General features: G+C 45.3%; 1 protein-coding gene across 1 annotated transcript; it reads right to left on the bottom strand.

Moving 5' to 3' along the window:
- Window positions 1-22,683: 22,683 nt before the first annotated feature.
- Iyd (iodotyrosine deiodinase) lies at window positions 22,684-36,964 on the bottom strand. Its single transcript, XM_006978098.4, has 5 exons — window positions 36,758-36,964; window positions 32,746-32,937; window positions 31,288-31,447; window positions 26,515-26,671; window positions 22,684-24,383 (listed from the first exon to the last, which is right to left on the bottom strand). Exons 1-5 carry the CDS (start codon window positions 36,921-36,923, stop codon window positions 24,201-24,203), a joined length of 858 nt encoding a protein of 285 aa, XP_006978160.1. The 5' UTR covers window positions 36,924-36,964; the 3' UTR covers window positions 22,684-24,200.
- Window positions 36,965-72,089: the final 35,125 nt, after the last annotated feature.

Below are 72,089 nucleotides of genomic sequence, written 5' to 3'. Positions count from 1 at the left end.
CTGCTCTGGTTTTGAATACTGATTGTAACTTAGAACATGTCATTTAAACACTCCAAGACTTCATCTGTGGGTGACAGTAACCTCCCAAATGGGTCCTTGTAAAAATTTAAATGAATAGCACTCTACTTAAGGGATCACGTCTCAAAGAGCAAATCAGTCTTGAGCTTTGGGTACCGACAGACTTGGGCTGCCTCTCAACATCGGTTGGTGAAGCTTCATTTTGCAGTGGACAGCAATCAATAGAGAAATGTGTCACAGGTCAAAGTTCTGAGAATATGAGACTGCGCTGAGCCTCAAATAGGACATCTATATTAACCTCACCATCAATAAGGCTCAGGGATCATGGTGGAAGGAGAGGCAGAGGATGGGGAGGATGCTTTGAAATGCTGTCCTCAGGACTGAGCACAGCTGTGACATCACGATCTCACAGCAGCTGTGGTTAGCTACATCAGATCTACACAAGATCAAGCTAGACAACATCCTGGCACAGATGGGGTAGATGATCATCAAGCCCCATCCCCATACTGAGGACCTACTGGCAGTAGAGAGTTTCTGAGGGCGGGGGGGGGGGGGGGGGAAGAATCCTTATTGAGAATATGGCCAGTGGTAGGTTTCCCATGCTCCCGTGGATGGCCCACATCCATGCTCATCTGAGCAGTACTAACTGGACTTGAGTTATCCAAAATCCATAAAAACAAATTAAAAGACATGAAATTGGTGGATGTACATTAGGACGAGTGTCAGGGAAGTAGGAATAGGAAGTTGGGGAGCAGATAAGATCATATTCTGTTGTGTACATGGATGGAAATTTCAAAAATAATGACAAAGTTTTAAGTAAAACAACCTTTCTATGAATCTTGGCTGTCAACAGGAAGAGATTTAAACTCACTGAGGAGACATGCCCAGATGTCTGTGAGGATGTTTCCAGAGCAGATTAACTGAGGAGGGGAGACTCACCCTCAGGATTGGTGACAGCTTGCGATGGGTAGCCCGGCTATGAAGCAGTGTGCCTGTTGCCGACTCCATTCTCATCAGACAACTCCGCTTTGGCTTTGTAACCTGAGCAGAGCACCAGGCTCTCAGCTTTCACCACTTCTGCCTCCACCGAACTGGGACTCTGAGGCATCTCACTTCATTGAATGAGTAGCTACTGGGTTCTTTGTCTTCCACTGTGCAAACAGAAAGTCCTGGATTACCCAGCCCCTAATACATAAGCCAATCTCATAAATCCCTTTTGTATATACATTCTATTGCTTCTCCTCTTCCAGAGAACCCTACCTAATACACTGACTAAGGTAAACTTCGTATTAACAAACTTGATCTAGATGAAGGGGCAACACTTTTATGAACATTAAAAACAAAATCAGTAAAGCCACTTAAGTCAGCGTTTCTTAACCTATGGATCGTGACCCCCAAAGACCACCAGAAAACACAGATGTTTACATTATGAAACATAACAGTAGCAAAATTACAGTTATGAAGTAGCAATGAAAATAATTTTATGGTTGTGGGTTACCACAACATGAGGAACTGTTGGGAACAAGAAGGTAGATACATGTAGTTAGCGTAACAAAAGTTATATTTTATTATGCTAAGGGTCATCACACATTACACTCTAAATTCTTAACTATGGTACTAAGCCTATCTCCTCAAGGCTACTCAACTGTGTGATACATCTTAGCTGAAGGTCAGGTCCGGTCTCTAACAGAAGTCTCTGATTAGAGGGTCAAAATCCTGCGGGAGACTCTTCAGTAAGGTGGCATCTCTTCAGACGTGGAGAGCGGATTACTGTTCTTGGTCTCTCTCTGATTATATCCGATCCAGTGGGAGCCATGGTATTCTAGGACTCTGTCTGGTTTTCTTGAGTGAGTGATGTCACTGAGTTCTGGTTATCAGATGCAGCCTTGGGTGTAGCGGGGATCCTGACTGAGCTATTTTTACATGTCTAAAAGGCATTTTTTACTATGCTCATTATAGGAAATGTATTAAAGGGTCTCAGCATAGGGAAGTTGAGAACCTCTGACTTAAGTCAAAGAAGTTTCTAACCAAAGGTACAGCATCAAGGAGTCCATTCTCCTGTATTTGTTGACCTTGTGACCCAGGACAGAATAACAGAAAGTACAGACAGACAGTGCTAGCAGTCCCCATAGGATATATTGCTCCTGAACTTAGTGGCTTGAACAATGACCTTTTCTTATCTCTTACTATATTTTTGCAGATCAGGAACTTGGGAGGTCTTGACTGAGCAGTTTTGCCATGAGGTCTCCTGGGACTTTGTATACTGATGACCACAGAGGGCGGAGGCCACCTGCAGCTCTCACTGGCATGGGGGATTTGATGCCAAGATGGCACACTCACATGGCTGGTGTGTTGGCATTGGCTGTTGGAAAGATATTTCATTCCCTGACATGTGGGCCTCTTTCTTTGTAGGGATCCTTGAGTATTTTCACAGTATGGCAGCTGGCTTTCCTCACAAGCAAGTCAGCTTAGAAAGAGCGATGAAGCCACCAAGATGTCTTTGACCTCTTCTAAGAGACCACACTCCATCAGTTTCAAAACATCTTACTGGTTACACGGTGATCCGTCTTCACCCCCAAGGACACAGCACAGGGTGAACGTAGGGAGGCAGGAATCATGGGGCGTCCACATTAGCAAAGACGTAAGCAGGTGGATGTTTAAGGAGGCTGCCACGGAAACTAGAGCAGTGTGGTTCTCAACCTTCCCTACACTGTGACCCTTTAATACAGTTCCTCATGCTGTGGTGACCCCCAACCATAAAATTATTTTCGTTGCTATTTCATAACTAATGTTGCTACTGTTGTGAATCATAATATAAATATCTGTGTTTTTTGATGGTCTTAGGCCAACCCCTGTGAAAGGGTCATTTGACCCCAAAGGGATCACGACTCATGGGTTGAGAACCATTGACCTAGAGCTATTTTCATCAGGAGGAATTTGAATCAACTTGAAAAATATCTGCTTTTCTGAAAAAAATATCCTTGGTCAGAACCTCATGTAGCTTCCTTAGACTAGACACAGAATGGACAGAGAAAGCCATCTTCTAGGGCTACTGTGTTCTTAGTCCTGTCTGGGTATGGTGTGAGCAGACTGGTTTTGTTGAACAAATGCATTCAAGAGCAGAGCAGGGCATTTCTTACCCTTAAGCTATAATGTTTTGAGCTTCATATTTCCTTGTTGTGTAGTGGAGACCAGAATAGTTTACCCTGATGCCCAGGCTCTCTTCTCCCTGAGCTCGCTCTTGGGGGAGTTCCCACCAATGGAATCTAAGCAGGAATGATATGTCACCTGTAGCCCGAGGCAGCAGAGTGAACTGTGAACCCTCCATTCTCTTCCCACCCCCACCCCCACATTTTTAATCTGTTGATAGGAAGCAAAGCAAACCTGACGGAGGAAGCCAAAGGAATAGAAGACTGTAGAATCACCAGATGGAAAGCACCTGGATCCCTGAGTGAGTACTCGGAGCACGGCTGTCTCTGTCTCCTAAGAGACACCTATCATCCACGCTGCACTGTGATGAATGTGGTAAGTATTCCCCTACTATGCCTGTCTCTTGTATCTGTATCCATCATTACTTTCTACAGCCAACATCAAGAACAAATCATATGTCTTCAACCCCTTGAGATTAAATTTAGTTGTTATAAGACTGAATCCATGTCTACTTTCTTTAATATTTGTGTTTTCTTATAGGATGTGCAATTTAAAAATTTTAAAAGTAAAGGTGGTGGCACACACCTTTAATCCCAGCACTTGGGAAGGCAGAGGCAGGTGGATCTCTGTGAGTTTGCGGGTAGCCTATCCTATGGAGTGAGTTTCAGGACAGCCGGGACTGTTTCACGGAGAAATCCTGTCTGGAAAAACCAAAAGGAAAAAAAGAAAAGTAAGAATATCAATTTGTAAGGTGTCAATGTATTATGCCAGAGCTTATTTAACAGTACATGGGTCAAAAGGATAGATAGGAGAAAGGTAGGGCTTAGAAAAGTGAATAAAGGTTATAAAAATAATGTAATAGCATGTAAAAATTGATCTCACATATTCAAGAATTAAAGCCATCCCACTGCCTAACAATTATCAAAGCACCACAAGGTTCTTTTTATGTCCCAGAGAATGGGCCAGTTAAAAATAAAATCTTTAACCATATAGTTCTAGAATTAAAGGTCATCTCCAGGGACGGCATGCAGGAACACACCCATAAATAGCTCCTACAGTCCCGTTGACACAATCAAAGGCTGTTTCTCGAACCCCATAAAAAAATAAAAAAATAAACTAGATTACATCCTTGCTTTGTAATTCAAACTCTATTCTTTTTGACCTTTCACTGAGGAAACCAAGTACCACAAAGACATTGGGGAGAACTGAGTAATGGGTCTACTCACTCCATTCACGTTCCACCTCGGATGTGTGGCCGTCTTTACTACTGTCCACTCTGGGGCTACTACTGGGTTGATGAGACTTGAGGGGGGGTGATTGTGTGGGTGGGTGGGTGGGGGGCATGCACATCTGTCAAGATCTGAGGTCAACCTCAGATGTGCATTTGCCATCTACCTTGTTTTTTGAAACAATCTCTCCTGGGGACCTGGGACTGCTGAACGGGCTAAGCTGGCTGGCCAGTGAGCCTCAGAGATCTATTCATATCCTTGGGTTTATACAGCAAGCACTTTACCCACTGAGACGTCTCCCCAACCCTCACTGGGACCTCTTCATGTTTCGTTACATCTCAAATGCCAACATTTAGGGGGCAACAGCAGGGACCCAGTGCCCCAAATTCCTGACTTCCGCTAGACCAGAATCTCCAAGCAGTTTCTCAGGTCACAATTCCGCAGGACAGGCCCCCTGCTGGCCATATCATGTAAGCTCAGGCCATTCGTAAATCTCCATTCCTTTCCTTGGTTGTATCTGAACTTGTCCCTCATGAAGCCCTAGCAAACTTCTTCCCTGGGGTCTGCATGAGTGGGGTGCTGGTGGAGACCACAGATGGGCTGGGAGGTATCCTATGTTAAATGACCATGAACATGATCTCCTGGAGACACAGTCTCCCTAAGTGCCTGGCCTTTGGCTGGTACAGGCCCTGACCGTGAACAAAACTTCTTTACATTATTGGGGCAGACAGCTCACAAAGATGGGGAAGTAAAGTAATCATGGGCTTTGGGGATCTCTCAGTGGCCTGCTCCCCATCCTGACAACCAGAATTCAATCTCTGGGACCTCACAGAGTGGAAGAGAGAGAACTGGCTCCTGAAAATTGTCCTCTGACCTCACACCTGTTTCTTCACAAATAAAGTTCAAGCTTTTTTTTTTTTTTTCTTTTTTTTAAGAGAAAGTAGTCATTTCCTTTATGCCATGGGACATTTCCTTTCCCTGGCATATTCACTAAAGCTGGAGTTTCAAAGGAAAACGAATGACATCTTTAAGAGAGATGGGACATTTATTTGCCGCACGAGAATTTCCTGTATATTAAAGATGAGTAATTTTTCCTAGGTCTCTCTATGTGTACAGAAGAAAAGAGGCCCTAGGCGCTGATGTAACTGTATGAAAGACTAAGAATGTGTGACAGGGGAATCATCGAAATATCTGAACAGGAAACAAAGAGAAGTAGCCCTTTCCAGCCCGGCTCTAGTTACCGAACAGTTGACTTAGATGACTAACTCTAACACATCTGTATTTACACGATCTGGAAGGGAGAAACTGCCAACACATAGGAAAACCTCGGCGGGGGGTGGGGGGTGGAGGGGTGGGGTGGGGCGGGGAATAACAAACAGTCAACTAAGCTCCTTGAAGTATTTGATGACATTATCCAGCAAGACTCATTGTCCCTGTTGTCGCTAGTCTGGCTCACATCTGGCGAGACTGTGCCACCTGGTGGTTGGACAAGGACTACCTCAGAAGGGACTCAGAATGAGTTCAGAAAAATTCCCACCTGCCACAAGGAAAGGAGAAAGTAGTAGTTAGCATAGCCCCAGCACCCTCATGTGGCTACTTTCAAGTTTCTTGACCCACGCATGGAGAGGGAGCTCGCGAGCATCACACAGATGCCAGATTTCAAACTGCTGATGTCATCATCATGCCAACATGTCCCATGGCTGTGCACCAAACACCCAGCTCTGTAGACTCAGCTGCTGCCCTGTACAAGTTTGTTTGCTGAAAATCGTTGCCCAATTTTGCTCCCCCTTAGTGTAGGTGCCAGGGCATGGTGAGTGCTGGTTTTAACACGGGGGAATGCAGGAGAATTCCCAGTCTCACTGGCCAGCCTTCAGGAAGGCAGAGACCAATGCTCTGCCACTACCTTGATACTGGACTTCCCACCAGAATGCCGGGTGATACTTCTGCCTGTCCCTTGCGCGGCTTGGAGCCATCTCACATTCTGGCCTTTGCTCAGGTCAGTGAATGTCCATGTTCAGTCATCTACATTCTCATTTAGGAGAAGGGAGCTCAATGCCAACCATGATAGAATCAAAAAGAAGCTAACAGAAGGAAAACTAGAAAACAGTTCCCATGGAAGGAAGAGTTATAACATATCTGCTCCTTCCAAGAAGACCCATAGAAACATCCGTGCAAAGAATGGTCTAGTGACTAAATATATAATAACTATAAATGATAGTGAAATGACTGAGCTGGGAAGAAAGCATGACTTCGCCAAAACTCTTAAGGAAAAATCAGAGACCACTGAATAGAGTGTATCATGGTGAACAACATGATGTGGGATACTTTTTACGAACACATACATCACAGACTAAAACCACTGTGTTAAAGCTTACAGCTGTATGATTTTCAGTATAGTTTCAAATTCACGCAATTATATCAGCTCAGATTGATTCTAGAACATGGCTACTGCCTCAAAAGTAGTTCTGTGTCCACAGTGGTTGCTCCCTATTAACCTCCCCACCCCCAGCCCGCTGCAGACCTTGGCCACCACAAATCTACTTTCTGTCTCTGTGGACTTGCTCATTCTGGACATTTTCTACAAATGGAATCAAACAGCAGTGACTTCTAATGCCTGTCTTCCCTCATTGGCACAGTTGTAAAATCACCTGTTGGTAGCATTAGAATTCTTCATTTCTCCAGCGATTCAATGGTTGCTCCTAGTAAGGCTGTACCACACATCAGCCATATGTCCCTTGGTAGATGGACCCTGGGAGTTGTTCCCACTTCTTGAATAGTTTGAATAATCCCTCCATGAATATTGATCTGCAGGTTTTATATAAATATGGTTTCAACAATTTCAGGTATATAGCTGGGAGAAGGATTATGGGATCACTTGGTAATCCCACATTTAAGTGTGTTATTTTCCAGAGCTGTAGCACTTTATGTTCCCAGAGTTGGGAAAAGGGTGCTCGGTGGTAGAATACTTGACAATGTGTAGGTCTGGGGTTTGATCTTCAGCAACGCACGCACGCACGCACGCACGCACGCACGCACGCACACCCCACTCATTATTCAGCTAATTTATTCCACCCATTTTACATTCTTATCAGGAATGTACAATGGGCCTGCCTTCACTTCTTTTCTGTTGAGGTGATGAAACATCAAAGTAACTTAGAAAAGACAGTGTTTAATTGGGCTTATGGCTTCAGAGGGTGAGAGTCCATATGGTGGAGCAGAGATATGGCAACAAGAACAGCTGAGACTCACATCTCAAGCCACAAGTAGATGGCAGAGAGAGCTTGCTGGGAATAGTGAGAGTCTTTTGAAACCTCAAAGCCTGACCCCAGTGATTCATCTATTTATGTTTGAGAAAGGGTCTCTCTGTGTTGCTCTAGCTAGTATGGAACTTATTATATAGACCAGGCTTGCCTCAAATTCACAGAGGTCTACCTCCCTCTGTCTCCTGGATTCTGGGATTAAAAGTGTGGACCACTGTATCTGGATATTTTTGTTTAAGAACTATTTTGTTCTTCTTTATGTGTCACATCCAATTACTAAGTAGGGTGGACCCTACTTTGCTTCCAAGATCAGAGAGTATTTGTGTATTGTGTGCTTATACACTATTTTAATTTGCATACATGCATGTGTGTGTGAGAGAGAGAATATCTGTGTGTGTGTGTATGAGAGAGAGAATCTTTGTGTGTGTGTGTGTGTGTGTGTATGCTGGTGCCCACAGCATCCAGAAGCAGCATTAGATTCCCTGGAGCTGGAGCTGCAGAGTGCTTGGAAACCAACTCTGTTCCTCTGCAAGAGCAGCAAGTGCTCTTAGCTGCTGAGATATCTCTCCAGACTCTGCTTTGGTTTTGTTTTCAAGGACAGCATTCAGGGATAATAAAATAGGTGAACTCTGGGAAAGTTCTCCTTTCCCAGAAAGCATGTCTCCACATTAAAGCTAAGCACAGTTTCACCTTATCCAGGTAAGTGAACAGGAGAGTGATCACAGCTGTGTGCCTTTCCTGTCCCTCTGCCCAGGTGCTTAGAGAACCACAGTCTGGGACTGTCTTAGACGTTCCTCCCACTGACGTAAGCGTGCATCTGATAATTATTGCATTCCATTCATCCTTCTCTAGGCAACTATCCTTTACAAGACTTAACCATTTTCTTCATAATTTCTAGGAAGCCCTTCTTTATCTCTAAAGTCGAGACCACGTGACATGATGAACCTTAAAATAATGCCAAGTTACCTACCCTGACCGGGTCCTCGTTCCTTCTCTCTTTTTAAGTGAACATCTTCAGAACTGTGCCATTCCTATAAAATCACAGCTTCTGTCCCTTTGTCAGTCTTGACACCTTCTCCTGGGTGTGAAAACGTGTCGGCATCCCTCTTAGTCAGGGTTTCTGTTGCTGCAAGGAAACACTGTGACCAAAAGCAAGCCGGGGAGGAAACGGTTTACTCGGCTTACACTTCCACATCACTGTTTATCACTGAAGGAAGTCAGGACTTGAACTCAAGCAGGGCAGGAACCTGGAGGCAGGATCTGATGCAGAGCCCGTGGAGAAGTGCAGCTTCCTGGCTTGCTCCTCGTGGTTTGCTCAGTCTGCTTTCTTATAGAACCCAGGGATGGCACCACCCACCATGGGCTGGGCTCTCGCCTGTCGACCATCAATTAAGAAAATGCTCTACAGGCTTGCCTACAGCTGGATCTTATAGAGGCCTCTTCTCAGTTGAGGCTCCCTCCTCTCTAGTGACTCACATCAACATAAAACTAGCCAGCAGAGCACCCTTCTAAAGAGGTCTTAAATAAGAGCAAGTGTGCACACAGTGAGAGCTCTGGTGGGCTGACCTACCTTGTTTCCTCTAATAATTCACTTTAAGAATTTGAAGCTTCTGTGACAGTTGCTCAGATTGGGTTTGCAGGCAGATGGCTAATTTTTCAACTGTTGCAAATGCTCTTCTGTCACTCCTCAGTTCTTGGGCAGTTGGCCTGGTTTGTGAAGCCTATGGAATATGTCTTTTTTGTAATCCCTGTTAACTGTTGTTTTCTTAGGCTGCAATTCTATCATCTTAGAATTCTTTGGATTCACCCAACCATATCTTAGTTTTGTTGTCAATCAATCACAGATTAGCATGGCATATCTAGTTTCTCTCCCTCCCACCCTCCCTTCCTCACCCTTCCTTCCTTCCTTCCTTCCTTCCTTCCTTCCTTCCTTCCTTCCTTCCTTCCTTCCTTCCTTCCTCTCCTCCTTCCCTCTCCTCCCTTCCTCTTCCCCCCCTCTCTCCCTTCTGCCTTCCTTCCTTCCTTCCTCCCTCCCTCCCTCCCTCCCTCCCTCCCTCCCTCCATCCTTCCCTTCCTTCCTACTGCTAAGCATTGAGTCCAGTTCCTCACACATAATAGGCAAGTGCTACACCTCTGAGCTACATTCTGGGCCCTTTTACATTGTAGTTGGAGATGGAGATCCCCTCTGGTGCTCAGGCTAGACTCGAACTTGTTGTCCTCCTTTCTCAGCCTCCCAAGTAGCTGGGGTTACAGGTATGAGTTACTGCAGGTGCCTAAAATTCTCACAACAAATTTAACACAGGTCAGAAAAGATGCAGTTTGAAAGAAGAAATCACCTCAGAGTGTTTATAGCATCCTTTATACAGTATTCTAGAAGGGTATTCACTGACAGTGTGGGGAAAACCAGAACTCAGTTTGGTCTGCAGATTCTCCCCAAGTAGCTCCCATAATTAGCTTCTATTTAAGGAGCCAGGCCTGTAGGAAGTGAATTATAATCTCATCTTATGCAAATTGACCGTGCTCGGTAGCAACTGGGGGAAATACAGCACAGCTCTGCCATAGATTATTTCTATGTTACCAGACGGGGGAAGGACTTTCCCTCCATGCTTTTCACGCATGCTCCAGATTTTCTGAAAATAAGATAAAATAAATAAATAAGACCTGACTACACCTTCTCTTGTCTTGTTACATTTTATTGCTCACTTAGAACTGTCAAAATGACTAAACTTGCAAGTTCCTCGGCGAATTAAATCTCTCTCAGACACGAAGATGCATTTCTGCATCTGTCTCTTACTGGTGACCAGCTGGTGAACTGTAGCAGTCGTGTCTTTCGTTTATAAATGTTATTTGTAAGGATGTGTGTGGGCAGTGCGGGCTGTGCATGTGAGTGCAGTACCCACAGAGGCCACAAGAGGGCTTTGTATCCTTTGGAGCTGAAGCACCAGGCAGTTGTGAGCTGCCCTGTTTGGGTGCTATGGGTGCTGGGAACCAACAACCCTGGTCCTCTGGAAGAGCAGCAAGCAAGCACTCTTAACCTCAGCCATCCTCCCAACCCCAAGTCACGTCTTTCTTTAAGATGTTCCTTTGTGCACCCTCATGCCTTCTCTTTCCTTCTAAATTCCTGTTTCAATTCACTACATCATGAGAAATTAGACAGCTGTGCCATTTACAACTGTTTGTAAAGTAGACACTCAACGTGTCTGAAGACCTTGACTGTGGAGGACTGATCTTGACCTCTAGAATGGGTTTGGTGTGAGCTAATTAATGACCTGAGTTAAGAAAAAAAACCAATAAAACAAAACTCACTCACAGGTTGGGGCTCATGATTTGCACAAATCCGGACATCCATCAGTGAGTCGTGCTTGCACTTGCCGGGAGCTTTATACAAATCTCGTTGTCTCCTTCACAGAACTTGTGGACAGACTGCTGCAGCTTTGCAAGTCAAACCAGGACATGTAAACCACTGTGAGGACATTACAATGCTTTTGGTTTTCCTATTTCCAACCTTCAATAGACAGCAAAGCTCAGGGTTTTTTGTTTGTTTGTTGTTTTGTTTTGTTTTGTTTTTGACACGGGATCTTACTATGTAGCCCTAGCAGACCTGGAACTCACTATGTAAACCAGGTTGGCCTCTAACATGTTTGCTTCTGCCTCCGAGATTAAACAGCACACCTGGCCTCTTCTGATTTTTTACATATAGAAAATGTGTGTGTGTGTGTGTGTGTGTGTGTGTGTGTGTGTGTGTGCTGTATATGAAGGCCAGAGGGTGACCTCTGGAGCCTTTCAGTATCACCTGTTCACCTTATCTTTAAGACAGGTTCTCAACTGAATCAAGAGCTCATCAGTTGGCTATACTGGCTGGCTAGAGAAAGGCAGGCATCCACCTGCCTTCACCCCCTTGCTCTAGTGTTTGCACCACGCCCAGCTTTTATGTGATTGCTGGAGATCCAATCTCAGGTTGTCCTGTTTGTGCAGACACATCACTGCCTGAGCTCTATCTCTGGACCCCTAATCTAGGAGGCTTTACTTGAAGCAAATTCACTTAATCTGTATCCTCATGGTTACGTGAGTGGGACTAAGCTTTAGCTGGCTGATAGACTGGGCTTCAGAGTGTGACCAGCATATTATGATTGGAGCTGTCACATCTTTAAGATACCTTTCACACAACAGGATATTCACCCAAGAAGTTACTGATCTGTGCTCTGTGGCTAGAGCTCATTAGAAGTTGTGTCTCAAAAGCCCCAACGATTACTGGATTATTTTGACTTCATCTTGGAATAGCCCATTTATTTCCTTGTCTTCTACAATTAAGGGTGATTACACCAAATCTGTTTCACAGGAACAGACCTGGGATCATTGTATGGAGTAAGAATTGTTTGCAGTAGCTCCAGAAGTTCTGTGCCCACTATGGTGGTCACATCTAAACAGAAACAGAGCTGCAGAGTGTTGCATCACTGATGCTCAGATTTGAGTCTCTCTCTCTGTCTCTTGCGCTCTCTCTCTGTCTCTCTCTGTGTATTATATATGTGTGTGCATGTGTATATACTTATGTGCGCATGTGTATATACTTGTGTGTGCATGTGTATGTACTTGTGTGTGCTTGTAGAAGTCAGAGATCAGTATCAAGTGTCTTCCTCAGTTGCTTTCCTGGTGATGGTTTTGTGACAGACTCTCACAATGAATGTGGAGCTACTTAACTAGGCTAGCCAATGAGGTCCACCTGTCCATCCATCTATCACCCAACATCCCAGTATTAGTGTCACAGACATGTACCACTGTGCCTGGCTTTTATGTGTTTGCTGTGAATCTGAATGGAGGGCACTGTGCACAGTCATCTTCCTGGGACTTTCTTAAATGAATAGCAAGGGCAGGCAAGCTGATGGTGCCCAAACCAAGACAGTCTTTGGACTTCTGAGACCGGAAATGACTGGAAGCGACTGGAGGCTTTGTAAAATATCAACATCAGAGTAGCTGCGAGCATCCACTCATGAGACAACCTGGTTTTCTGTAATCAATAGGGTTCTGGACCATGTTGACCTAAGAGTTTTCAACCTGTATTTGCTTTCTAATTTTCAAATATAATAGTCTTCACTTCAAGTCCTCATCTGATAAACTGTTTGAAATGATAAACCATTGATAACACACTAGAGAATAGAGCCAGTGAGCACCAGAATCATTTCTTACCTTCCTGTGGGTGAAGATGGATCTGGTGGTTGTCTGGCACGCATCCCAGTTTACTTTTTTATGATGAATCAGAGAACTATGGCTTAGAAGGGCAAATGGAATTTTAAATTCTATCTGTTTGCATGAAAGGCTCGGAGTTATTTTAGCACCATGATACAATTTATCATTTTGAAGGGAGCCATTTATCTCAATGGCTGTGATCTACAGCCTGTGCTGGGACACAGATGCCATGTGTCATGTGAAAATTGGCTGTGGCTTCAGGTTTACATGATGAAGAGTAAACACTGCATTGCTCTTGAGAAAGGCTCTCTCTCCACACTCAGGACTGCTTTCAAGAGACCTTCTGTTTGGCTAGCTCAGTGCAGTGTGACCATTTGGATTTAAGTCCTATGAATTTGCACTCAAGTGCTAAAGGTATGTAGTCCAGTACAGGCAGTCTGCCTTATTTTATGGTCTTTTCTGGGGTCTTTTTTTTTTAAAAAAGTAAGTTTCAATAGTGTCAACTGCTTTAAACCTTTTCAAAAGTGGATATTAAAAAATTAAAGGGAACTGAAGATACAGCTCAATGGTGAAGACCTTATCTACCATACATGAATGAAGCTGTGTATTTACTCTTGCACACACACACACACACACACACACACACACACACACACACACACGCACACTGGGATGACCCATAACCCTAGCACTTGGGAAGCCGAAGCAGGAGAATTGTCATAAATTTGATGCTACATAGTAAAATTCCAGACCAGTTTGGGTTGCAGAGTAAAAAGAAATCTCTCAGCAAATACAAAAATAAAATTAAAAAAAAAAGAATGAAGAAAAGGAAGGAGATAGAGAGGGAGGAAGAAAGGCGAGGAGAGATTTCATGTGTCTAACAAACACCGGATTACACCCACTGTGGGCTTGCGGGACGGAAGCTATTGTCCATCCATTTTGATTTTTGTGCCAAAGATTAGTTGTAATTAGTGGACATCCTGCCTCTTTTAAGCTGGATTTTTGCCCCAGCTTTTTTTTTTCTCCCTTACAATTTTCCCTCATAGGTCACTGCCAGGGTTCACGCTGGCTCTGGTTTAGTTTCTGCCTCTAAGCTAGGAAACTCTGAGAACTGCTTTCAACGTGGAAAAAAAAAGTCAGCCCCAGACGAGGATTTGGCAGAAGTCAAATCACTTATTCCCTTGGCCCTTAATTAAGGGAATTGCAGAAGTGTTAATTTAATTACACTTAAACACGTCGTTGAAAATCGGCAGTCCATTAGCTTCAGGCACACAACACCTCTGTGATATGAGTCCAAAGAGCGTGTTTCAATTTTATGAAACAAATGCTGGATCTGTGAGGAGTCTTATATTTTAATATAGTCCTAGTTTATTTCACTGGGTTCACTACATAGTATCTAATACCGTAAATCCTTATGAATCATGGCCCTTGTTTTTACTCTTTAACAAATTAGAACTATACTTATTAAAATACATTATTATATTCAGTTCCTAGCCACAGACATGAGCTACTTACATGATGCACATACATACATTCAAAACATCAGTCAGTATATACAAAATAAACAGTTCTTTTTTTTTTTTTTTAGTTGTTTGAGACAGGGTTTCTCTGTGTAGTTTTGGTGCCTGTCCTGGATCTTGCTCTGTAGACCAGGCTGGCCTCGAACTCACAGAGATCCGCCTGGCTCTGTCTCGCAAGTGCTGGATTAAAGTCATGCACCACCGTGGCCCGACACAAAATAAACCATTCTTTAAAGAAAGTGAACAAGAAAAAAAAAAAAAAAGACTATTTGGTAGTGGGTTGGAGTGATGGCTCACAAAAGCATGAGGAACTGAGTTCAAATCCTCAGCACCCATGTAAAAAGCTGGCTGTTGCAGTATGCCTTTGTGTCCCCTAGCCTGGGGAGAGGCAGAGATAGGTTGATCCCTAGAGGTCACTGGCCGGCCTAGCTGAATCAATGTGCTCCAGGTTCAGCGAGGGACCCTGTCTCAAAATAATAAGGTGTGCGTGGGGTGATGGAAGAAGCATCTGCTATTGACTTCTAGCTTTCATGTGCATGTGCACACTTGTGTAGATGCACCCTTTTGTACATACACACACACCCACACATGTAACTGTGCCTATAATACACACACACACACACACACACACACACACACACACACGAAAGAAAGAAGAGAAAGGACGGAATGAAGGAGGTGAGGAAGGATGGACTATTTGGGAATTAGTGAAGGGTTCACTAATACACCCATTTTCAGGAGAACAGGTTTTGAATACACTGGCCCCCCTGCCAAGCAGTGGTGAGGCCCAGGCATCCATCCCCCACAGATGCTCTGGACTCATCTGGCACTCTGGCACAGCTTCAGATGGCTGCTTCACCAGCTGACTGTCGGGCCCTCACTCCACAGATGGCAGCAGGTAAACCTGTTTGGAGTTGGGGCAGCCACTGAGCTTAGCAGTCACTGAGATATCATCTGGGGACGAAAGAGCCTTACTTATGTTTCTGTCTTTCTGCTTCTAGTCTGACTGCATTTGACCAAATGCTGGTGACATTTGGCAGGAGGTCAAGGCCAAACTCGATTTCCAATCATGGAAAGAGGTATGTTTGATTAAAGGCTAAACATGTATGGTATTTGATCCCATCCAAATAGCCTCACAAGAGAAGGGGTTTCCAATAGGGAGGGCTTTGTCTGAGGACAGAAGAATCCTCTCAGGACTGAGCTCACATTAGATTATTGTCCAGATGTTCAGACCCTCATCTTCACAACCCTATCACAACCCTAGGAGGCAGGGACCATGTTAGCCATCACCTCCACCACTTTCCATAAAGGAAATACCCAATGGAGTGGTTAAAATACTCACCCATGATCACTGTTAGGACCAGGGCCAAGTCCTGTGGCTCCAGGGCCATGCTCCTGCCACCAGTAACTCTAGGAAATAGGTAAGATTGGGACCGTGCTTTGCACTTCACATGGATGCTTTGGGGTTAGGTTGAAAAAGGGTCGGTTCTCCACAGTTCTCACGGGGTCTGAAAGCTTTATGCTTTTTACTTTTTCATGTGCTATTTTCTGCTTTCGTATTACTAGTAAGCTATCAGATTTCCTTTTCTCCTATTTTTTTTTTTTTGTCTTAAAAAACAGATGAAGAAGCTGGGCAGTGGTGGCGCACACCTTTAATCCTAGCACACTGGAGGCAGAGCCAAGCAGATCTCTGTGAGTTCGAGGCCAGCCTGGTCTACAGAGCGAGATCCAGGACAGTCACCAAAACTACACAGAGAAACCCTGTCTTGAAAACAAGCAAGCAAGCAAGCAAACAAAAAACAGATGAAGAAGGAAAAAGAAAGGAGTAAAAGGAAGAATGGAGCTTAGTTCAGTCAACCAATGGTTGACAAAGAGAACAAGTCCATTCCCTCCCCCTCTCTGCTTCAAGACAGTTCCTTCCCTAGCTGTGGCTACATTTCCTTGGCGTCAAACTCCTTCCTGGCAGGCCGTCTGTGCTTCTGGTCACTTTCAGGAAGTCCCGAAGGCTGATTGAGCCACTCCTGACTGTTCCGTTTCTTTCCCAGAATCCCCTACACTTCCACAAGCATCTCTTGTTTTAAATCCCCTTCTGGAAGATAGCATTGCATCTGTCTACCTGGCTAGTTCCTAGCTGAAATCCCTTTGTCAAAGTCCTGTGCTAGAGAATACATAGCCGGTAGACTTAGCTCTTATCTACCAACATCTGAAAGTGGAGAGGAAGGTTGGGAATAAACAGAAGAGCCACACCTTGGTCCTCCTCTTTCTCTTGGTCACTCCAGTGTGGTTGGAGTGTCTTGGGATAGTTTTTCATAAACATGATATAAAGTTGGACTGTAAAGGATGGGACCATACAACGACATAGACATCTGAGCAGGGAGGCAAATAAGTCATCAAAGGTACAGCCAGCTGATGATCTCATTTGACTAACCAATGCTCCAGAGAAGGAGACCATCAGGATAATGGCTGCACTCCCCAAAGCTGGATACTTGGTCTTTTTCTCTTTTACATTTTTTTGTACATGGGCCCAGCCTCCTCTCTATCTTGTCTTTCTCTATCTGAAAATAGGGAAAGAAGGAAAAAGAGGGAAAGAAAGAAAAGAATGGGTGTTAGTTCAGCCATCCAATGGGCGGGATTAAGATCGGCTTTTGCAGGGTGAGGTAGTCCTATCACAGTCCCTGGGAGAGCACATCTCAGCTTCTTTCTGCACATCCCCACCCTCTCTGCTCTCTCCAATTTATCTTCTCTGACCCCTCTTTGGGGGTTTTTATTATTTTTTATCTCTTTGGTGGTCCTGCTGTTTGCTTGCTCATTAAGTGATTTATACATCCCAGGCTGCCTCCAAGACAAAGTGGGATGAAAATCAAATGCAAATGACTAGAAAGAGAAGCCAGGATAAACATAAACCAACAGTCTCTAAGCCTGTGCATACATCTGAGCTGTCCAGGGTGCCCCACTTTGGCTCAAAGCAGGGTTCAGGCAACTCTCACAAGGATGTGTGGGGAGCTGGGGGCAAACCTCTTCATATTTCCTTCTTTGCCTTTTAAAAAGATCAACAAGACCTTGGGGATTAGAAAAGGGTCTCTGTTAATATTTGGAGTGGTCCACATCCTCTCACTATCCTAACTAGGCTCCTACTCCAACTGCAGATCCATGGTCTAACAGGTCTGCTCTGGTACATGAAGGTTAAGGTCATTTGCTCAAGCAACTTCTGGAACTGTTGTTCTGATCTGCACTGGGAGGGCTTTTACCATGTATGTGTATCACTGTGAGTTCATGCTCAGCTTTCTTCCCTGGGATGGAGCATACGGAAGTACAACTCAGAAGACTCTTTTGACAATAGCTGCTTCCTCTTAGGTTTGACGCAGTCAGTAGTGGGGTATCAAATTCTGGTGGGTGGGTGACCTTAGACCAGTGGCTGTTAACCTTCCTAATGCTGCAACCCTTTAGTACAGTTCCTCATGTTGGGTGACCCTCCCCCAACCATAAAATTATTTTTGTCGTTACTTCATAACTGTGATTTTGCTACTGTTGTGAATTGTAATGTAAATATCTGATTTGCAGGATATCTGATATGCAACTCCTATGAAACGGTCATTTGATGCCTCAAAGGGGTCACAACCCACAGGTTGAGAACTCTTGCTTTAGCCATCTCACAAAACTCTTCAGCTTCTATTTGTTCAAGCATTCAACACACAGACATGTAGCAATCCTTTGGCTTAAACGTTAGAGGTATAGAGATGAACGTATTGAAGGTTCATATTTTAAAGTCTTCATCCTTACAGATGAGCTATGGAATGGCAGTGGAACCTTTAGTTAATGACAGGGATGGTCATTGAGGATGTCTCCTTGAAGGGAATAGTGGAACCCCTTTTCTTTTTCTATTTTTATTTTATTGTATTTTTACTTTCTGGCCACGAGGAAAGTACTTCGATATGATGTACTTCTTCCTCCAGAGTACTAGTGAAGGCCTGTAAAGAATGGCTGGACACTGGGAGTCCAGGGCCCCAAATAAGTCTTTCAGGAAGTCAGTTGCCACAGGTATTTGTTTGAGTGACAGAAAACTGACTTACTACAGAAAAACTGAGGTAGTTAAAAGCTTCTCAAGAGGTCACATTTGAGCTAAAAACAGCCAGCTACAACAATGTCTAGAACAGGGGCCTTTGAGGTAGAGAGAGTACCTAGTGCAGAGTTTTGTCAATGGGGCTGAGTGTTTAATACACACACACACACACACACACACACACACACACACACACACACCACACACAGAGAGTTCACAAGGGAGCCTACATGGATACTGGATACTGAGCATACTATAAGCAGACACAAGACTCCTGGACCAGAGCAAAGATTTTATTTTTCATAGCAGCATTTGACATTGCTTCTTCACACTTCTTTGCTGTAAACAATATTTGGAGGTAGAATCAGTAAGGATAATTAATGGGTTTGGATGTTGGGGGTGAGAGAATAAGTGGAATTCAAGATGCTTTCCAAACTGGAACCCTAAGAAAAGGAGTATGAATCAATAGTTCAGATAAGGCCTGGTGACTTAATAGTACTATTTTGAACAGGGAAAGTTGGAGACTGAAAGATGTCTTTGCAAGGGGTATGGAAAGCAATCCAGTATGAGAATCTGGAGCTTAGGAGCAAGATCCAAGTCTGGAGGTACACTCGTTAAACACTCCCTTGGCAGATGTAAGTTCTTGACCATCATAAGACTGATGTGTCTGCTAGAGATTGCTGTCCATGTTTCCCTCCTCACCTGGACATCAGACTCCCTTGCAGCTATGGTTAAATACAGATCCCTGTTCCTAGATCCCTCTTGTCTCTTTCATTTGAAATTTTTTGTGATCCAATAGATAGGTAGATGGATAAGAAGGTAGATGGATAATAGATTGATATTTCTGTATACATTCAATGTACACACAGTATTTTTGAAAACTTATCATGCTTCCAGAATTGAGCTTGGTTGTGATGGTTGAGGCCATGGCAGCCTCTGTGGTTATGAGACAAGGGCAAGAGAAGCATGAGGCTGGTTCTGATTTCTCTGATCTGATAATTTGGTTCTGAATGTCTTCCTCTAAGTATGATGAGGGGAAAATAATCCATTTTGTGTAAACCACCACAGCTGGGTTTTTTTGTTACTTTTTGGCCATGTTGTAGCTTCAAACAACCCCCTAAAAGCATACTCAACTGCCAAGGCAAGCATGCTTGGAGGCAAGGCCTGATGGGAAGTATATAGAGGCAAGGCTGTATGTACCTCTGTGAAGTGAATTATGCTAACTATGAAAAAGGATTTGAGCCTCCAAGTTTGATCTCTCACTCTCTCACTCGTGATGTCTTCAGGCATGTTATACTACCCAAAACAACTCCTAGGAAGCATGCCCTTGGCCTGCAGAACTTTGAGTCAAAGAAACTTTTCCTGTTTATAAATGGCCCCATCTGATACTTTGTTATAGCAGCACAATATAAATGAAAACTGATTGGACACACATCTTATTAACATATAAATTTTAAATAAAATAAAATTAATCTCCTGGAGGAAGAGCAAATTAGATACACACTTCATTAACTCAGGCTGAACAAGTCAAATTCCATTAAAGTTTGAGTCTCTTAAAAATGTCCAACTCCTGAGGGCTAGAGACACAATTCAGCAGTTAAATGTGCTTGTTGAGTTCCCAGAGAACCCAAGGTCCCAGCACCCATGTCAGGTGGCTTACAACTACCTGTAACTCCAGCTCCTGGGGTCCAACACCCTCCACTGGACTCTGAAGCCATTTGCACTTACACATGCACAGACCTACACACACACACACACACACACACACACACACACACACACACACACACACTATACAAAATAAATTAAAAAGTTTTTAAAATTTCCAACTGTTTGTATACATTCATTATATTTAAATTTTTAGTATTTCCAATAATTAGCATGATGGTTTACATCCAATTATGCCATTCTCATGTACTTTTTAATTTATTTTTGAGAGTGTATCACTCTTGCCTAGATTGGCCTCAAACCAAAGGATTCTCCTGCATTGGTCTCTGGAGTAGCTGGGATTACAGGTGTGTACCAGAATGCCTTGGAATTCTCATCTACCTAAACATCTCTACTAACTCTGATAAAGTTATAATGAGTCTGTTCTAATATTGCTAATGAGCTATGTCAGGTTTTCATCTACCTCTATGTCAAAATCACAACCCAAACACCAATTTTGCATTTTAGCTTCAGATCATGCATGAACTCTTCAAACACTTAATTCACTTAAACAAGCAAGGCAGAACACGGTGAGATTCCTCCTACAGTTAGCCTGAAAGTATCAATAAATATGGATGTGGCGCTTTTCAACATCTCTGTGTTTAGTTCTACATGTCCCAGGACTTGGTGAGTCACTCACTCAACAAGGGAACAGACTTTGTACCCCAGGGGACTCAGGGGTACTACGTTGCTGTTCATGAGCGTGAGCACAGCATGGCTGGTACCTCAGGTCAGCTGAGAAGGGTGCACAGGAATGAGATTAGTTCCCCAGAGCTGAGGAATGAGGATCCTAAGCCTTGTTTGGGGTTATTATGGCACAGACAAGGGGTTTCCAGTCTATACACTGCAGGAGGATGCCACTTTAGAGCCCGTGTTCCAAACTGGAAGTTCTACCTGGCTTATGTCACTTCCTGCATGCCCTCATGGGCTCCAGCTCTCTGCAGACACTGCACCAATGTTTTCCATGTTGCTTTAAAGCCACTCCAATGCTGTTGCATTTGATGCTGACCCACAGTTCTCAACTCACAACACATGCCAGCCCCCTGCATGTGCCTTTTTAGGAACGCTCCAGAATGGGATTAGAGCATTTCACATTCCATCAGCACCACTCTGTTTGACTTGGCCGCCCAGCTGCTTGGACACTGTTCCCTCCCGAGTCCCCTCCTGAGTCTCCCCAGCACGTTCTCCACACCAGCTGAGACCACCCAGAAGGGTGTTGGCTGCTCTCTTCACTCTGCTTTGTTTTAGTGGGGGAGGTGGGGACACCATGGAGGCAGAGCTGGTGCCACTTTGGTTCTAATATCTCACTGTTTGTACTTCTGTGCAGATTGGCAATATTATATTTCATAATTCTATTTCACCCAAATAATAAGTGAATACTCTGTAGGTAGCTGGAAAATTGCCACTATATTTCTTGTCCCTCTCAGGCAAAATATCCACAGATAACCCTATTTCTTCCAGTTAGAAGTACTCCTTAAAAAACTTAAAATACTTTAAAAACAGTTTATTTGAATGCTCTTCAAGAACTCAGCTCTTTGGAGACATCAGTTGGTGAAGCATCTCTCTGATGATCAATCATCCCTCTTTGTCCGTGTGGCTGAAGATGGAGTACATGTTGGTGTTGGGGCATGTGCAATATCCATTTTCCCCCAATTTCACTCATCAGAGAAAGCACTTTTCCTCCAAGAAGGAGGAACAAATAAGAAACAGGAAAGATTGTCCTCAGCACTCCTGAGATGGAAATTTAACCAAAACAACGTACGTGGTCTGCCTATCCTTGGAAGACGGTAGCGAGGTTTGCTCTATCCCACTTTTCCCATGTGTAAGTACCACATCCTCCTTCTTTGTCTTTGCAGGAAGTTGTATATGTGGTGCTTTGTCCATGTGTACTTTGTCATGTGTTACACATGTACCTTCTATCAACACCCAAACCACAGAGCTCCCTAGCTAGTAACTACCACCATCACCACCACCATCATCATCACCACCACCACCATCCATCACTACCACCACCACCACCACCACCACCACCACCACCACCACCACCACCATCACCACCACCACCACCACCACCACCCATCACCACCACCACAATCACCACCATCCATCACCACCACCATCACTATGTCCCGAATTCCCCAAAAGACATCTGCCAAAGCCCTTCCCAGAGCTATATCTCTATGCTTTTGTTGAACATGAGAAACCAGGGTCATGTATCTTTAGGGACAATGATAGGAAAAATGACCAGCTGACTCCCTGTGATGCTGTCTGCTTGAGGACCCCCCTCATCCCACTCCTGTGGAACCTTGACTTCCTTCATCCTCTCTGGTGGCTGTGTACTTGAACAGTCACACTGGGGACCCTCTTCCCTCCCCATCTCATGCCCAGCTCCCCTGTGTGGGGGATAGGAGGGACCCTATAAAGGGGACAAGGTCCTTTTTGCACCTCAGTTTTACTCAGTAGAACAGATGGAAACAGCACCAAAGAAACCTTTGAGCTTCATTTCCAGACCTTAGAAAAAGGTGGCGTGTGTGTGGATGTGCACTTATTTACACTGTGACAACAAAGTATGTTTATTATTCTGATATTTGGAACTCAGAGAAACTTTGTCCAATACAACAATAAGATGCATAGCAATTGCTTCCCATTCCCACCCACGAGAATCTACTAATACTACAGTAGCATTAAAAGAAACCTCATTTCAGCAAAGCCCCAGGGACACATACTTGTCTCAAGTGAGGGGAGGGGAAGTACATGTAGAGAAAACTGAAGATATGTGAAGATGTTGGGAACTTCTAGATGTGACTTCAAAGGACCTCAAGGCTGAAGGTGTTGGCTCCTATAAGTCTGATTCTATTTCAGAGCAAAGAAAGTCCATCCTTCTCCCTGACATGAGGGGCACCAGCTTTCTCTCATCAATGATCCAGCTGAGGTGCAAAGAAGAAAAGGAGGAACAGCAGGAAGAAAAGGACCAAAAGAAGAGGCAAACAGGGGGGAGGAGGAGGAGAAGTAGGAGGAGGACAAGGAGGAGGAGGAAGAGGAGGAGGAGGAGGAGGAGGAGGAGGAGGAGGAGGAGGAGGAGGAGGAGGAAGATGCTGTGGCAGAGACACAAAGCGGAGATAGACCAGCTGGATGGAGAACTGCCCAGACAAAAATATAAAGACATGTACATCAGGCCCCTGGGAGGGCCGGTGGCTGTGGAGGGGTAACTGACTAGCTCTAGTAAGTCCAGCTGGATACCTGGGACCAGGGAAGTCCCAAAGAGTATTGCTTTTACCTGAAGAACAGATAAGTGTGTTTCATGAGAGCAAGTAGGCAGGAGCTGCTGTGTGAGGCAAGTAGTGTCTCTGAAAAGCTGAGACTGCTCGGTGGTGGTTGCCAACTCCTTTTGTGTAAACACTTTCACCATGGACAATTTTAAGCCACAACTGGTTAAATAATTTGTTTTATAATTCCAGAGTATTCAACCACCAGGTCCTAGGTGCTAGTATAAGCCAGCTCTGACACATGCAGCTCACTCATCATGTTCAGATAACTGCCAGCTAGATCATGGCATACAGACATCCCTCCCTGGTTCTGTGAGTACCATAATTTAGGGACTTTAATGGTTATTCATTCAAGATTAGCAGAGTCTCCATGAAGTCCAGTGGCAGAACAGACCTCCATTCACAGTCTCAAAGCCATCAGAAAGCAGAGGACCGAAGGACCACTTGATTAGTCAACATTTAAACTAAAAACCATTGTAGAGGTAACTTGTGGAACTATAGTAAATTATCTAGTGTGACTTCTCTATATTAATTTTTTTAAGTAAATGAAAAAAAAAATCACCTATAATCTTGTAAAGGAGTTAAGGCGTGCATGCTTCTTGACCTCTTGCCCCACATGTTCACTAAAACAGCTCAACAAAAACAGTACTTACTGGATGGAAAGTTCTAGAGAGTGCAGAAAGATATGCCATGAGAAGCGTCTTCCCTGTGCACCGGTTTGCAAAGGAGACCTGACTCAGAAAGCGAGCGAAGCCAGCAGCCCCAGGAGGAGAGAAGCGAGCGTCATCCCAACAGAGGGTGGCTGATTATACTGTCACCATGATCTGGTCCAGAGCTTTCCTCCTGAGGTCAGGCACGGTGGCCTCTCTGCTGGGGTACCCCACAGGAAGCAGCACCAGCAGCTTCTCATGTGAGGGGCGGCCCAGGAGCACCCTCAGACGCGGGCCACAGTTTAGGGGGGTGGTAGTGACGGTCACCAGCCCCGCGTTCTGAAACGAGAGAGAACAAGCTAGCATTTTAATGTCGGGCAACACCCCAGCTCTTTCTCCAGCCTGGGGCCATTCTCGTCTTTTCTATTCCTGCTCATTTCCTTGGTCGCTGAAGTTGGGTGGCAAAGCGGCTACCAGCTTAGGTAAAGCATGGTGAACCTTGCCAGTGTTCCTCCACCTGCTGCCTCTCTAGACAAGCCTCAGGAAACATCTGGAAGAATAACATTTTATTTTCTCGTGATGCTTGGGCAATAGGAACGGTTATTTTATGGAAACAATCTTGAAGAAGGGAACTATCCTTACAGAATGATGAAGATAAGCTAGGATCTGGTCTGTACCTTGTATCTGACCGTAAGAGCAATGGCAGTCCAACAGTCCACGGCCTAAGTCCACTATAATTTTCCTGACAGATGTTCTTTTCGGAATTCCAGTTACCCATCTGACTATAATTTGTTATTAATAGTCATGATAGTTAACATCTGAACCCGTATATGTATAAGACTCTGGAGTGAATTACTATGGACTCTCCCGAGGCCTTATACACATCAACGCATAGCTTCATCCATAAAAAGCATGTAATGCCTAGGGAGATCACCCCATCACTGAAGAACGTGCCTTGCGAGCATGAGGGCCTGGGCTCAACCTCACAGAACCCCTAAAATAATCAAAACCAAGGCATGGTGACAGATGCTGGCGAATCAGAGACACACACATCTGTACAAACATACAGTGCTCTCTAGCCCCCTCCCCAGCTGATCCTCCTCATACCCATGCTTTCCCAGTCACCCGGCCGCTTTGAAGCCTCAGCCAGGGGGAAGGCCGGGAGCTGTCCCTGGCTTCATGCGTGGCCACCCCACCCCATCGAGTGGCTGTGCTGGGGATCAGGTTCCAGGAACAGTCTCTCTCTGCTCTCAGTCATAAACTACCTTGGAATTCTCGGAAACCAGAAGGTAACAGGCTCAAATGGAAAGCTCGTCTGGCCAGCCCTTTTCAGAGGCCAAGGGCACTGTGGGAAGGGGGCTGACACCAGGCTCCCTGTGCTTCTCCTAAAGCCTAAATCCACTGCAGTGCCCTATGGTCTGACACTGGCCCAAGACACCTTCATTTACCTGCCTAGAGTGTCATGAGGGAAAGCGATAGCCGGGCTCTCCAGGATGGTTTGAGAAGCAGCGACAGCCATACGTTGTAAGGTGTTAGACATAAGCCACGTCTTTCTTGGACATGACGAGGAACCTCATCTACACACATATATGGAATTGACCCTTCCTTCAAAGCAGGGCCATTCTCTCCTACAATATTTTGTGTTGCATTAATTTGTATGTTTAGCATCTCTCCGTCATCCCTCCCCTGAATCCCAAGTCTCCATCAGATGAACTGTTTATGAGCTGTCTAATCCTGTGTTTCCCAAAGACGGCACAGGGCCTAAGAGGCAGAACTCAGCTCTGCTCCATTTCACACTTGCATTGCTCTGGTGCCTCTGCAGAAAAGAAGTTCGGAAGCACATGGCCCTCTTTCTGATGCAACAGAGCACAGTAAACCTCTCCAGGAAGGAAAGAAGAGTCTGGTGGCTGTTTCATCATCCCACCAGCCTAGAAAAGGGGCAGTACGTATTTGAGGGGAGTGAATCTCTGAGACTTTCGGACTCTGGCTTTCTTCTCGTATGACTGCTCCAACCCCCAAGATGCATGCTATCTATGGAAGACAGCAAACACAACAGCTTTTCCGACCCTGAGATACTACAAGTAAATTTCCAGGGAGAACCCTGATACCCACCAACCCAGGTTTCTAGCGTTTGTCAATCAGTTACCTTTCCTAGGAACTCAGCTTTAGATGAACAATTCTCAAAGGACCCCTAATTGGAAACATCGAACAAAAGCAGTGGTTCTCAACCTGTGGGTTGTGATCCCTCCCAACCATTGAAAAACACTGATATTTGCATTATGATTCATAATAGTAGCAAAATTACAGTTATGAAGTAGCAACAAAAATAATTTTATGGTTGGGGGTCAGTACACCATGAGGAACTATGTTAAAGGGTCGCCGTGTTGGGAAGGTTGAGAACCACTGTGCTAATGCCACTCTTGGTCCGCGTCTTCCTTGTCTTCCTCGGGCCTGCAGGTGGCTGACATACCTGGAGTGCGGCCAGCAGGATGCCACAGGCAATGGACACGCTGATCTCATTGTAGTAGTGGACCTTTTTCTTCCCATTTGCAGCAAAACCGTGGACTTGTTTGAAGACGAGAATCAGCACCGGGGCGGTGTCCAGGTACTCCTTAATCCAGTTGGTTCTGGAGGGATGGAGGAGAGAGAATACCCGGGAGAGTATTTCCTCTGAATTTTTGGCTTTTTCCCCCTCCCTTTTTAAAAACTACCTTAGCTTATCTACAATTGCTAAATCCACATTTACTTGTCTTTTCTATTTAAACTGAAAAAGACTGGATTTTTAATTGTTTTTGCCACATATATCTTTTTTTTATAAGGCGAATGAAGTTGATAAACATATATTAGTGTTGCCCAGCATGGCAAAACATGCAAAATGTTGAAAGAGACAAAGCTCCTATAGCCTCAGATCACCAAGCTGATCCTCAGCAGAGTGAAACTTGCTGAGCGCTACTAAAGAATTAGATAGGCCAGGCGGTGGTGACGCACGCCTTTAATCCCAGCACTCACTCGAGAGGCAGAACCAGAAGGATCTCTGTGAGTTCGAGGCCAGCCTGGTCTATAGATCAAGATCTAGAACAGGCATCAAAACTAAGCAGAGAAACCCTGTCTCAAAAAACAAACAAACAAACAAACCAACAACAAAAAAGAATTAGATAATAAGCGTGTTGGAACAGTCTGAAAACAAAGTGTTGATGCTGAAAAGAACATTGGAAGCCACAAAAAAGGACTTCAGTTGGTCCATGAAGATGAGGAAGGAGATTTGGAGAAAGGGCTTCAGGAAGAATGAATGGATGCATACAGCCAGTAAGGAAAGAGGATGTCTGGCAGGCCAGGAATCTTCCTGAAACCTGCAGGACAGAGGGCATGCCAGGACATGGGTGGGCTGGTGTGTACACGCAGATTCTGCAGGGTCCTGGCCCTCATTTGGTAGGTGATGGGGGGTTTACCCCATGCTGCTGAGCAGAAGCATCATGTGATCAGATCCACTTCAGAAATGTGGGTTGTGTGAGTGAGAATGATATCACCAAGAGTGACATTTGAAATACCAACGACGAAGTCAGCCTAGAGGGAGGGGAACCATAGGCTTGGCCGTGGCCGTGGCCCAGGCAGGAGGGTAGTCAATGGAAGGCCAGGCTGGGGAGGACTGACCGAGGAGGTAAGGGTTACAGAACCAGGAGTGGAGGAGACAGCAACGGTGACAACTGGAACTGACAGATGTCAGGGCAGGAAGGGACCCTAGCTGTGGGAAGAGATAGTGGCTTCTGAGGGAGCCGGTGGCCATTCATGTGCCTATCAATGATAGCTTGAAAACTTTGTTTTCCAACTCCAAATGTATCTTCCTGGATTTCATTACCCTGCCCCCTACATCTGTGCTGAAACTTCCTTCTAGAACAGAAACTGAAAGGAGAGCTATAGGCCCTTAGAACCATCTAGTCTAAACCGCTTCCATTTCCCCAGGGGATAGTACATGTAACTAATTATCAAGAGGTGGTTACTGTTCACTTTATGGTTTAGCCTAGCTAGGCTTCACCGACTGAAGACACACGAGATATGTATATTCCTCTGCTGACCTCAAGCCATCGCTTTCAAGGATCTTCTCCCCCATTCAGCCAGCTTAGCCCCATTCGTTAGTACTTTCCCCACCTCACAAAGAGGGAGAAAGTGAATCGGTTAGGTCAACTCTGGAGCCAGGGGAGCTGGCTACATTCTCACTGCTGCTTCCTCGTGTGGTGTGTAAAGCCTGCTCCTGGGCTCCCATCTTCCATGGTCATGGTGGGGGTGAAGGAGGTTAATATCGGAAAGTGGCTTTTACTAACACAAGAGTCACGCTTTGAAATCACAGAACTGCCGACATAAGAGGATCCCTTCTAATCACTGTCTGGACTCTCAGATTTCTGGCATTCAGCAGTCACCGATGACACATGCTGCCCTCAGGCCATGAGCAGACCCAGCAGTTGTCCTCTGTGTGCACAGAGGGAGTTGAATGCTGCCAAGAGGTTGTGTCTGTGCCCCAAGCTGCATTCAGCTATGTAAATGGTACTATGTTTTTGATATTTTCATGATTTAAGATTCTGATCATATTTATAATGATTAAATTTAACTTTAAAAGTATTTATTTTTATTCTGTGGATATGAGTGCATGTATGTATGCATACCATGTGCATACCTGACCTAGGGCCCAGAGAAGCTGAAAGAGGACACTGGATCCCTTGGGACCAGAGTTACAGACACTGTGAGCTGCCGTGTGGGTGCTGAGGACCAAACTCAGGTCCTCTGTAAGAGCAGCAAGCTAGAACTGGGTTGGCAGCCAACAAGTCTCAGTCATCCTCCTGTCTCTGCCCTCCACTTCACATAACACTGGAGTGGCAGGTGTACTCAGCCATTCCTAGCTTTTTTTAAAGAACATTGTTTATATTATTATTTAAATGATACGTGTGTGTGTGTGTGTGTGTATGTGTGTGTCTGTATATGTGTCCTTTCTCCAGACCTGTTTAAATTTCAAAAGTGTATAAAATAATTATAGAGTAGTAAAGATAAATAATACAAATTTTAAAAAGATTTGAAGATGATTAAGCAGCTTGTCTATATCCTAAGGCAATAATTGGATCATTCAAAAATATTTTTGTATTTACTTTGCCTAAGCATACCTTATCAACTATTTAGTCTCGGTTAATTCAACTTTATACTGATTCATTAAGATGTGTAAGAGCCTGTAAAAAGCTGTCAAGTGCAAGAACTCCTGAAAGGAGAGTTGGCATTTTCAGGTCTGGGTAGAAGACCCCAAGCCTGGAATGGTCAAGTTTGAAAGGTAAGTTGGACCCACAATACATACTGAAAATACCAGCTATGGGCTTCAAAGGCAGCTGAAAAGGATGACTGGATACATTGTCCATTTGCTGTTCAGTGTGTGTGTGTGTGTGTGTGCGCCCCTGTGGCACATATGTATGTGGTATATGCACGTGTATGAGGTGTGTACTGGTCACATGCCCATGTACACATGTGGTGATAAGAGGGGGATATCAAGCCACCTGCTCTATTGCCCCCCATCTTATTCCCCAGAGACAGTATCTCTCACTGAAGCTAGAACTGGGTTGGCAGCCAACAAGTCTCAGTCATCCTCCTGTCTCTGCCTTCCACCTCACATAACACTGGAGTGGCAGGTGTACTCAGCCATTCCTAGCTTTTTTAAGAACGTTGTTTATATTATTATTTAAATGATATGTGTGTGTGTATGTGTCTGTGTGAGTGTATGTCTGTGCATGTGTGTCTCTATATATTTATTGTTGGTGAAGCAACTCTATAACTTAATTGTATGTATTCTGAAAAGGTATTTGATTGGTATTATGAATCTATTAACAAAAATGTCTATAAAATGAGAAGAAAAGTAAACTAATAAAGTGCTGAGTGGTAGCTATTCTAGATATATGGAAGATGTGTGTGAGAACAATGGGCACAGATGAGAGAATAATTCTGCCTCTGTGACGGGAAGCAAGAGCGGCGACGACTCCTGAAGGTACCGTGTCCAGCTAGTCTAGTATTTCACCCAATGCAGAGGAGCTCAAAATGACTTTTACTCATCCATTTCTTCCCGTGAATACACAATAAGAGTTAGAGGTTCGTTGTTATTACCCCACACTTATCTGGGAGCATGGTATGAAGGTATGCACTCCATAATACACCTGTTCCGATACAGTATAAACATCATAGAGAAAATACATCTGTTCCGATACAGTATAAACATCATAGAGAAAACTGTCCTCTCGAGATGATAGCAGGGGCCAAGAGATCTCTGTCTCCTTGTTCTTGCTCTCATTCCTGGGCTAGAAGTCCCACCCCGTCTCCAAGCTTGTGGTCCCCCCATTCTCCTCAGTCCCCTGTCACTGGGGTATCGGGTGATAGAACTTGTCACAGTAGGCCCACCTCGGGGAGACAGATGTACCAGGTCTCTCTGCACTCCAGGAGCTGAGCACTTGGGCTTGCCTCCTTTAGGGCCTTCTGAGAGGTGAGGGTCAGTACCCACCACCTTGTCCCCTGTCACCCTGATTTCCACTCCGTTTTCTTTTACGGGGAGGAACCCACAGCCCTAACGTCTACTTGATGGCACAGATCTATTAAGCTTGCCCTTAAAGCAAAACGCGGTTTTCTTCCTTCAAGATCTTAAAAAGCATGTCGCAATCTTATGTTCCAGACGAGTGGAAAGTGAAGTAATTGTTAAGTTTCAGCGAAGAAGGGATTTCTGGGCTAGAGAAATGGCTGAACAGTTAAGAGCTCTTTCTGCTAATCCAGGGGACCCAAGTTCATGTTCCAGCAGCCACATCAGGTAGCTTTGAAGCTCCTGTAACTGCAGCTCCAGGGGATCCTATACCTCTGACTTCTGTGAGAACCTACACATATATACCCCCCCACACATACACACACATAATCATAATTTTAAAATATAAAATAAATCTTTAACCATTTTAAAATAATGAAGAGAAACAATTATTTGGGTCAGAGCCTTTGCAGAGGCCACGTCTGGCTTTGCATAACCATTTTAAAATAAAAGGAAGAAACAATACATGCAACATGCAGGCTGTATGCATGTACTCAAATGCCACACTGAGCCATATTAACATAAAGTTAATACATCATCAAAATAAGATAATTAATAAAAATAATTTAAACCCCACAAACCCAGGTCCCACAGTGGTAATTCTATACTCTGTCAAACCAAGCATCCCTAGTTACACCAATTCTGTACCTCAGTTTCTTCAGGTCCGTCACCCATCGCTCTCCCATCCTCTTCATGTAATTTATCTCTTCCTCCTCCTCGATGATCTCTCGGATCTTGTGCTTCACGTCCGGGTCCTTCACCACCACAAAGGTCCAGGGCTCAGTGTGGGCCCCACTTGGAGCGGTTCCTATTGCCCATTAAATTAAAATCAACGTAAGACTGAAAAGAAGTGGAAAACTGTTCATTAAGAGGAAATACAATCGCAGTGTTGTGATGTGGGCCTGTAATCCCATCCAGCACTTGGGAGGCTGAGGCAGGAAGATCACAAGTTCAAGTAAGACCTTGTGTCAAAAAGCTGTAGAACAGTGATTATGAACCTGTGGGTTGGGGGGGGGGGTGGTCACATATCAGATATCCTGCATGTCAGGTATCTATCTACATTATGATTCATAACTAGCAAAATTGCAGTTATGAATAGCAATGAAAATGATTTTATGGTTGGGGGTCACCACAACATGAGGAACTGTATTAAAGGGTCACAGCATTAGGAAGGTTGAGAACCACTGCTATGGAAGGAGGAAGAAGAGCAGGCAGAGGAAGAGGAGAAGAGAAATTTATCTTAATTTAAACACACACACACACACACACACACACACACTGGGTAGAGGTTAATGATTGTTGCCACTTAGGTAAAGGATACAACTATCTATGACATTTGTATTCTTGGCAGAAACAAAATATTCTTGATGCCTTTTGGATTAGAGACGGATCCCAGTGGATATGTAACAAGCGGCCCCCGAGAACTTAAATGTGGCTTAGATGGGAGGAGACATCAGCAAAGCCAGTCACAGAAGAGTGTGCAGCATCATAGTTCTTAGTTTTCTCCCTCAGTGGAGACGTGAATTTACATTTAAAGTGAATTTATCTTGCTTCGGTTTCCTTTAGAAATCCCCAGAAGGAAACTGCGCTATGTTGCTAGCTCAGCCAATCACTGCACTAGAATGTCCCGAAGTTTGTTTCCTGGAAGATAAACATACAAATGTGACTTGTGTGTGGAGGGAGGGGCCTGTTTCAATGAGGAGAGAGATGTTTCTCCTGCGATGTTATAATACCAGCCTGGCCTCGAACTCACAGAGATCCGCCTGCCTCTGCCTCCTGAGTGCTGGGATTAAAGGCGTGCGCCACCACCGCCCGGCAGGATTTTCAGTTTTAAACGAAAGTTCATATAATGTATTGACTTCGGAAGTTTTAAACTGTGGCCACATCTGTTTTCCAAACAAACAAACAAATAAATAAGTAAAGAAGAGTCAAAATGTGGCAAGTGAAAACCCACATGTTTCTGGCTGTCACTGACAGTGAGAAAGCCTTCATCAATGAACACACCACTCCTGCTCTGTCCTCATGTTTGGACCTCAGTGCTCTTCCAAGATGTCACAGCATCGGGGGAGCTGACATCCTCCAAGCCTCGGCATGCACATTACCAACCTGCTGCTTTGATGACGTTATCGATGACTTCCATAGGGACTGGCTCACTGCTGATAAACCTGACCGAGCGTCTCTTATTGAGGAGTTCATAGAATTCCTGAGATCTCGTCTTCATTTCCTGCTCTGGGTACCGGGTGTGAGAGAACGGGATGTGCTCCACACTCTCCTCAGAATCTTGCCATTCATCAGCATCTGCAGAGAAGAGACAGAAGCCCAGCAAATCCGGCTACCTCCCTAGACATAAGGTCACTCGGGAATAAAGTTCCAGAAAAGTCTACATGGTTATATGATGGCAAAACAATCAACCGAGTTTTTAAAAAGGAGAAAAAAAAAAAGATCTATAGAATTTTGACCACTGATCATGGCCATCCTTCAAATTCTAGACCTGTTATAAATCAAAGTAAAGGAGATTTTTACCTACAAAAAAAAAATAACAAATGGAAGTCTCTGTTAGGTGGCAGAGTAGGTTATTTTGATACAATCTCCCATTAGGGTCACCAAAGAAGGTAGCTTTTGTCTTTGTTGAAGCATTAGGCTGACAACATATAAGAAATTCCCAAGCCAAAAACAAAGGGAAAATGTGCATCTAGAGAGGTGTGGGCAGAGGCGTCTTTCCTGCTTGATCTGCCAATTCCTACAGGTCTGGTTTCCATTTTCTGATCCTTGGGCATGAAGAACAACCAAAATCAAAGCTCACAGTGCACAGACAGTTGGAAGCTGGATCAGCCCTGACCCTCAGTTACATCCTTTGGGAAAGTGTGGATTGCAAAGAAGTCATCTTTCAGGGGCCTGTGACGTTTTTGGTGTGCCCTTCCTCTTACAACTGTTACACAGTTGTCTAACAGAAGCAAACAACAATATATAAAGAATTTTAGGAAAAATTCACAGGAATTCACCAATGCCATTCGGCACACAGTGGCGGGAGAGATAGAATATCTTGAGCAAAAATTAGTAAAGTCAATGTTTGACACTAAAGTCATGTGTCCCAGAGCACCAAGAAGTCACAGGCTCAAAAGAGCAAACAGCTATGGCACTATGCTTAGAGAAGGAAGTGAGATAGATGTATATAACTCTCTAGAGTATTTCTGAAGGAAGAATAAAAGTGGCATAGCAGAGATGAAAAATAGAACTTCTGAAAAATTATAGATTTAGATTAAACTGCCTAAATAAAAGATAAGTGGATGATTAGTCAGAAAAAAAACATCTAGGACAAAGAGCAAAAGACAAAAAACACAGAAGAAAGATCAAGAAAAACCAGAGCCACTTCATTTAGGACCATGAAGAAAAGCAAAGAAAGAAATGAGTTTCGGAGTTATAGTGGCTTCGGTAGGGTGGGAAAAAAACAGAGTGGAGAGAATACCAAAAGGCAGGCCCACAAAGTGTATCTAAAGGCCTTTAGGGTTCAGTCCCATGGGCCTGCATGGTAGGAGGAGAGAACCAACTCCTCAGTTTGTCTTCTGACTTACATACATGCATGACATGGCAGGCACATGCCTGTGTGTGCACATGTGCGTGCGTGTGTGTGTGTGTGTGTGCGTGTGTGTGTGTGTGTGTGTGTGTGTGTGTGTGTGTGTGTGTGTACACACAGGTACACATACACACTCACAGGCACACACAGTCAGTAGCAAAATTACAGTAATGAATTTAATTTTATGGTTGGGGGTTCACCAAAACCTGAGGAACTATATTAAAGGGTCACAGCATTAGGAAGGTTGAGAACCACTGAGTCAGAAGGAAATAGTTGTGATGGAGTCATCACAAATACCTAGCTATTAATCATCACACACATATACCTAGCTAGCAATCATCAAATATACCTAGCTATCAATCAGTTCTAAACAAACTTGAGCCTTGCCAGGAGTTCATACTACACACCTTCCTCAACAGTAACACTTTCCAACCACGTAAAGTTGATTTGGAAGCTGTCCAGGAGCAGATGTGTGGAATGCTCCCTTGATTGTTCGAATGACATTTCCAACCCTTAAGACCCAGCGGTCATATTTGCCCAAGCTATAGGCAGCCCAGGAGCACAGCTGGCCTCCAAGTCCAGCGTAGCTCTCCGGACGTTGCACCGTGAATCGAGGAGCTGTGTGAGGTTTCCCAATGCTAGCTGTTGTCTCTGACCAAGGCAAACAAAGAGACCTCATCACAAGCGGTGGGATTGTCTTGGGTGACTCTCCCAGGCTGTGCACCGTGGGGCCACACATCCTGCAGCCTCCTCTGGGGCAGAAGGTCCCCAGTCTGTTGGTGGAATGGGGACCGAGACAGCACAGGGGTCTAACCTAGGAGCTCAGCAAACTCCTGCAGAGACCTCAGTGGAGAGCTTGCTGGGGACCTCTAAATAACAAACAGTACCTCTTCTCTCTGCTCTTGAACTCCTGACTGCTCCCAGGAATGCGGCCTTGGAAGGAGAAAAAAAAATCTCTGAAATTCTGTTTTCACGCCCCCTTTGCTGGGAGCACTACCCAGCAAACAGCTCTACACCTGGATCCTGGAAACAGACTGCCAGAGGCCTACCTGCCTAGGTGGGTGGTACCCTCCTAGAGCCTCAGTCCCCCGTGATGGGGGATAACGGTAACGCCTACCTCGTTGTAGTACCATGAAAATGAAGTGGCCTGCTCCACCTATGACATGGCACCAGCTGGCTCCACTATGCTATGTGAGAGTGTGCTGTGGTCCCCAAGTCGCTTTGCTCATGGCATCTTTCGGCAGTACATCTCTCTGCCATATTCCTCTCATCTTTGGGTGTCTCCCGAGTTCTGCCTTCAGTCTTCTTTCCCACAGGACCCACTTGGTGAAGTCGTAAGTTCTTCAATCTCTGAGTGCCACCTCAAACTGGCTAGAATCTCTCACCTAACATCGCGAATGTCTTAAATCCAGCACACCTTCACATCACCCCCTAAACTGGATCCTCCTCCCTCATCCATTGATGGCAGAGTCTGAACCCAATGCTCTTTATTGTAACTTGGGCATCCACGGCCTTCCCACCATCCCACCATTCTTCACCAAAGCTTAAAGCAGGCATTTGTGTTAAAGGAAGGACTTCCCAAATGGGTCCAGACGGTTCCCTCTTTACATTGTCTGACTTAGAAGTTTTGAACTTTACAATGTCACAAAAAACACAACCATCCAACCATCCCGTGCTTCACTTTCAGTGGAGCATTCGACAAACCTCGTGAGACTCAGTGTTTGATTGTGAGGTAGATGCTGTATTAGATGGCTTGCCTCACTCTAAACTTTCTGAGCATGCTCACTGGTGGCTGGCTGAGCTGTGGAGTTTGGCAGGCTAGGTGTATCAAGTGCATTTCCAATTCCCAGAATTCTTAACTTGCCACAGGCTTCTCAGGATGTAACACCATTGCACAACGATGCATGTCTCTCCCTCACCTGCCTATCCTCCCATCTTCTTGGAATCTCTCCCAAGCATTAGACCATAGGTGTGGGCTTCCCAATCCTCCTCTGACATACCTCTTCCCTGCTGGTCACCCCTGTTCACCCCCCTGGTCAGTGTTGTCCATTCCCAAAGCCCCAACAGGCCCCTAGGCCTTCCCTAAACAGTTCCATAGTGTTTGCCACTTGCCTGGTGTTATCTCGTTCTCTGATGGACTTTTATCTTACTGAGCACGAAGGCTGCTCTTGTCTCTAACCCCTAGGGCCTGGCACAAGAAAAAGCAGCTAGTCCCTAGACATGCCACTTTCTCAGTTTCAACATTCCCAATCAAAAGCTGGCCAGGCTCACTGCCACTCTATACAATTCCCCCACCCCACTCCAGAGAGAGACTGTGTTCACCAGAGGAGGATCTGAGCTGGGAGAGACCTAGGCCCCCATGGCTTTGGACTGAGCAGGGGCTGGTACCACCAAGTGACCTGAGAGAGGACCCATCTTTGTGACACCCCGTTCTGCTTTCACAGCAGGAGTGAGGTCTGACTGCATGGCTTGCTTTCTGTAGCCCTGGCATCAATTTACACGCCACACACAGGGTGAAGCCCTGGTGCTGCAATGGGTTGTTACCTTCTTCCACTTGAAGGAGGTCAGTGCTGTCTTTCAAGTCTTCATCCACCCAGGGGCGATCTCCAGCCGCCCCCTTCTCTCTCTCCAGGCCTCTATCGGCATTTTTAAAGACCCATACCACCAAGATGCAGACAACCGCCACCAACACTGGAGTGAGGAGAAACATGGTCCGAAGTCTGACCCGGAAGGTCGGCACACTCCCACGCTGGCATTTATACAAACAGAGATGGAAGCAGGGAATGCTGGGATTGGAAGCAAGGAGAGGGAGGTGTGCCAGGAGAGGAGCAAAGTACACACTCTCAAGCTCCGAGAGGACTTTGCAAAGGAGCAAAGGTCACAGTCTCGCGCATGTGAGTTTGGTCCTGCTCCAATCCATGCATTTTTAAAGAAATTGTGCACTTGCTCAATATAGTCTCAGATGTTAATCACCATGGGATACATTAAGCACCGTAATGTGCTAGATCTTGCTGGTAGTGGTTAAAAAGGCACTTAGCCCTTCTCCTGTTTAATTGTTCTCTGAGAGTGTCTTCAATCTGCCTGAAGCCAGAAGTGCCCAGAGAGTTCACTTTTAAAAGAACGGATTTATAAATATAGATTCTGATGTCCTGAAAGAAAGTGTCCAGAACGAGGCTGTCCAAGTGCATTTCAACTGCATATGTTTGAGGCACTGCCCTGAGGTTGTACTATTATTTTTTTTAACAGCACCCCATGCCAACATATGCAACAGAGAAGAAAGGCTCATGTTTTACATTAGAGAAAAGAATTTAATCTGGAAAAAGTGATGCAAAAAGTTAAAAATGGCTATCTCTAAACTTGAAGGTGTTTTTTGTTTGTTAGATTTTGTTTTGGTCTTAGTTTTTAAACTTTGCCTGTGTCTTTACTGTTCAGGCTGCCATAACAAAAATATGACTGATTGGGTGACTTAAATCACAAAGCGTGTGTCTCACAGTTCTAGAGGTTGGAAAGTCCAAGCCCCATATCCCAGAATGATTTGTTCTTCCTGGCTTGTATTGTCCTTATAACTGGGATGAGGGGAAAGAGAGAGGGAGAGAGAGAGAACTGTTACTCACTGAAAGCTTACCATGTGGTTCCTACAAACTCCACGTACTAAAATCACAGATGCTTCACAAAGACCTCCTGACAGAGATCCCTCTATTACCCCATTTTCACCCAAATGAATGAGGCACAAGTGGGTCACATAACATGCCAAAGGCCAGTAGAAGATAAATGGACCATAAATAGTCCCGTCTATTTGCCCAGAGGGGGCCCATGTTGTGTACTTCTGCAGAGTGGACTAGAACTCTTAGTTCAGAGCCTTCAGTGTTAAACACGCCTGGGTCATGGTGGGAAGCTGGGGACATGTGTTGTGGAATATTATTTTAACTAGGCAAAGATGTGCTACATTGGTTTATGCTGCATTTGTTTAATTATGTAAAGATGTGTTGCATTTGTTTCACTTTGCCCAGGTACCTGATTGGTCTAATAAAAAGCTGAACGGCCAATAGCTAGGCAGGAGAGGGATTAGTGGGGCTGGTGGGCAGAGAATAAATAAGAGGAGAGAGAAGAAGGAAGAATGAATAGAACGTGGGAGAAAGAGAGGGACAAATCTGGGGCTAGAAGCCAGGCAGCTGCCAGACAGACAGACACAGAATAGAACATGCAAAAAGAAAGAAAAGTCCTATTCATTCACAGTTAATACAGAAAATACTTGGAAACATTTCCATATAATGTTTGACACAGAAATCATCAAATAGAAGTATACAGTGTTGACAGGAGGCAGTACATTTATAATTTATAACCCCAAATGTATTTATAAATTAGAAATGGAAAGATCTACAAATGAAATTATGAAGGTTCACCAAAGTCATTTAATCTGTCAGTTTCTCATTCATTTTTATGTCTTATAATATTCTATTGTATGAATAAGCCACATTTTATTTTTCTCCAGTATTTGATAGCTTTTTGAGTTGTTTTAACTTTTTTACTATTAGCAACACACTGCTGTAAACCTTCATGTACATGTTTCATAGGTGCACATTTTCAGTAGTTTGAAGATATATTCCTAAGGGTAGAATTGTTGAGTAACAGAGTAACAATGTTTTACATTTTGACCAACCACCAAACTGTTTTGCCAAAGTGGCGCACCATTTTACAATCTCACCAAATCTCACCAAACTGTGAATGAATAGAACAAAATAAATTGCCTGTGATGGGAAAAAATAAATAAATAAATAAAAAAAAAAAAAAAAAAGAAAAAAAAAAAAAAAAAAAGAAAGAAAAGTCAAAAGCCCCAAGGCAAAATGTAGATGAAGAGAAACAAGTTCATTTAAGTTGAAAGAGCTGGTGAGACAATCATACGATAAGACGGAGCATTCATAACTAATACTAAGTCACTGTGTCATGATTTGGGAGCTGGTTGGTGGCCTAAAAGAAAGCCTGCTGCGGACATGGGTTCTCTGTGTTAGTATGGGAGGCGTTGGTACCTGACTACCCTATAGCTGAAGTTTTCCTGTATCCTGCCCGGTCCTCAGCTGCTCAGACCCGAGTAAACACACAGAGGCTTATATTAATTAAAACTGCTCAACCATTAGCTCAGGCCTACCTCTGACTAGCTCTTACACTTAAACTCAGCCCATTTCTGTTCATCTATATGTTGCCATGTGTTCCATGGCTTTACCTGTGTGCCATTACATGATGCTCCCTGGATGACAGGCTGGTGTCTCCTCCTCTCCACCTTCCTGTTCTCTCAATTCTCCTTGTCTGCTTATCCCGCCTATACTTCCTGCCTGGCTACTGCCTATCAGCATTTTATTAAACCAATGTATAAAAGCATTAATCCACAGCATTACCCAGACACATGCTCAGCTCTGGGGGTTACAGAAAAGTGTTTTAAAGCATACACATCCAAGGGCAAGAAGCTCAGCAGCTGTATCAGCAGGAGGGGGGGCCAGAGCAGAGTGGAGATCAGCCAAGGCAGAAAATGGCTTCCAGAGGGCAGAAGCTGGGACTCCAGAGTTTGAAACCCACATATCTTCCTATCCCAGAGCACCTGAAAGTTTTGAGGGGGGGGTCTGCCCCCACTGTTCATCCCTTGCCCTGCGAATCCCTTCAATTGTCACCTGAGCTGGGCTCAGTGAGCTTCATAGTCCTCTAAACCTAACGTCCTCTCAGTGGCCAGGCTTCCGGCTTGTGATGGTGTCAGTAAGGGACAAAGCTCCAGGTCACCCCTGTAACGCACACTTACGCTAGAACAACGTGGCTTCCCTTGAGGGATGGAGCCTGGGGAACTGGGTCAAAGTATACCACATGGCTGATCTGGGGGAGGCCCAGGTGGGCCCTCTTTACTCAATACCTCTAGAGTGGTTCTCAACCTTCCAAATGTTTCTACCTTTCAACAAAGATTCTCATGCTGCGGTGACCCCCAGCCATAAAATTATTTTGTTGCTATTTCATAACTGTAGTTTTGCTGCTGTTATGAATTGTAATGTAATGTAAATATCTGTGTTTTCAGGTGGTCTTAGGTGACCCCCAAGAAAAGATCATTCTATCGCCAAAGAGGTCAGGACCCACATGTTGAGAAACCTGCTCTAAAGCATCCTGGGTTACTTGGTTTCTGTACTTTGTCCTTGTCCGGTGAAGAAAAGGAAGTTGAAGTGAAGACAAAGAACATTGTAGGGAGGTACAGGAGACGGCACTAGGTGTTTTCACACCACCCACCGCTGCTCTTCATCACTGCAGATTGGTCATTGTTAATTCATTTTTAATTCATCGTTTGGGGGCCCGCAGCCACCTTGCAGACCACACCAGGAACAGTACTACTCTAGGAGACACACTTCCCCCAAAATATGGTGCTGCTGTTTAATCTATGGCATCTGCCTGTGTTCCTGCTTCCTAAAGTCCTCAGTGTATGTTTGCAGGAGGCAAAGGCAGGCAACAGGACTCTATAGAGAAGAGGCTGCCGGGGGCACTGAGTGAGCCCATAGAATTCACTCACAAACTGTTCAACAAACTGTTATCTTGCTTGAGATCCAGTGCTCTGAGCAACTGTGAAGGCAGCCGTTCAAGGAGAAGTCAAGATGGGGTGAGCTGAACTCTGTGATCTGATCCCAGGTCAAATATGAGGTCACAGAGACACGAGGCACTTAGAAGAGCATTTAAATGAGTTAGTCAGCCTCATCTAGATACACACAGCCACCTTCACTAATTCTGTCCCACCCAAGGACGTGTCTCCACCTGACTCCCCTTGGGCTGCCTCATACCCACACCCATCGTGTCTGTGTGCCAGTGATGGGTAAGTCAGGCCTTCCTCTGTTTGCATTCCCCATTGAGTCCGCAGGGTGAGACACTTTAAATGAAACTCCGCTCTCTGAAAGAAAACAGAAAATGAAGGTCTGTGTGCCGTGGCCTACACAGAAGACCAGTTAGACCAGAGGTTCCAGAGTGAGACTTTGGGCCACTAACAGCAGCATCCCTGGAGGGGGGCGGTTTTTAGATATGCTAATTCCAGGCCTCATCCTAGGCCTCCAGACACAGACACCCAGGAGCAGGGCTCCACAGTCTGGTTTTTATAAGTCCTCCAAGTGATGCTAGCTAGTGATGGCTAAAGTTTGGGAAAGACTGGAAGGGATGACACTCCACACTGGCTTTACCCCAAATTCAGATTCTTCAGACCCAAGTCCCCTCTCCACCCATCATCCAGAGAAGCAGAGTATCCTACAGTTCCATGTTACCTAAAACATTTCCCTACTGCACGTTTTGGCTGTACTCGGTATCTTAGAGACAACAAAATACCAATAAGCATCAGTTCAGAGTCTTAAGACTGAAAATCGGTTTTCCTAAATTATATTGAGATGATAAATCAGGCGACATCAAAGGCTGTGGTTGAGAAAGCAAATGGCGCCTTCTCCTGTAGCTTTCCCATGGACACTTGCAGTTCGGACAACAGACAACAGGAATCTCACCTGGGTGGGATCTCACCACTGGGCGACAGCGTCAGACACAGTGCAACCAAAGCTTACATCTCCCGTCTCCAGGCAAACCACACATTCAGACCTATACTCAGTCTGCCTCCTTATATTCCCCATAACTGGGAAAGTGTGAGATTTCAAAGACTTGATGTATTTTTTAACCCACTGGACCTCTAAGAGTGCCAGTTCTGGAAGCCCCCAAGGACAGGCTCTTGGCTATCAACAGCTCTCAGGAAAGAAGCATACAAATCATGGGAATCAGAAGCTAGGGATAACAGAAGCATGTATCCATCCGTTGTGACTGTCTTTGCTCTCAAGGGCATAATTCTGAGACAGGAGGACTCCTTAGTGACTTCCCTCACCTGAGCAGTATCCCAAACAGTGCTTCTCAGGGCACAAGCTGGGCCCTGCAAGAAAAAAAAAATCATGGGAATTCTCCTATCTCTGCATTGCATCATCTTTTGAAATGGATGCTTTCCTGTGAAAGCTCTCGGCTATAAGCAAAATGGCAAGATAAAGGAGGCAGCCACTTTGCTGGGTGAGTTGCAGCAATAATTACTGATCGTATCAGGTTTTTCCCTTGGTGAGCCTGGCTTCACGGTGGAAAATGTTTACACAACATTCCCATTCTCCTTCCACTTCTACCATGGCTTGCCAGTCTATTCTCCCACCCACCCATGTTCACTGCCTATCAAAGGAGGATCCATGTATGGCTCCCAGGGCCTGACAGCATCTGTGTGTTCCTTGTCTGCTCAAGTGGTAAAGCCATCAGAGCAGAACTGGTGGGGTGGGTGGTGGTGGTAAGGCTCAGCTCAGTGGTGATGGGAGAAGAATGAGACTTTGGTGTAAGGAAGACATAGGAGCCTGATTCCACCACAAGTCTCCATGCCTTCTACAGTTGACTTTCCCCAGTAATAAAACCCATATTTTTGTTTGAACTGTGTAACCCCTGGGTCTGTGTCTAAACTCCAAGGAGCAGAGAAAGGGACATGGAGAACCCTGAGGTAGACATACTTACCGTCCTTATTTTGTAGAAGAAATGGAACCTTGAAAGGCGAGCAGCATCCTTGTGTGTCTTCATCTCAGGCCACCATGTTAACACTGGACACCAGCGATGGAAGCAGTGTCATCCTGAAGTTCCCAGTGTGGCACCTCGTGTCCCCACACTCTAATGTCTTTTGAAGGAATGTCTTAGGAAGGGAGTTCCTGTGTGATGGGAAAACAAATGTTCACCTTTGCAAAATAATCAAACAGGCTTCCAAAATATTAATTGCTCCTTGGTCCTGTTAGTATTTTATTTAACCTTAAGAAAAAACTCATTTTTGCATTTGTTAAAAATAGCAAAGAAGACCTCATTCAGAGCACTGCGCTAACCAAGGTAGGAGAAAAAACTTGGCCTCAGCATCACTCAGGACAGAGACAAATGGGGATCAGTAACCAAGTGAGATGGTTGGGGGTCAGTGGATGGAAAGTTACTATGGAAACATCAAGGCTGGGGGGTTCTTTTTTTAAGATTTATTATTTTTTTTATGTGCTTTGGTGTTTTACCTGCATGTATGTTTGTGTAAAGTCGCCTGATGCTCTGGGACTGGAGTAACAGACAGTTGAGAGTTGTTATGGGGATGCAGGGAACTGAACCATGTCTCTTGGAAGAGCACTCAGTGCTCTTAACTGCTGAGCCATGTCTCCAGCCCCAAAATAGGGAGATTCTTGTTTGATCAGCAGAAAATAGGTCAGAGTGATAAGATATTAAAATTGGGGTATGAGTAATTTGATTATGTATTGAAACTAGAGAATCTTTAATGGAACTGACTCAGCAGGAATCTTGCCCAAACTGGACTACACCAGCTGATGACAGACCCTGGGTAAAGACCTAGTCAAGGAGCCTGTATTAGTTTGTTCAAGGACAGCTTGGTCTGTAAGTTTCTGCTCGTGTCCATGTCAAGTGCCATTGTTCCCACAGGAGATACTTACTGAGTAGCCTGTACTTGCCTGGGTAAGTGAGTCTCCCTGGGTCAAGGAGAACCCTCCAGAGGTAGTTGGCATGGAACCCTCTTGATGGTACCCTGACCAAAGAGGCTGCCTTGTGGGAGGTGAACCCCAGCAGTAACGGCCAATCGGGCATCCATGAGAGTGGGACCTGAGGGAGTCAGGAGGGAGCTCAGAACCAGTATTCATGGCTCCTGGCCAAGACAGACTTTTTAAAATGTCAAAATAGCAGAGTAAATCCCAAGAGGAACATTTCAAAAACTGGTTGTATAGCAATTAAAAAAATGTAGCCATATATTTTACCCTGAGCACACTCAGCCCCAGAAGCTAAGCAGGGTTGGACCTGGTTAGTACTTAGTTGGATGGGAGATTATGCAAAAATGTCTATTTATAAAAATAGTAAATGTGGAATTTCAAAGCAAATCATAACAATTATCCTAACTATGAGAGATAGAAAATAGGTTTCATGTGTTTAAAGTTGCTGCAAATATAATAGGCAAAATTTTTGTCAGCTATACATCTGAGAGTAGATTATTATCTAAAACTTATAAAGAACACACAAAAAATTAAAATATTAAACCAAATCACTCACTCAAATGATAAATGGACAAATAAGTTGACTAATTCTCAAAAGAAGTACAGATGGCCATGAAAAAAATTTCACCATCAGAGAACTACAAATCAAACCACACTGTGATCTCATCTCATCTCAGCCAGAGAAGCTGTCCCATTATCAAGAAAATAAATGACAAATGGTGGCGAGTATGTATATGATAGATAGATAGATAGATAGATAGATAGATAGATAGATAGATAGATAGATGATGGATGGACTGATGGACAGATGGACAGGCAGACAGATGACAGATAAATAAATTGCAATGTAGTTTTACTCAGGTATAAACAGAAACAAAAATTTGTCATTTGCAGAAATATGACTGGGACTCAGGATCATTATAGTATGAGAAATAAGCCAGACTCAGAAAGACAAATATCACATTTCATAAGTGAGATCTAGATTTTTTTTGAAGTGAGAGAACATGACATTGAAGGGAGACTTGGTGGGGAAGAGGAGTAGAGGAGGAGAAATGGGGACAAGACAGGGCAATGGGGAAAATCTGAGCAGAATACACTGAGACACATAAGTGAAGTTTCACAATGCAATCATTTTTGTGTTCCTTTCACTTCTGTTTTCTGGAACGGTCTGGTAGAATTTGACAGCATTGGGTTTTTCTTTGAAAGACTCTTTGTTGCCTTTTCAGTCTCATTGCGCATAAAAAATCAATTTAAGTCTTTTGTGTCTTCTTGATTTAATTTTGATAGGATATATATATGTGTGTGTGTGTGTGTGTGTGTGTGTGTGTGTGTGTGTGTATGTATATATGCATTTATCAATTTTATGGTTTGAATGTAAATTGTCCTCAATAGGTTCATGGGTTTGATCACATGGTTCCTAGCTGGTGACACTCTTTTGGGAAGCTGTGGGACCTTTAGGAGGCAGGGCCTATGTAGAGAAAATGGGTGACATAAAGGCAGGAGTTCTGCCTTATAGTCTGGTCCCATCCCCATCTGAGTGCTCTGCTTCCTGGCTGCATCATGCTCATGCCACCACAGTGACAAGCCACACCCACTGCCATATTTACTTCTCCAGATGGACTGTATCTCTCAAACTGTGAGCCAAAAAGAGTGCTTCCTCCCTTAAGTGGCTTCTTTTGTGTATTTTGTCACAGCCACAGGAAAAGTAACCAAGAGAAGCCAATAGCACAGTATGAAAATACACTGTCTTAGCTAGGGTTGCTATTGCCATGATAAAACACTAAGACCAACGCAACTCAGGGAGGCAAGGGTCTACTCGGCTTACCCTTTCACATGGTAGTCCATCACTGAAGGAAGTTGGAACAAGAACTCTAATAGCATTGGAACCTGGAGGCAGGAGCTGATGCAGAGGCCATGGAGGGGAGCTGCTTACTGGCTTGCTCCCCATGACTTGCTCAGTCTGCTTCCTTATAGAACCCAGGCCAACCACCTACAATGGGCTGGGCCCTCCCCTATCAATCATTAGTTAAGAAAATGCCCTACAGGCTGGCCTAGAGCCAGATCTTATAAAGACTCCTTCCTCTTTGATGACTCTAGCTTGTATCATGTTGATATAAAACTAGCCAGAACACATACTATCTATATAAATATCAGAAACAGTACAGAAAAATTAAGGGCTTGTAGAAAAAGATGAATACAACCAAACTGAGTAGTGCTTGGTTTTAAATGCCTTATTTATATTTCTCAATATTTTTATATTTTCAACATATATATACATATATTTCTATAAAATTTAAAAGTTGAAAATATATTTGCAGTAAGAATTCCTTTGGTGGTATGCCAGGGCTTGGAACTGTTTATAAAGAGAATCAGGTAATGGTGAGTGTATCAGTTACTTCTTGGCTGCTGTGACAAAACAATCAGATTAAAGGAGAAGAGTCTTTGTTTTTAGCTCATGATTTTGTGGAACAGAGTCCACAAGGCTGGGAAGGTATGGTGGGGTGGCTGTCTCCCAGGGCAGTGTGGACTTGAATCCCAGCTTATTCACATGCTGGAGGTTCAGAAATCAGAGATCTCAGGCTGAAAGTCAGAGATACACATAACCTTTAAGGCCCACCCCCTGCAACCACTTCTGCTGGTGGCCTGAAGATTCCATAGCATCCCCAAACAAAGCCACAAGCTAGGACCAAGTGTTCAAACACAGGGCCCCGTTGACAACATTTAAGATTTAAGGCGTAATATGGAGTGTCCCCTCTGGGTAAAAACAGCTGGGTTTCCATATAACTGACCACCTATTTGTGGTACAACCTTGAGCCTGTTTTTGCCTACATTTCCTCCTTTATAAAATACAGGCAACAATGACATTTTGTACCAGGCTTTTTCTTTTAGTCTACCAACCAGCCCCAAAATCATGACATGGGGACTTCTTATTAGTTATGAATGCCTGGCCTTATCATAGCTCTTATTTTAATCTGTTTCTCTTTATCTATGTTTTGCCTCAGGGCTTTCTACCTTTCTTCTGGCTGGTGGCTGCCTGGCTTCTGGCCCTAGGAGTCTCCCTCTCTCTTGTCCTCTCCTCCTTCTTCTCTACTCTACGTCTTGAGCCTAGATTTCTCCTCTTTATTCTCTCTGCCCACCAGCCCCGCCTATCCCTCTCCTGCCTAGCTTTTTATTAGACCAATCAGGTGCCTTAGGTGGGCAAGGAGAAACAAATGCAATGCATCTTTATATAATTAAACAAATGCAGCACAAACAAATGTAACACCCCTTTACATCATTAACAAAGGCAACAGAAACAAATGTAACACACCTTCACATGGTTAATGTTCTGCAGCATAAACAAATGTAACCCATCTTTTCATCACTAACAAAGGCAACAGAAACAAATGTAACACACCTTCCTGTGGTTAAAGTAATGTTCTGCAGCATGAACAAATGTAACCCATCTTTTCCTGGTTAAATATTCCACAACAGCCTTTAGCCCAAGAAGCTAAGGAGTAACTAGGTTAATATATATAACACACACACACACACACACACACACACACACACACACACACACACACACACGGTAGGGGATGGAGAGATGGCTCCACAAATAAGGGTGCTTACTGCCTTTGTAGGGAATCCAGGTTCAGTTCCCAGCACCTACATGGGGCTCATACCTGCTTCCAGCTCCAGTTCCAGGGGATCTGATTGATACTCTTTTCTGTATCACTTGTATACCTACATGTATGTGGCACACACAAATTCACATGAGTACATATACATAAATAAACAACAACATCCAGGCACATACACATAAACAAACAAACAAATAAATAAATAAGAAACACACACACACACACACATACACACATACACACACACACACACACATGCGCGCGCGCGCACGCGCACACACACACACACACACACACACACACACACACACACACACACAAGGATAGTATATAATATATAAAAGAAACCCTGAAGCCTCATCACCCCTGTGACAGTTCTCATTGTACAGAACCAAAAGAAAGCATTTGCCCCAGTTGCACGGCGCACTTCTTACAAGCAAGGCTCATTTTCAATACCTCCTTCCCCACCCACCTCCTGAAAGAACCCAGTTCCGCAGCAGTGGTAAGCCAGGACTAATGTTCTCACAGGTCCTGTCACTCCTGCAAGAGCATTCACAGTCAGAGATAACATGCCCAGCATCTACCACCCGTGAAGATAAATGCACCAGCAGCATTGACACCATCTCATTTTTATAACCAGTCATTATTATTTAATATTATTAACGAACCCAAAATAAACCTCTTAGCGTTTTTTTACTGATGCGCACGGTTTTTTCTTTTGGAGCAACACTGCCACCTACTGGCATACATGGAACTACCTGAGTCCTTAGGCACCAGTTCACTAGAATGGCTTTGTTCCAGCTAACATCTGTCAAGGATGGGGAAACAGGATCACACTGAAGGGAAGCTGTGACGTAGGATCAGAGCAAGGTGATGCTGAGTCTGGGGAAATAAATGAGGACCTGAAATCAAGAAAGAGGAGGTGACAAAGTTTGTTGGACCGGGTGGGTCCCATACAGCATCACACCGTCCGGAGGCAGCCCACATCCCTGCTATGAATTCCCAAAGGCCTGGCCTCCGGCCCGCATCTGGACAGCCTTAAGGGTCATCCCACTCTCAGACGTCCCTCACGGGTAGGCTGAGGGAACTGCTGGAATAGCATCCCCTGCCCAGTCCTGCTTCTCCCTCCCCCGACACGAAGAGCAGGCCTGTGCCCCAATCCTTACCTCAGAGTCCAGAACAGCCCTCTTTCTGTAGAGTGGACACTCACAGGGGAGCCACAAGGTGGCAAGGAAAGCAGTACACGCTTTCACAGGGCAGTGAGTGCCGCTGGCCCTCCACTGGCTCCGAGCATTCTGCATCTGTGCCTTCACCATCTCTGCCAATGGAATAGCTGGGGGAAACTGCCTGCTGTGAACCTGTACAGACTTCTAAACAATGCGATTACTGGAGCAACTGTTAATATAGCATTTGCATTGAATTAGATGTTGTAAGTAATCTAGTTTTTTGTTGTTGTTGTTTTGTTTTGTTTTTTGTTTTTTTATTTTTTCGAGACAGGGTTTCTCTGTGTAGCTTTGCAACTTTCCTGGACCTCACTCTGTAGTCCAGGCTGGCCTCGAACTCACAGAGATCCACCTGCTTCTGCCTCCCGAGTGCTGGGATTAAAGGCGTGCGCCACCACCGCCCGGCTGTAATCCAGGGTTTTAAAGCATCCCCAGGGAGGTGCACAGGCTATATAGTGAAAATAGTGTGCCATTTGTAGAAGGGACTTGAGCAGTCTTGACTCTCGGTAGCTGAGCGGGAATTTCTTGGGACACCCCCTGCCCCTGGATACTGAAGGAGATTTCTACTGGGTGTAATGTTGATGAGGGGAGATGGATAAGCACTAGAAGGACTGGGATAGGCTGCTCAGGAAGGCCACTCTGAGGTCATGACTGTGAGTCAGAACTAAATGTCAGGAAGCACGGAAGGAGGCCAAGACTGGGACCAGTGGCCTTTACAAAGCAGCCGGCGGTGGACACAGGAGCAAAACCGTCCAGGGTGAGAGAGAGGGGAAGTCCCGTTGGAGCCCAGGCTAGACGGAGCTTGCAAGCCATGGAAAGGAGGTGATTTATTCTAACTGGGCTGGAGGACCTTAAGTACTATGAAACTAGATTTAATTTAGCTTTTTAAGAGATTACTCATGGCTGGGCAGTGGTGGCCCATGCTTTTAGTCCCAGTATTTAGGAGGCTGAGGCAGTCTGATCTTGGTGAGTTCTAGGCCAGCCTGGTCTACATAGTGAGACCCTGTCTCTGTGAAAGGGAGAGGGAGGGGGAGGGGAAGGGGGAGAGAAGAGGAGAAGGAGAAAGGGAGAACAGAGGGGGAGGGGGAGGGGAGGGAGCAGGAAGACAGAACGGGGAGGGACAGGGAGGGAGGGAGGGTGGGAGAGAGACCCCCACTGCTAGGGGAAAATCAATAGGAGGGAAGGAAGAGTTCCGCAGGGGGCTGGGGAGGTGGCTCAGGAGAGGTGCTTGCTGGATTTGGAGCTCCAGCACCACATAAAAAAGCTGGGCACACCAGCACTCATTGGTCACTCCAGAACCATCCAGAGATGGCAAATCCCTGGTGCCAAGAGGCTGAGGAAGGCACCAAATGCCAACCTCAGGCCTATACATGCGCGCACACATACACACATACACACTCTCACACACTACACACACATGCACACTCACACATACACACTCACACAAATTACTACACACACCACACACAAACTACATACACCACACACACACTACATACATACCACACACACACTACACACACTCTCTCTCACACACACACCACAAACACACACACACCACACATACACACACACTATATACACACCCCCACATGCACACACTCACACACACTAAACACACACACATGCACACACATACACACTCACACACATTACTACACACACCACACACAAACTACATACACCACACACACACTACATACACACCACACACACTACACACACACTCTCTCTCTCACACACACACCACAAACATACATCCCACATACACACACACACACAACCCACATACACACACACTACACACATTACACACACATGCACACTCACACATTAGACACATTACTACATGTACCACACACACACTATACACATTACACACACACTACATACACACCACACACACGCTACACACATACTCTCTCTCTCTCTCTCTCTCTCTCTCTCTCTCTCTCACACACACACACACACACACACAGACTCACAGATTTATGTGTGTACACTCAGGGAGTTAACATAGATTTCTGTGTTAATTTAGGCCATTGGCCCTCTGAATAGCAGCTGTGAAACCAATCAAAGGCTGTTAATAATTTTTTAACAAAATCACCCAAGCTAGAATAGAAGAAGGAATTGTGGCATTTTAGAACAATAAATAGTGTTTTATGGTGCTTAGGAGAGTCAAAATATTTTTGCTTGTATGCGTAGGACCCAAACTGAAAGCTAATTTCTCCCCGTGGATCTTAATCATAAATGTGAGAAAGCCACTGGCCTTTTTGGTTAGAAAAGACTGACATTCATAGGCTGAGTTAAGAAGCCAAGCTCGAAGAGAAGAGGAGGAGAAGGCAGAGGAGGAGGAGAGGAGGAGGAGAGGAGGAGGAAGAGAAATATCATGCTAAAAGCACAAACTATGGTGCCCTAGAGCAGTCAAAAGGAACAGAGACACCCTGAGAATATCTAGGGACAGAATGGGCTAGTCCCAGTTTGGCCAAGAGGGTAGGGAGTAACTGAGGTGAGACGCTGTCCTGTATGGTTTGGGCTTCGAAGCAACATGGGGTGGGGTGGGGAGTTAACCTAACGAAATCTAGACTGTACCACAAGATGGCAGGAGAGAGCTGTGTTTGGCCGGGACACCGGCGCGCCTGTGGGCGGTGAGTTCTGGGGCTCTCCAGGAAATTAAAGTGGCAGGATGGCGTCAGAGCCTTAAGGCATGGAAAGAGCGTGGTAGGCAAAGCTAGAGGAAGTGTGGAAGGTTCACCGCAAGGCCTTGTTAACATCCTGACCTTCAGAGCCATAAAAAACAAACCCGTGTTGTTTTAAGCCATCTGGGTTGTGTCTGTTGGAGAGCAACCTAGGAAGTAGCTATCCTTCTAGAGAGCTGCACTTTCCCTAAGGTGTCCTGCAGGCCTGAACGTCCATGGTTTGAGGCACATGGACTAGAAGAAATTATCCCACTGAAAAGTCTGTTCTACTCCTGTCTTAGGGTTTCTGTTGCTGTGAAGAGACACCATGACCAGGGCGACTCTTATAAAAGAAACACATTTAATTGCAGTGGCTTACAGTTTCAGAGGTTTAGCTCATTATCATCATGGCAGGACATGGCAGCATGCAGGCAGACATGGTCCTGGAGAGGAAGCTGAGAGTTCTCCATCTTTCTTAGCAACAAGAAACTCAGATACTGGGCTGTATCTTGAGTGTATATGAGACCTCAAAGCGCACTGCCTCTATAATGACACTCCTCCAACAGGGCCACACCTACTCCAACAAAGCCATGCCTCCTAATAGTGCCTCTCTATTGGTGAAATTATTAAGGCCACTCCATGTAGTTAAAAGGGAGGTTTATTTAGTGGCGTAACTTACAAATGAAGGGATAGGTAGGTTGCAGGGTCTGAGAAAGATGTAGCGCAGTCCGGCGTGTTCTCTGGAGAACTCTGCTCGGTCTACCTCCAGCGTCCAGGGTCCAGGAAACAAGAGAGCGCAGCGCATCCAGATTTCGGGTCTTCAGGGCCCTCTCTTGGCCCCGACTTGTAGGTGTGACAGTTACTGAAGCCTCAATGGGGGTTGGAACTTCCAGACCAGAGCTGGAATGGCTACCCACTACACCTCTCCCTATGGAGGACGTTTTCTTTCAAACCACCACATTTCACTTCCTGCCCCCCCCCCCCCGCCCAGTCTTGTAACTATGTTAACTCTCTTCCCATGTGTCATACAGCATTCTACTTTCAGATGTCCAAGCAGAAGGAAGATGAGCCCGTGTCTGGGAGGCCTCCCTGCAAAGCGCAGGCACTTAGCTCCACAGTGCCTGCCCTGGCTATTTGTCTTGTTGCTGTGACAAATACGTACAGAAAGGAAGGTCTGGTTGAACCTCCTTTCTGAGGCACAGTCTATCCCAGCAGGGCAGCAGTCACATGCATTCACAGTCAGGCAGCAGAAGTGTTGATGCTACTTTCTTCTTCTTCTTCTTCTTCTTCTTCTTCTTCTTCTTCTTCTTCTTCTTCTTCTTCTTCTTCTTCTTCTTCTTCTTCTTCTTCTTCTTCTTCTTCTTCTTCTTCTTCTTCTTCTTCTTCTTCTTCTTCTTCTTCTTCTTCTTCTCCTCCTCCTCCTCCTCCTCCTCCTCCTCCTCCTCCTCCTCCTCCTCCTCCTCCTCCTTTTATTTATTTATTTATTTATTTATTTATTTATTTATTATGTATACAGTATTTTGCCGGCATGTGTCCCTGCAGGCCAGAAGAGGGCGCCAGATCTTATTACAAGTGGTTGTGAGCCACCATGTGGTTGCTGGGAATTGAACTCAGGACCTCTGGAAGAACAGCCAGTGCTCTTAACTACTGAACCATTCCTCCAGCCCAGCTACTTTCTTCTTATTTAATAAGTCCAGGACATCTGCCTGGTGAACAGTGCCACCAACAATGAAGGGAGGTCTTCCCACGTGAATTAACCTAATCTAGACAGTCCGTCACAGGCTTTGCACAGAGGCTAATGTACTCTAGAAATCCTTTCATCCATATGGCCGGAAGTGTGTCTCCTAGGTGATTCACAATGCTGATCAGCATTAACTGTCACTGCTTCCGAGCGACCTTCTATAGTGTTTCCAGTTCTTGGTGCCAGTCACAATTCCTTCCCGTCCCCCTTGTCACCCATCAGTGAGGCTCCCCTGCCCGATTTATTTATGGGCAATGGCAAACTCCCAAGCTCTCCTCAACAAATGCTGTTTGTGTCTTCGTTCCATTAACTCCAACAACACAAAAAGAAAGGACAGAGATCCTATTTCTTATTTACAGGGAATGGCCACAGAGTTATCGACTCCACCAGCACAAAATTAAATCATAGGAGAGAAAGCTCAACACGTTGGGTAGAATTGAACTGTCCTTTAGCCCAGATGTTCCTGGTTCACCCTTATCTGTTTAATAGAGCACTGGCCTCCATTACCACCTGCAGTAAAACAAGGAATAACAGAGCAATGCTTTGTTACAGGGCAATCCCAGGAGAGTGGGCAGGTGCTGAGCTGAGGTGGAGTACCAGGGAATTGGTGTTGCCATGTCTTGCCTCGCAAGTCTATTTCTTCATGTGGATTTGATTAAAGAGATCCTGTGATAGGAACTTACTATTTTTTTGTTTCCCTTTTAGTGGACTATCATAGAAGTTGGGGCTCTATTTGGAGAGCTGAATCTCATTACCAGTGGAGAAAGGGCCAGTTTGAAGGGTCACCTCCAGTCACAGACAGGTTAATGAAGGATACGAGGTGGTGGCTTCAGTGTGTGATGTCAAGTCCAAAGGAACCACAACTCTAAGAGTTCAGATGGTAACACTGGCTCATTGCTCACCTTCTAAATGACAGCTCTCTTGAGAAAGAATTACTGGCAAAGCTGTGGAAACCCTCAACCAAAACTTCCGCCATATTGTAATCAGGCAGCTTGCAACAGCTTAGGACAAAGCCAGAGCTTAATTTTGGATCTCTACAGCACAAATTACTTAAGGAGGCTTGAGAACAGTGAGGAATTTGCTAATTCCCCAATGATTTTCTTCAGGTAGCCTAACTTCTAGGTAGGAAATGAGTTCTCACTGGTAATTACTAGCCTACAAAGTCAATATCCATTTATTATTATTATTATTATTTTAATTTTAAGAGATAGGGTCTTGCTTCATAGCTCAGGCTGGCCTCAAAGCCATGAACCTCCCACCTAAGCCTCCTGAGTACTAGGATTGCATGTGTGTGCCACTAATAACTAGAGATAAGTAGAAGATGGGAAAGATGGTCACATATCCCAGCAAACAGAATCAGAGAATATCAAGGATTCCCCCCAGGGAATCACAATTTTCTAGATGACAAGTAGCTCCCACCATATCTAAATCATTAACCATACCTTTTCATGCCCAGGTCAGAGTGTTTCTTCCTGAGCTACATGTCAAAATCCCGATTCTTACTTAACCACCTAGATTTCTTGACCTTGGGCAAATCACTGAGCCTCTCTGTCCTGGTTGTTTGTCAACGTGATACGAGCTAGAGGACTCTCAACTGAGAAAGGACCTCTAACTGATTAGCCTGTGGACAAATCTAGAGCATTTTCTTAATGATTGGTGTGGGAGGGCCAAGCCCACTGTGGGAGGTGCTGTCCCTGGCACATGGTCATAAAGTATGTAAGAAAGCAGGCTGAGCAAGCCATGAGGAGCAAGACAGTAAGCAGTGTTTTTAATGTGGTCTTTGCTTCAGTTCCTGTTTCTAGGTTCCTGCCATGACTTCCCCCTGTGATAGAGTGTGATCTGAGAGTTGTAAGATGAAATAAACCATCCCCACCCCTACTACCCAACCCCAACAAGGTGCTTTTTTTTTTTTTAATCACAGCATCAGAAACTCTACCTAAGACACTTCCCAATATTCTTTTATCATCTCTAAAATGAAGGTGACAAAATGTCTTCACTCTTCCTGCTTCACTGAGTGGTTGTAAAATGTAGGGGCAGTAAGTGAAGCCTTGGGAACAGGTAGATGTGTTGCAAAGGGAAGGCAGAGTAGACCGCCCCTCATGTTGGTAGGACTTTATTGTATGGAGTGAGCCTTTTTTCTCCAATGATGAGACTTCCTCTCTGTGGGCGGGACTTCCTTCACAGTTAACCAACAAGAGAATGGTATGTCAGCACAGCAACCTCTCCACATTCCTGATGTCATCTTGCTGTACCTTTTATTTGTATGTCACCATGACCAGATGTCTGACAGAAGGAACTGAAGGGGGGACTGGTTTATTTCCGTGCACAGTGACTTTGACAGGGAAGGCCTGGTGAATGAAGGGGCTGACTCCGTGATCATGAGAGCGTGTAGTGTATCCCGTACCTGATCTTCCTGGGTCAGGAAGCAGAGTGAGGTTGGAAGAAGATATTACCCCTTCCCACTCAACCCCCCCCCCCCAAAAAAAAAAACCATGTCAACTAGCTAGGTGACAGTCCCAAAGGTTCTACAACCCTCCAAATCAGAGTCACCAGCTGGGGGCCAAGTAGTCAGAAACGTGAGCCTTTGAGGGACACTTCACATCCAAACCATAACAAAAGATGGCAGCGCCCCCCCCCATCAGCTTACATTCTTCACGAGCATCTGCCTAAGGGAAGCAAGTGTGGGCATGTATATGAGCATCTCGTATGCCACTGTTGGCATTGCTTCTCATCAGACTGGCATCTCAGCCTAAAATGTGAGAAGAAGGACAACTACTGGAAGGTATTAGCTGTATTCCTTCAATTTAAGTTTCCTTCCCAGGAAATCCTTCCAGCTCGTTTTCACTTTCAAAGCATGAACTAATGTATAAACATGATTGTGTCAGGCTTTATTCCAGTGCCAAGTCTGAGAATAAATACAACTTAAAAGGGGAAGATATTTCACATAGTACCCATCATCATAGGCATCTAACACATACTTAATAAATGAATAGATGGATAAATATGCTCGACTAAGAAAATATCCAGCAGTGAAACCTTAAAATTTTTCTTGAAAGTCCAATAAATTGCACAGCCAATCCACTCTTAATTGATTTCCCCACAGGGGCGTTTGAGGTATCTCTTTGTATCCTAATAAGACCATAGCCACAGAATTTTAGAGAAACATTAATTTTTTTTTTAAATTCTTATACCTTGGCTTCTATTGCATAGGGAGACATCTGTTTAAAAAAATGAAATTGGGTTTGTTCAAAAAATATTGTTTTGTTTGCACACTTGTACAAATGATAATGACCCCTTGGGGAAGTTGCCATAGAAGACTCTGAGGGTTCTCCACTCAGAGTTTACTTTGACCCCTCAATTCTCTTTCAAGTATGTAAGACTTAAATCCTAACTGGTTCCTAAACATGAAGTGTCAAGTGTAACCATGAGAAGAATGCTACATTGTGATAAAACTACTTTATGTTTCTAATCAATATAGACAGTGTCTTAATTAGGGTTACCATTGCTGTAGTGAAATGCTACGATCAAAAGCAAGTTGGGGAGGAAAGGGTTTATTTGACTCATACTTCCACATTGCTGTTCATCACTGAAGGAAGTCAGGACAGGAACTCAAGCAGGGCAGGAACCTGGAAGCAGGCGCTGATGCAGAGGCCATGGAGGGGTCCTGCTTATTGGCTTGCTTCCTCCGGCTAGTTCAGCCTGATTTCTTATAGAACCCAGGACCACCAGCCCAGTGATGGCACCACCCACCATGGGTTGGGCCCTCCCCCATGACCAACTAATTAAGAAATGCCTTACAGCTAGATCTTCTGGAGGCATTTTCCCAATTGAGGTTCCCTCCTTTCAGATAACTCTAGCTTGTGTCAAGGTGACATAAGACTAACCAGGATAGACAGAAACCAGGGCATATGTGTGATGATAGAAATAATGGCAGGGGGACCATAAAGTCAGGTCAGACCAACAAAGGTCGACAGAGCAGGTTCCTCACCTAAGGCTGGAACTCCAATAGTACTAACTGCTTGGCTGACTGAATCAGGACTCAAAAAAGGCCCATAGTGAGTGTGCCTACCATGAGTGTTTGCCAGATCTCCCTGTATTCGCTGCAGAGGAGGGGATTTGCATGCTCCGAGAGCCTGGGTAGTGTGATGCTGTGAAATGTATATTTGGTCTTCCTCCTGTTTCCTGGCATCCAATTCCTCAAATCCTTGGAATCCCCATAGTGCCTTTCCATGCTAAGGAATGGAGTGATAGTTAGCCAAGGCTGAATAGCTCAAGTTAGGAAAAAACAGAAGCAAAAAACAAAAAACAACCCCCCCTCACGAAAACCAATCAAAGCCTGCAAATGGAAGAGGACATCAAAATGCTACAGTGTGGGATGCCAGGCCAAGAGAGATATGAGTGTGTAGACTGAGGCTTTTCTGTCCTGCCTGCCTGGTCTCGCACCTGCTTTTAAAATAATCACTCAGAGGCTTTATATTACTTATAAATGTTTGATGGCTCAGGTTTCTTACTAACTAGCTCTTACATCTTAAATTAACTCATTTCTATTAATCTATGTATTGCCACGTGACCATGGTGTTACCAGTCTGCTGGCATCTTGCGCCTTGGGCCGCTGACTGGCGTCTCCCAGACTCCGCCCTTCTTCTCCTGTATCTCTGCTTGGATTTTCTGCCTGGCTCTATCCTGCCTTGCCATAGGCCAAAGAAGCTTTATTTATTAACCAATGAGAGCAATATATATTCACAGCATACAGAAGGACATCCCAGTGCTTAACAACAAAGAGGAAAAATGCTAGCCTTGATGGAGGGGCCTCCAGAACCAGGCTCTATAGAAATTTCCTCTACCATTTTCTTTAGGCCCTTTAAAAACATTATCTCCTAGTCACATTTCAAACTGGGTTCAAGTAACCATCCATATACCAATGGCTTTTTTTCCTAATGTTTATATGTGTGCATGCATATGCTTACATGTTCATGGGGAGGTGCATATATGTGTGCAGGGGTGTGTCTGTCGGCCAGTAGATAACCTCCAGTGTCATTCTCAGAAAGACCATCCACCTCCTTTGAGATAGAATCTGTCACTGGCCTTGGACTCACCTGCTTAGGCAAGGCAGGCTGACCCGTGAGCTTCAGGAATCCTTCCATCCCTCTGCTTTAGTGCTGAGGTTACAGGTACCCAACACCCAACATTGTACATAGATTCTGGATATCTAATCAGGTCTTCCTGATTTCAAGGCAAATGCTTTACCTGCTGTGGGGTGGTCTGTATGTCAAATTACTCTGATTGGTCAATAAATAAAACACTGATTGGCCAGTGGCTAGGCAGGAAGTATAGGCGGGACTAACAGAGAGGAGAATTAAGGGAACAGGAAGGGAAAGGGAGTCACTGCTAGCCCCCACCATGACAAGCAGCATGTGAAGATGCCAGTAAGTCATGAGCCGCGTGGCAAGGTATAGATTTATGGAAATGGATTAATTTAAGCTATAAGAACAGTTAGCAAGAATCCTGCCATGGCCATACAGTTTGTAAGCAATATAAGTCTTTGTGTTTACTTGGTTGGGTCTGAGCGGCTGGGGGATTGGCGGGTGACAAAGATTTGTCCTGACTGTGGGCCAGGCAGGAAAACTCTAGCTACACTTTACCCATCCAGCTCTGCCCTGTCTCCTGTCACCATCTAATGGTCATTCTCAGGATCCACCCCAAACTGCAGGCTGGCCTAAGAAAGAGCAGAATGAGATCATTTTATACCGGGCCACACCAGACTCCCTTGCATTCCTTCCTCGCTTTTCCTGTAGCTTTAAACATCTCCAAAGTAGTCTCTCCGGCCCTATCTGCCTTCCCTCCATTCTTCTCTCCTCTCCTTTTTCGCTCCTTCCCTCCCTTCCTCTACTCCTCCCTCTTGGTCATTAGGCTAGAGGTGGATCAAGCTACATTTACCTGCAACAGCCATTCCTGGAGCTATTGTGAAAAAAAAAAACTACAACCCCCCACCCCCACCCCGCTACTGAAAGCCCATCTTCCAGTAGAGCCCCCAGGTGCCTGGATTCCAGGAGAGTAGGTGGCTTCCTAGCTCTCATTTCCCAGGTTACCAAACTCCAAGGAAGGCATCAGGCTACTGATGGCATACACCTCCCCCCTTTACAGTGGGTACTCCTTAACCGACTGTGGTCCTTCTCCCTACTTCCCCCTATTCTCTAAGTCCAACATGAACAAGACTCCTTCCTCCCTCCCTGTCAATGTAAGACACCCTTTCCCCTGCCCCGCCACCTGAATCAAGACAACCTGACTGCAAGCTGCATGCACTATGGACTACTTACTAATCACATGGTGTGGAACCCCTGCTTGCTCTGTGGTTTACCAGAAGGGAACCCCACTCCGTCTCGGGCCTGAACTCCCCTCAGAGCCCCCACCATGCTGCTGTCTGTCTGTCTGTATCATCAATCTCTCCCCTAATCTCTTACCCAAAAGGAAAATCTGCCTGTCCCACTTGAACCCCAAACCTGGGACCCCAAGACACAGGGAAATGCAGCCTCTCTCCTGCGCAGTCACTGCTAAACGCCGGGTTCCCTGTGAGGAAGATACAACCTCTCGGATCCCCAGCTCCTTTGTCTGCAGGGTAGCAGAGAACAGGGAGTCGGTTGACTTACAGGACACGCAGACAGTAGGGTGCCCATAACAAGGCAGAGGCAAAAGAGGCCCTAGAGGTGGAACACAGAAGCCCAGCTCCCACGTAGCTCAGGGAGGGCCTGTGCCACTCACCGCTGAGCCGTCGTGGCTCTCTGGTGCAGAGGGAACCATAGGAAGTTTGGGTGTGGTCCCGGTATTTTGTCTCTGGTCCGCACTCAGTTCACATGAGGGGTCAGTAAGTTGCATAATCATGATTTTTTTTTTTCTGACATTTCCAAAGAGACTTCCTGGAGCAGGTTCTGGGGCAAGTGCTGCCCTTATGCCCTCAGATTCACCCCTGATTCACACTCTGTAATTGCTTCAAATTTGTTAATGAAGAAATAGCAGCAGCGCCCACAGCCCAGGCTCGGTTACCTGCTCGGTTACCTGCTCAGTTACCTCCTCGCCCTCGCCTTCAGCCTAGAGGGCCTCTCCTCCCACTGGCACGCTTGAAAAGAGGGTGAAGGAGCCCCGTGCCCTGAGCAGCCCAGAGGAGCAGGAGCAACACACTACCCATTTGCTCCCAGCAACAACCTGTGTGTCTGCAGGGCTACGACATCCGGGAGGACAGAGCAGTTCCCATGCTCCTTCAGACATTCCCGCCAGGAGACAGGGAGAGTGGATGGGTTCTATCTTGCTAATTTTAAAATTCTAAGAAAGCGTCTAAAAAGAAAGTCAACACCATGCTCATTCTAATGAACTCGGAGGACACACAGTTTGCAAAAAGGCTGCCGCATCCGGTGAGAGGAAATCAGGCGGCAGAAGGTGGTGAACTGCGCGACCTCAGCCCTCCGTGGGTTTCTAGGAGGGGGTTCCCCTTCTCTGGCCACAGAGAAGGGGCCAGTGCTGGGGTCACATTCCCGCCTGAGGACATCCTGGCCATCACCAGAGCTGGATTTTAATGGAGGAGAAGGGAGAGAGAAGCTTCCCAACAGTTTGGCTGAGGAGTTTTGGGAGAGGGGTCTCCCATCACTTCTGGTCACACATTTGCCTTCCCTGATTCCTTGTGTACCCAGGAATCCTGTCCCAGAGCTGAGCTTTTCCCTGGGAAGTGTCGATCCCCAGCTTTAGGTTTCTTCAAAGGAAAGCTGCCTCCCTGGGATGATGAGACTCTTCTCACTTGGGTTTCAGGGTGGGAAGCCTGATTACCTTGGTCCCTAACACACCAGTCTTCACATCTTACTGCGACGGCTGTCCATTTATCCGCTTGAGTGCACAGGCACACACACACACACACACACACACACACACACACACACACACACACACACATTTTTCCTAGGGCCAAAACTTCCATTTATATCCTTTATCTGTGCCTCTCTAGCCTGACAATCTGCCCGAGCCACTTTAGTGCCAAAGGATGTTTAATGGAATGGCTGATTAGCACTGAAGTCGCGATCGCCTCCAGAAGCATGGAGCAGATGCAGGCTTCTGACAGAGATGAGAAGATAGGCGTGAGGGGCCTCTGTGAGGTCGAAGGTGGGAGGCGAAGAGAAAGAAGGGCCTACTTCTTCCAACCCCTCAGTCATGCCTAGAGGAGCCCACAGCCTGGACACATGACAGCCTGTCATACAACTGCCTGGGTGTCCAGTGTCCTGAGTCCCCCTCACTGAATCCTCTAATTTCAAGTGGGGGCGGGGGAAGGGGGAAGTACCCTAGTGCCCAGGATGCAGACCCCATTGCTCCCTTGGGCATGGCATAGACAGGTGCCATTGCAGCTTCCAAGGAAAAGGAAGCCCGTCCAGTTTTACTTTGTTTGGTTTTGTATTTTTTAAGAAGATTTTTTTTTGACAGTTTTCATTCAAGGCAATCATAATGCAACGAAAGATTAAAATCAAGGCCTGAAAGTCACACTGACCCCAAGATCAAAGTCCTGGAGTACTGGTGTTTCACCTCAAAATTCCCCATTAACTTAAAAAAAATGTTTCAACTTAATGCACCTCATGGGTTATTAAATGAAAGAAGACTCTCTAAAGCATCCCAGATATGTCAGATTTAACTTTAGGCACAGATCCTGTATTCAGTTGGGAGCAGAAAAAAGCACAATTTTCAACATGTAGCCAAAAGTCGTTGGCTGTAATGAGGTGTAATGGCCACACTGGATGTAATCAAACTGATTTTTACCTAAATACACCTACAGTTTCGGCACCTTCTACAATAAAGCTAATTTGAGAAGAGCTGAACAGAACACTCGCAAATGTTGTATTTCAAACTTTCATGAACGCAACCCAAGGGCTGGAGATGAAGTTTTCATGAAGGTCTGGTAAGTGCTGAGCGCCATGGCTCACCAAGACAGCCGAAGCATACAGCCATCTGTGGCTTCACTAAGGGGTGCTCTTCCACCTTACATTTGGGACTTTAAGCTGAAACTTTTCACCCATCTTAAAACCCTCCCTCATAGAGGTGGTGGAGGAAACTGAGGCACATCGTGGTGATACAACCTGTTGCTTAGGTTCAAGCTCGGGTCATCCATCATGGTATTTGGGAACTTTGGTTACATGAAGAGAGGGGCTGGAAACCTTCCTGGGTTTTGTTTGGTTGAATGAGACAGGTTTGCACTTGCTATGCAGGCCATGTTGGCCTTGAACTCACAATCCTTTTGCCTCCTCCTCCTCCTCCTAAGATCTGGGATTATGGGCATGCACCACCCACCATACCTGACTTGAAAGCTTTCCTAAGGAGACAAAATAAAACCAGAGAAAGAAACAGAACAATCTTAAGCATTTTGCCAAAAATAGCAGTTCGATAAAGAATAGCAAGTGCAATTTTCTTTTCAGTGCCTCAGAAAGTACTGGATATAAACCGGTGTAATAATGTACAGAGGTTTATACCATTAGCATCATAAAGCGCAGCTCCTAGTGAGCACAAGGTTGTTCTTTCTAAAGTAGGAGGTTTTCTCGGTGGCTCTCACTATGCAGTTCTTTTCCCATCAGCTCAAGCTGCCTCTGCTGCTTCAGTGTCAGGATGCAGGGTGAGCCCCTGACCCTCCTTGCTGCACAGGCTCACGAGGCTCCAGTGTGAGGTCAGTCCTGGGTGACAGCATTGACAAAGCAGACGAGGTGCCTGGGAGGCATCATGGATGAGCCAGACAGATTCTAGGGCAGAGGGGAAGTCAAGAAGGCTGCTTCCCAGGTCAGGGTCAGAAAAGCAGCAAGAGAGCTGGGGCCTGAGGTTGATGCACTCAGGAGAAGAGCCATACACCATCCTACCCCGACAGTTACGGCAGGGTCAGAAGCCAGCAGGGCAGCCTAGCCAGTGAACAGATGAGAGTGGTGTGGTGGTTTGAACAAAATGGCCCCCAAAGGGGGTGGCACTGTTAGGAGGTGTGGCTTTGTTGAAGTGGGCGTGGCCTTGTTGGAGAAAGCATGTCACTGTGGGGGTGGCCTTTGAGGTCTCCTATGCTCAAGCTACTCCCAGTGAGACAGTCTACTTCCTGTGGCCTGCATATCAACATGTAGCAGCTACTTCTCCAGCACCATGTCTGCCTGCATGCCACCATATCCCGCCATGATGTTAACGGACTGAACCTGAGCTGTAAGTGAGCCACCTCAATAGAATGTTTTCCTTTATAAGAGTTACCATGATCATGGTGTCTCTTCACAGCAATAGAAACCCTAAGATAAGTGAGTTGGAAAAGAAGCTGAGGTGTCACTTGGGGCAGAACATGAGTGTGCTAACAATCAGAGGCACAAGAGGCTATGGAAATATTTAAGCAAGGACATCATTGGCATACTGAAATGACTGGCACAGTTTCACAATTGAATAATCTGTTTTCCATTGCTATAACAAAATACCTGAGGCAATGCAGCTGGATCTTCCATGGCTTGCAGCAAGCTGAGCCTACTGAGTTAATGATGGTGGAAGAGGTGAAATGTAACATTGAATCTGCTGCAACTGTTGTCATGCTTATCAGGGAATCCAGCATTGAATCAGACCCAGTGTACTAGTGTGTAATGAAATACACATTTCACATACAATGTGTATTTTTGTCAAAAAGTGAATTTATGATTGAGGGAACTGCAATATACTTGACAATGGCAAGGAAGTTGACTGTCAGATCAGCTTTGCACTGAATATAAATCATTCTATTTTGGATATATCGTATCTGGGGTGATGACAAGACAGGGCTCTGGAACTCTCTCACAAACAGCTGAAGATTATGGAGTCGAGCTTGGGTGATAGACAAGGAGCTTGAACAGGAGGCAAAGTTTTAGGAGTCAGCTGCAAATAACTGGCACACTACAAATGAAGGTCAAAGAAGCAAGGGTTCAAACCTGGGCCAGGGCAGAGGGAGAGTCCAGAAGCAGAAAGTGAGCAACATTACTTCTGACCTCCAAGAACTTGCCATCTTGTTGGAATCACTAGCTAGGAACACTGTAAAAGGCTGAGGAGCAGAAGGAAACTATTAAAAATATGCTGAGGGACACCTCACTATGAGTCATTGTTCAGGGATGTCACAGAGGCTCCCCCAAAATAACATAGGTTATTGTCATTGATCTTGGTTGCCTACCAGAACTAGACGGTAAGACTGGATTGCTGAACCCACACACATTTGAGCTGTAGTGGTAGGATGTAGAGAAATCAAGCTGGAACTGACCTGAAAACTTCCTCCCTGCTGGTTAATTTTCATGGTGCCAGAAGGTGCTATTTAGGCTGTTGGAGAAAATCTATCAATGGTGTTACCCAATGGTGAACTCTGCATTTTATAACACTGACCTTCCAGGCAAGGTATGCCCACTGGTGAAAGAGTGGTACACATGTTATGAGGGTAACCAACCACTTGGGGATCGAATTTGAAGACTGCTCTCTAAGAGGGAATGCATGTCTGGTACTGTAACCCGGTCAAAAGCCCATGCTCAAGAGGTCATAGGCCCTAAGGGTGAAAGTACTGCTGTTGTTCTGCTAAATGGACAAGTTGTCAAACTGTCTTCTGAATATTTATGTTTATTCACAGAGATGAGTGCTGCCTTCAATCTTGGCAAGCAAGATTCTCTCTGCAGTGATCAGCAACTAATGCAAAGACCAATAACTGAGCAAAGGCTGAGGCTGAGTGTAACTAGTGATTGCTAAAGGAGACATTGATATCAAGCCCCACCACCACTCAGGCTTAGGGAACATCTCAACGGGGGTGTGGGGGATAGAAAGAAGGTAAAGGACCAAAGGTTGGGGAGGAATGCAGTGAAATGCTGTCTTTTGGACATGGCATGCCTGCTGCACTCATGACTTCACAGCAGCTATGGTTACCCAAACAAAATCAGGCTAACAAGACCAATCAATATTCTAACAGGCAGGACTAACTGGACCCAGAGGGCTACAAAAAAAAAATCCCCAAAACCAAAAATCCAAACTCACAAAAACAAAAGGGAGATGAATGGAGTTTGGGGCATGTCTTGGAAGTGTGAAGGCAGAGCTAGTGATGGATGTGATCAAGATGTATCGTGTAAACATACCAAGTGGTCAAAGAAGTTAAGAAGTGGCCCTAGTGTGGTGTGGGCCCTTTGGCTGCTAAGTGCCATGGGAAGTCAGAAAGAGAGATGTCTTGAGATGGAGCAGCTGTAGGAAGCTGTCTGAGAAGGGGTCTGGGGTCTCTGAGCCAACTTCTGACACTGTGGCCCAGAGATGTGTGTACAGGGACATGTGTTGAGGGAGACTCATCAGCCACAGGCGAGAACTTGTGTTGCTAATTCCCATCACTACCCCAGCCAGGCAGAGCCATTTCTCAGCACTGCCTCTCCCTCTGGACCACATCCTTATTGCCTTTGAACTTTCCCAGGTTGCTTCCTTCTGCCCAGACCGGCCTTCCATTCCTCACCTACCGCCATGTTTTCTAGAGTCAGGACCTCCCTGGATGACCTCACCTTCCAAGTGTCAAGGTCAGTATCTCTGCTTTCATTGCCTTGTATTTGAAAGCTCAGATACACAGTGTTTGTTCATTCATACACCAAACTTATTCCCCAGTTAAACTGTAAACACCCCTGTTATAAAAGGTTGCTTGGGCATAGACCAGATGTGGTGGGTCACCCCTCTAATTATAGAACTCAGGAAATAGAGGTAGGTGGGTCTCTGAGTTCTAGGTCAACCTGGTCTACACAGTGAGTTCCAGGCCGGCCAGGAACACATTTTGAAACTCTGTCTCAAAACAAAAGTTGCTTGGGGAGATTAGGGGTAATGCTTACTCATACTAGCTAGAGCAGATGTGTGAGGGACGCTGGCTCTTCCGCTCACTGTCTCCAGGATTTGCGATGTCACTTGAGATGGGTGACCATAGCCAATGCCTCCTCACCCCAAGTTCCACATCTCATGGGCTTCCTCTGCAGCTCCCACTGCCGGGACCAACAATTTCATTCAGCAGTAGGGTCTCTAGGGCTCGCTCATTGCTGGGAGGTTTTAAGAAGATATTTGCCTATTTAAGTTTTTTTTTTTTCCTCAAAAAATGGCTAGAGAAAAGGCAAGGTTTTTCTCTTTCCTGGATAATGGAAAAGTTGCATTTGTTAAACACGTCATCTCAACATCTTTCAACGGGACATTAATGCTGGCAACATATTCGATCTCAGCAAGCCACAGACAAGTGGGAATTAGTGGCCCAGCAGAGAATGCATCCAAGCAGAGAATGCATCCAGAGAGTTAAATCCCTGACAGGGCTGGCTGCTGGACCCGTTGTGGAGCGGGTGATCCCTTAGTCTCTTTGGTTCTGGGTCCTATGTGTTGTTTCCCCTTATAGTTTAGAATGCCTGCCTGAGAACAGGGATGAGGAGGAGAAAGAAGAGGAAGAGGAATGAGAGGTGAGGAAATGGAGAAAAAAGGAGGAGGAAAAGCATGAGGAGGAAGATGATAAGGAGGATGAGGAGGAAGGGGAGAAGAAAAGGAGAGAGAAGCAGAAAACAAGAATGGAGGAAAAGGAAGAGTGTAGCTGAAGTTTTTCTTCGGTCCTGCTCAGCCTGCGGTCCCATAGCCACTTAATAATTACTCAGAGGCTTATATTAATTACCAATTTCATAGCCTATGGCAGGCTTCTTGCTAGCTAGCTCTTATACCTTAAATTAACCCGTTTCTGTTTATTTATGTTTTGCCAAGTGTTCTGTGGCTTACCAGTCTGCTGGCATATTGTTCCTTGGGCAGCAGGCCTGCATCCCTCTGTCTCTCTTTTCTCTTCCTGTCTCTCTGCTTGGATTTCCGCCTGCCTCTAAGCTGCCTTGCCATAGGCCAATGTAGCTTTATTTATCAACCAATCAGAGCAACACACATTCACAGCATACAGAAAGACATCCCACAGAAGAAGAGGAAGAAGAGGAGAAGAGGAGGAAAAGGAGAAGGAAAGGGAGGAGGAAAGGGAGGGAGAGAAGCACTAAGTTTTCTTCTTCTGAGGGCCACATACATGCCTAGCCTGGATTATTTCCACGGCATTATGATTTGAAGTAGTTGATTTTAGAGTCTGTGGTGATTTCTGTCAGATCAGCCTCATTGCCCCTGCCTCTGGCAGAGGAACAGGAGCTGGAGAAGTTGTCCGTGCCCCCAAAGCATGTTTCCATTTGTCTCCTGATGACTTATGCCGTGGTCTGGCCCCTGGTTGCCTTTGCTGTGAGATGGGTGAAGACATGGCCATCAGGATCACATCTCTGCGCACTGACATTCGGATTTTGTCTTGTTTTTAAAGTATGAATCTCCAGAATCAGAACAAACAATCCTGCTCACTTGAAACTTGTGACTGCGTCACATTCATGGAGTCACTGATAAAGAGATCAAAGATGCCGCCTGCAAGCATGCAGCCCCGAGTGAAACTGAACTAGACTGCTCCTTGCAGCCCCACACAATTCGGTCCTGCTCTTTATGAGGTGACTGTGGCAGATGAATGCCCCTGTAGTCAAGAGGTTGGGGGTTCGGCTTTCCCCAAATTGCTGAGAGACTGGGCCAACATACCTGCTTCTTCCCACCCAGATCTTTAAAATGAAACCTTCCTGGAACTGTACAGAGCTTGACTCCTGGTATACCAGCCTGCCATCAAGTCACTGCTCACAGACAAGGTCCCCATGTGACTGACCTCCAGACCTTAGCACAATGGACACCATGATGGAGGCACCGCTCTGACCTAAGAGCCCAGCACATAGACTCCAACTCCTGCCAAGAGGAGAATGAAAACTTAATCCATCATAGCCCATAGTTCTGGGGAAAGTCCCCAGATGGACTAGCCTTGTTTTGGCTTCTGTAGCTCCATTTATTGCTAAATGCTCTTGCTAATTGAAGTGTGTCAACCAGGATATTGTGTGTGTGTGTGTGTGTGTGTGTGTGTGTGTGTGTGTGTGTGTGTACAAAAAGCCAAGATCAGTAAGACTAGTGGCTGCATGATTTGGGCAAGTTTCTCATGTAGCTTGCCAGGAAGTGAACAAAGACTTTCTCCTGGCTTTAAGAGTCTATGTGTTCTCTGAAGGAGTGACCTCACAACACCTACACTAAAACTGGCCCCCGAATTCCAGCCTGTCATCTTGTCATTTCTCACAGATGAGGTCCCTGGGTTTGAATACTACCAATTATTTTTCTCTTAGGGAAAGAAGATAAAGGAGGCTGTGATAAGACAAATGTCATACTTAAGCCACACTGATGTCACTTTAAAGGAGGCTGGACAGAGCCATCTTAGCTAGGAGACAAGTAACAAGAGAAGGATGACCCTGAAGTCACCAAAGTCAACAGACTCCCATGGAGAAAGATGAGGATGGGGTGCCCAGCCAGAGGAGACTCTGGAAGGGCTGGTGGTGGTTCCTTGTTTGTGTTTTTAAGAAGAGCATCTTGCACAGTGTTTCTCAACCTGTGGGTAGAGACCCCTTTGTGGGGTTGCATATGGAATATTTACATAATGATTCATAACAGTAGCAAAATTACAGTTATGAAGTAGCAGCGAAATATTGTTATGGTTGGGGATCACCACAGCATAAGGAACTGTATTAAAGGGTCACAGCATTAGGAGGGTTGAGAACCTGTGGTGTGCTTGGCACTATTTTCTTTTCTTTTTTTTTTGTTGATTGTTATTCTTTTTTATTTTTTCTTTATTAAGAAATTTTCTGCCGGGCAGTGGTGGCGCACGCCTTTAATCCCAGCACTCGGGAGGCAGAGGCAGGCGGATCTTTGTGAGTTCGAGGCCAGCCTGGGCTACCAAGTGAGTTCCAGGAAAGGCGCAAAGCTACACAGAGAAACCCTGTCTTGAAAAACCAAAAAAAAAAAAAAAAAAAGAAAGAAAGAAAGAAAGAAAGAAATTTTCTACTCACTCCACATACTATTCACAGATCCCCTCTCCTCCCTCCTCCCACCCCCAGCCCTCTTTCCCAAGCCACCCCGCATATCCACATCCCCCAAATAGAGGTCTCCCATGGGGAGTCAGCAGAGCCCAGAACACTGAGCCTAGGCAGGTCCAAGCCCCTTCCCACTGCATCAAGGCTGTGCAAGGTGTCACACCACAGGTACCAGATTCCAGAAACTTGCCCATAGACCAGGGACAGATCCCATTCCCCCTGCCTGGGTGCCCCCCAAACAGTTGGAGCCAAACAACCATCTTCCATATCCAGAGGGCTTAGTCCAGTCCCATGGGGGCTCCACAGCCACCAGTCCACAGTTCATGGGCTTCCACTAGTGTGGCTGGTCATCTCGCACGTCTTCCCATCATGATCTCGATGTCCCTCTCCAGAGAGGCTGGCACTATTTTCAATCATATTACTTACCGTGTGAACAGTAAGGTGTGTTGTTCCTGATGACGTTAGCTGTCCAAAGTAGGGGTGTGTGAGAGTTTAGTGGCTGCCATTTTGAGCACCCATTTGTTTATAAATAGCAACTCAGATGAATTATTAAAATAATTGCAGGAAGCTGCTCCACAATCTCTTTTTCCTTTTTTTGATTTAACAGTTGAGGCACTGACTAGCAATGCCACCTTTTCCGAGATCCAAGCCTACAATCCCTCGCAAATAAAAGGGAGTACCCAGATAACACTCACCATTGTAAATAACCATCCACTAACCTTCAGAGGTATGTCCTTGTTGTTTTCATTCCTTAGGTCTTTGCAAGGACAGTACCTACCTTTCAGAAGCAAATCTCCCAAGAGCTCAGGACCTACTCTCTCCACTCTCGAAGGGAATTTGGACACTTCTCTATCTTTGATAAGGCCTGATGTTGGACAGTCATCCCCTGAAGGCCTCCTGAGTCCTCTCCTGAAGGACACATAGAAAGTCATGAACTTGTGGAGAGTCCCTCAGATAGAAAGAAGCCTGGCTAAGCAGAGACATGCAGCCTGGGGTGGAGGTTCAAGTTCACCGGCACACATGGGACTCACTTTGACTACATAGTCCAGTTCAAGTGGGTTTAAGATAAAACTTCTGAGAAATAAACACCCCTGTACCTTAGGTAAGTTAAAAGAGCAGAATGTCATAGATGCTTGATTTAAGAACTGTTCAGACTTTTCCAAAGCTATTCCTATCTTTTCTAATGGAGGTCTCCTCTTTTGATGGGGTGTCCACCAGTGTCAGCTGATAGCAGAGGACAGTGATTTCCTGGTCCTAGATTCTTGTAGACAGAAACTCAATCCGAAGAGACCCTCACCTTAAAAGTCCCATTAGGCTGGGAGGACCAAAGGGGCCAGCTTCTGGGCCACTCCTCCCAAACATGAGACAGTACCCGTATTCTGCACTTCAAGAGTCTGTCCTTGGGGTCCCTCCAGAAGTGACTGAACATTGAGCCAGCTGCTCCAGACACTCCTGCTGCAAAATGACAGTGCTCACAAGTCTTCCACCTACACAGCTTTCCTGACCCCGTAAGCAGTAGGGAGCACATGTGCCTGCTGTAACGGACTCAGAGCAGAGCTACTGTGATTCAGACAAAATCTTGGTGGTGGCTTTTCCACCCTGCCTTGCATCTGGAAACCAGGGATTAGAGGCAAGCTTGGCATGCCCGGTAGTTTGCTGGCTGCAGAGCCCTGATCAAACCAAGCACATGGAGAATGATGGCTGCTAGGCATCGGACCACTTCCCCAGAGGAATGCTGCCTAGGCGGGCTGGCTCAGCAGAGCAGCCACAGCTATGCAAGGTCTCATTAGCTTCTTTCATCATTGCTGTAATAAAATAGCCAGCAGAGGCAACTACAAGGAAGGACTTCATGGTTTAAGGGGATACAGTCACCATAGCAGAGACCACATTATTGGTTAAATTATTAAGGCCACTCCATGTAGTTAAAAGGGAGGTTTATTAGTGATGTAACTTATAAATGAAGGGATAGGTAGGTTACAGGGTCTGGGGAAGACGTAGCACAGTCCGGCGGTGTTCTCTAGAGAACTCTGCTTGGTCTACCTCTAGCATCCAAGGTCTAGGATCCAAGAGAAGGCGGCACATCTGGATCTCAGGTCTTCAGGGTGCTTTCTTGGCCCTGCCTTGTAGACGTTACAGTTACCAAAGCCTCAATGGGGGTCAGAACTTCCAGATCAAAGCTGGAATGGCTACCCACTACACCACATGATACAGGCAGCTCCTTGCCTCCTCATAGCTCAGAAAAGCAGGCAGTGGAGAGAGGTCTTTGTAGGCAGAAGTCTGTCCTGCCAGCAATTTCCAAGTACCCAGCAGCTGCTTCCCAAATCACCACACAGAGGCTTATATTAATTATAAATGCTCAGCCAGTAGCTCAGGCTTTTTACTAACTAGCTCTTACACTTAATTTAACCCATAATTCTTATCTATACATACGGCTGGTGATTCCTGACTCTGCCTTTCCTCTTCCCAGCATTCCTAGTTTGGTTATCCCACCTATACTTCCTGCCTGGCTACTGGCCAATGAGTGTTTTATTAAACCAATTCGAGTGACAAATATTTACAGTGTACAAGAGGGTGATTCCACAGCAGGTCTTTCTTTTTTAACTCTCTCTTTTTTAAACAGTGGGACCCCATCATAGGGGATGGTGTCTCCATGTTTAGGGTGGGTCAGTTAATTCTCATTGGAAACACCTTCATAGATATATCCAAAGGTGTGTCTCTTAGGCAAGCCTAAATCCAGTCAAATTGTCAATGAAGACTGCCTATCACATGACCTTCCAGACAGTATCTTAATGTTGAAGGCCTTTTGCCTTCCATTCTATCTACCTTCTTTAAGGTTTTGTGTGTTAACTTGCCTTGACTATGACAAAATGCCTGAAACAATGAACTCCTAAGGAAGGACTACTTTTGCTTTTAGAGGAAATTGGTCCCTGGTTTCCAGTGACAGCATAATACTTCATGGCGGGGATATAAGACAAACAGGTATGCCTACCTTGTAGCAGCTGGGGAAAACAAAGAAGTGACCCCATTCCAATTCCTTCCAAGAGCAAGCCTTCAATACACAACTTCCTTCCACTCAACTCCACCTCCTAAAGGTCCTACCACCTACTAACTAGTAGAACCATTACCTG

Source organism: Peromyscus maniculatus, chromosome 16, assembly GCF_049852395.1.
Source record: "Peromyscus maniculatus bairdii isolate BWxNUB_F1_BW_parent chromosome 16, HU_Pman_BW_mat_3.1, whole genome shotgun sequence".
Classification (NCBI taxonomy): domain Eukaryota; kingdom Metazoa; phylum Chordata; class Mammalia; order Rodentia; family Cricetidae; genus Peromyscus; species Peromyscus maniculatus.
This window is presented reverse-complemented; position numbering and strand designations above follow the sequence as displayed.

Coding starts and splice junctions, on each gene's coding strand:
- Iyd (XM_006978098.4), bottom strand. CDS start 36,923: ATGTTTCTCCTCACTCCAGTGTTGGTGGCGGTTGTCTGCATCTTGGTG. Junction 32,938..36,757: donor CCTCCTTCAAGTGGAAGAAG/GTAACAACCCAT, acceptor TCTTCTCTGCAG/ATGCTGATGAATGGCAAGAT. Junction 31,448..32,745: donor TAACGTCATCAAAGCAGCAG/GTTGGTAATGTG, acceptor AATGGGCAATAG/GAACCGCTCCAAGTGGGGCC.